This window comes from Setaria italica, chromosome III (genome assembly GCF_000263155.2).
Source record: "Setaria italica strain Yugu1 chromosome III, Setaria_italica_v2.0, whole genome shotgun sequence".
NCBI lineage: Eukaryota > Viridiplantae > Streptophyta > Magnoliopsida > Poales > Poaceae > Setaria > Setaria italica.
The window spans coordinates 34,695,576-34,767,664 of NC_028452.1; the positions used below are offsets into that span (position 1 = coordinate 34,695,576).

General features: G+C 46.8%; 2 protein-coding genes and 1 long non-coding RNA gene across 3 annotated transcripts; all 3 read right to left on the reverse strand.

Annotated features, from left to right (window-relative positions):
- Positions 1 to 31,811: 31,811 nt before the first annotated feature.
- Positions 31,812 to 33,511, reverse strand: LOC111256761 (testis-specific gene A8 protein-like). The gene is made up of 2 exons (XM_022825278.1): positions 33,297 to 33,511; positions 31,812 to 32,211 (listed from the first exon to the last, which is right to left on the reverse strand). Exons 1-2 carry the CDS (start codon positions 33,509 to 33,511, stop codon positions 31,812 to 31,814), a joined length of 615 nt encoding a protein of 204 aa, XP_022681013.1.
- A 10,104-nt stretch (positions 33,512 to 43,615) lies between these two features.
- LOC101776192 (phospholipase A1-Ialpha2, chloroplastic) lies at positions 43,616 to 44,980 on the reverse strand. Its single transcript, XM_004963883.1, has one exon. It carries the CDS (start codon positions 44,978 to 44,980, stop codon positions 43,616 to 43,618), a length of 1,365 nt encoding a protein of 454 aa, XP_004963940.1.
- An 11,510-nt stretch (positions 44,981 to 56,490) lies between these two features.
- Positions 56,491 to 57,772, reverse strand: LOC111256847. Its single transcript, XR_002677152.1, has 2 exons — positions 57,622 to 57,772; positions 56,491 to 57,088 (listed from the first exon to the last, which is right to left on the reverse strand). It is a non-coding gene; the product is annotated as an uncharacterized LOC111256847 (long non-coding RNA).
- Positions 57,773 to 72,089: the final 14,317 nt, after the last annotated feature.

The following is a 72,089-nucleotide window of genomic DNA, read 5'->3' on the forward strand; positions in this document are numbered from 1 at the left end:
CCACCCCGGCCGCCGCCCCACGCGCGAGAGGTCTGCCGCGCCGTCCGGCAGCGCCGGGAGAGGGTTTTCTTTTAATTTTGTTTTATTTTTAGGTAGAATTGTAATTTTGTTAAGTTAGATTTTTAGATTTCTAATTTTGTTAAGTTAGATTTTTAGATTTCTAGTTAGTTTGTTAAGTTAGATTTCTAGTTAGCTTGTTAAGTTAGAGTTGATACAGAGATCGCCGAGTAGCCGTCGTGATCGCCGCCGTCCCGCCGAGTAGCCACCGTGATCGCCGCCTTGTTGCCGCCGTGATCGCCGCCGAGTAGCCACCATGATCGCCGCCGTCCCGCCGCCCATCACAACCTAGTAGGCAACCTAGTAGGCACCGCCCGTGGTTCCGGTGAACCGCCTCCGCCGTACCGCCGCCCTGACCGCCGCCGTCCCGCCTCCGCCGCCCTTATCGCCGCCGTAGAAATTCGTCAAAATTCGTAGAAATTCGTCAAAATTCGTAGAAATTTGTAGAAATTCATAGAAATTCGTAAAAACTTGTAGAAATTCATAGACAATTCGTAGAAATTCGTCAAAATTCGTAGAAATTCGTCAAAATTCATAGAAATTTGTAGAAATTCGTAGAAATTCGTAGAAATTCATAGAAATTTGTAGAAATTTGTCAAAATTCATAGAAAATTGTATAAATTCATAGAAATTCATAGAAATTTGTAGAAATTCATAGAAATTCATAGAAATTCATAGAAATTCGTAGAAATTCATAGAAATTTGTAGAAATTTGTCAAAATTCATAGAAAATTGTGTAAATTCATAGAAATTCATAGAAATTTGTAGAAATTCATAGAAATTCATAGAAATTCATAGAAATTTGTAGAAATTCATAGAAATTTGTAGAAATTTGTCAAAATTCATAGAAATTTGTAGAAATTCGTCAAAATTCATAGAAATTTGTATAAATATTCCGGACTTTGTACGATTCATGTTATTTTATGATTTCATTATATACATGTATGATTCCGGACTTTGTAGGACTTTGTACAAATTTGTATTAAGACGATTTCTATGACTGTCATGTATGATTCCATGTATGTTTCCATCAATAGTTGAAATGGCAGACGATGAGACCGCAAGGTATATCATGGAGCAGATAATCGCTGGTGATGGTAGTGGCGACAACGTTCCACTATCATACACGGATGAAGAGGGCACCCAGGCGGACATGTTCCTCAACATGTCCGCCGATGGGAATGAAGAGCAACAGCCGCAGCAACAACTTGCCGTGGCGGAAGGTTCCGGCGAGGTATATACAACCATTCTTGTATTATTTCACGCCACCGCTACTACTACGTACTAATTAACGAATCTTGAACTGTTAGCCCTCCGGATCGACACAAGGGCAGAAGACCCGAGGTCGTACAAAGGTGATGGAAGGGAGGCTTGTCATCACCGAAGTTACAGAAGAGGGCAGACCGGTTGCTCCCGAGAAAGTAGCAAAGAAGTACGTTAGTCAAATCGGGGCAATCGTCCGGGACAACGTGCCTATCAGCATCAGAGAATGGAAGGGCAGAAACGATAATCCGTACGCCCTTCCAGAGACAGAAAAGAATATGCTGTGGGAAGACGTGAAGAGACATTTCACATTCCCCGAAGGATATAGCGAGAAGGATGTCAAAGCGTGGACGCTTAAGAAGATGGCTACTCAATTCCAGACATTCAAGAAGATGCTGGACACCCACTACATCAAGAAGGGCAAAACTCCAGACTTCAACGCGTGGCCAAAGTTGAGGGACCACTGGGATGCATTTGTTGAATACAAGAGGAGTGAAGAAGGTGTGAAAAAGATCACGACCAACGTTGCAAATGCTAGTCAGAAGGGCTACCACCATCATTTGGGGTGAGGTGGGTATGGCTCAGCAATTCCCAAGTGGAGGAAGATGGAACAAGATCTGATCGAACGGGGAATCATACCTGCAACTATTGAATGGCCCGAACGATCAAAGAACTGGTACTACGCTCATGGAGGCTCCCTAAGCCAAGAGGATGGGACGCTGATTTTCAATGACACAATACGTGAGAAGGCCGAACATCTCATGAAGAACATTGAAGATTCCAAGGCTGGGAGGTTGAGGGTGGACCGAGAAAATGATGAGCTCACATTGGCCCTCGGTAATCCAGAGCACCCAGGACGTTGCCGGGGGTTCGGGGTGGTTCTGTGGAAGTTCGCTTTCCGAGATGCCAGCGCCTCTTACAGAAGCCGGAAGCGAAGAAAGGAACAGATGGAGGAGAGCTGGCGGCAGATGCTAGAACAAAGAATGATGGATGAAATCAATCGGTGGGTGCCCAACGCAGTTGCGGAGTTGGCGCAATCTGGAGCAATACCGAATCCTCACACCGCCAGCCCTTCTCAACGCCTCGGGAGCAGTTGTGCTTCTACAGGGGTCCCCGATGCGCAGACGCCCAGGTTACCCGTGGAGGAGCAACGGTTCCCCGTGGATGCCATCACGCAACGGACCTCATGTGAGCTGCATGCACCGGTCGGCAACCTCACTATTAAGGTATACTTATACATAATATTTATGCAATCTTGTCAATTGATCCAGGCCTCGAGATCGGAGTTCAACTTGTTTACTTCTGCTATATGTACAGGTAGCGTACGGGAGTGCGTTACCAACCCTGGCATAGCAGAGCAGTCATGGCATGGACATTCCAACAAGCTACGCCAGCGTCTGCGTCGAGCAAATAGTAGATGCCCAGTATGAAGGTCTAGAGCTTGACTTCCCGGGAGGCGACAGGGAAAAGACATTGGCAGATGCGCTTCATGGGATCATTCTATGGAAGAAATGCTACATCATTATTCCCCGCACGGAGCCATCTCCTCAGACCTCAAGACCGCTCCCCGTAGATCCCGAGCAGCGACCTTCTCCTCATACCTCGAGACCGGCATCTCCTGCTCTAGGACCGTCTCTTCCATCTATATCAAGGTCTCCATCTCCACCACATCCTGGTGCTGGGAGCGACGACGACAATAACAACACCCCTCCCCGATCACCGTCGCCGGCACCAAGAGCGGCCCCCTCGAAGGAACCTGCAGCACCACTCAAGAAGTCACGAGCACCGCCTCCCAAGCAAAGACAGCAGAGAAAGAAGAAAACAAAGGTCGACCCTGAAGTGGCTCGCAAGGAACGCTTTGAGGCAATGTCTCATGCGGAACAGTGGGCAGAAATCCAACGAGAGGCCAGTGAGTGGTTCAAGAAACAAGCCGAATTAAAAAAGGCAAGGGAGATGGAGCCACCGCCAGTAAGTCGGCGAGATTTAAACTTTTTTATCAGGATGGAGGAAGGAGCCAAGAAAAGGATACCACTCTTGTCAAACTATGAACGGGCTCTAGTAAAGGCTGATGAAAAGGATAAAAGAAAAGGAAAATCATCCTCCAGCGGTTCAGTCCCCGACCTCAGCCATTTATCAAAAAAATATGCTCAACGGGTAAAAGCAATGCCCTTGGATCAACAAGCAAATATATTGAAGTTCATGGAAGAAACAGGTCTGGGACTTGATGAATGCATAGGGCAAGTCGAGACGCCAACTGCACCGCCCCCTGAGCCGAGATGGCCTTATGAGCTAGGCAAACCTCTAGTAAAGCCTTCAATGCTACGGAAGCTATCAACAAAGATGTACGAATTCCATCAATGGTACATGACGACATCCGCCAACTCGAGGGAGATGATCGGCATGAAGGTAAAACCGATAGATTTTCACGGTGAAGGGGAGAAAGTGCTGTGGCTAGACTTCAAGGATATATACGAAGTGTACCATCATGATGCCCTGGACGTCTCTCTGATCAGCGCTTGGATTCTGTAAGTGTCCGTTTATTATCTCTACATGTAAATTTTGGCGTGCGTCACCGTACTAACTTCATCTTCCATTTCATGTAGGATGCTAATTCAGACATGCCGCCGAGAGGCGTACCTACATGTAGGCTTCATGGATCCATCTGTAGTTAACCAACAACAGATACAATTAGCGCCGGAAAAAACCTTTGCGGAAATATACAATTTCCTACACAAACAAACATTCAAGGATTTCATACTACTTCCATACAACTTCAAGTAAGTGTGTGTATACCGTCTACTTTCGATGTCTTTTTCCTTATCTCTACATGTTAGTTAGCTCTAATATGCATGAACATTTTACGCACGCAGCTTCCACTGGATACTTATTATAATTGAGCCTGAAAGAAGCCACGTCACTGTCTTTGATTCGTTAAGGAAAGATCCGGTGGACTACCAAGAATTGCAAGACATGCTAGGCTTGTAATAATTCTGGACCTTTATCTCTATGCAAAAATTTATTTCCTAAATTTTATCCCTGTTACACTATGTCATTCATTATTCTAATCCGCAGCGCATGGAAACAATTCATAAGGACACACAAAGGTCCATTCAAAGAAAATCTTACATGGAACACAGACTTCCCGGTACGTATGAAGTCTGCACATTTATTACATTGTATAACACGAATAGTTCATAACTTATTTTTTTCCGCACTGAAGTGCTTAAGACAGGAACCCGGGAATAATCTATGTGGCTACTACATCTGTGAGCACATGCACAGTTTTTTGGGACCCAAGGGACCGAAGATGACGCCGCACAACTTTAAAGTACGTAAAATAAATATATTACTAGTTAATTATTTTCTAGCTCCTTATATGTATTTGTTCATGTAACATTCACAAATTTCCAAATTATAGATGTTAAATATTCAACAAGGACTCTTGAAGGAAGAAAGAGTAGCGGCAATATGTGAAGGTCTCATTGGATTCATAATGGACGAGGTGGTAAATCCAAGAGGAGAATTTTATTACGATGGACGACAATTAGACACTCCGATCAGCAACACCACGACGGGAAGATCGTAGGAAGATACTTTGATTTATTTGTATATATAATACGCGCTAATTATGATCGATTTGTACTAAGCTAGTTGAATTGTGTATATGAATTGTGTATAAGGATTGTGTATATATATAGTAATTGTATAATTACAAATCCCATTCGTTTAAATACTAGTTGATTTCGTTCTAAAAAAATCTCAACTACAAGGTTAACAAATTAAAAGGGCCGCGGTACTACTATACGTATACGTGATGCATGCATGAAAAATTCAGGCGTCACGGCAGTGCCATGCAAGCGCCATTTAGTCCCGGTTGGAATTGAGCCGGGACTAAAGGGGACCCCTTTAGTCCCGGTTGGGAAATCCAACCGGGACTAAAGGGGGTCCTTTACTCCCGGTTAAAAGACCCGGGACTAAAGACCCCCCCCCCCTTTTGTCCCGGTTGGTTTATCCCGGATGGATATCCGAGAGATATGCACCCTACCAACCGGGACTAAAGGTCAATTCTCTACCAGTGCCTGTTAGGTGAAGATTAATGTGAGGTGAAGACAACGAGGGTATCTGGAATGGGTATCCAGAAATACCCTTGGGTGGAAGACCTGAAGATCGGGTGTTACATTACCGGGCTCAATATAATACTCACGAAAACTCCTTTTTATAAGTCATATACGGTTATTTATGCTTTACAATAGTATTGCCCCTAACTAAATAGGTTAACTTTTAGACTCTGGTTCTAGATAAAATTATGTTCCTAAAATTTGGTGATGTTTGCGTACCATTCCTGTGAACTGATCCTGACGTATGTCTGAGTGGATGATTCGGGCAACTGAGGATGCCCGACGGACTACCGGAATTATATTGCTTTAAGTGCATGTGATGCAGTGTTATCAATGAAGGCTCGTGCACTTAAGTCAATATAAATTGGGCAGTTCCGCCACATTAACTTCTGAGAATATCAATTGGATAGACCATCAGGAGTTTGTATCTCATTCTCAAGGATCTCCCAACCAACCTAAGTCTGCTCTAACATTTATCATTGACTTGTGTGTATCACTCCTAAATCCATCACTCATTTATCTATCAGGAGTTTACCCCCCACCTAAGTGGTGATACTAGATTGTGTGAATCACTAGATAGTCTGTTCGTTCTAATCGATTGTCATCACTTTTGTTTTCTCGCAAAATAAATAAGATACTCGAGATATACTCCTAGGTAAAGTGCTACATCGGTATATTCTGTGCGCTTGCAGAAATCATATAAATATATTTGTGTTAAGCATTATCAACAAGTATTTTTGGCGTTGTTGCCAGGGAAGCAATTGGCAAAGATTTGAATAGACAAACTTATCTGTGGTCATCATAACCTCGTATAGAGACCAAGTTGAGAAGTGCCTTGGTCTATTTGTGATGAGTGATTGACAAGATGATTTGAGGCTTTACCGCTTGAGTTCATATTTCATATGCATGATTATGCTAACGGTTAACCGGATGTGTTGCGTTGTGTGAGTTGTGTTGTGGTGTTTGAGTATACCGTATGTTGTGTGTTGTCTCTTGGCTTGTGATGTGCAGGTCTAGCATGCGACATGGCGGTCGATGGCATGAGGTGAAGGTCAAGTGTGAAAGGTCCATGCCGATGTACTAGGGCTGTGAAGGGTGGACACGAGTAGGCTTGCACTGAGGGACCCGAGGAGTCCAAGCGGAGTCATGGGTGATCCACATGGTGCATGGAAGAGCAAGAGTACACTGACGGTGATAGAGACGATGTCGGTCGAGTCAAGCGGGTCAGAGGCGAGTCGAGTAGGCGGCCCGAGAGCGGGAGGAAAATACTTGGAGGCGTCAAAGGCTTGGCGGAGGTCAGACACGTGTCGACATCGGTGGGTCACGCCTTGCGGGGCGTGCAAGAGGGTTTGACCGGTTTTGACCTCAAAACTAGGGATGACTCACGCCTGCATGGTGTGCAAGAGGGTTTGACCGGTTTGGCTTCAAAATTGGGGGACGAGTCCGGTACGGCTGGATGCCGTCGAGTCGGAGGATGCGTGGCACCATCGCGAAGTTGCGTTGGGGCGAAGCAAAGTTGTCAAGGCGCCAGGTCCGTCCGATGCATGAGGAAAAAGTTGGACAATTTTACTCCTAGGGGGTATTTGAGTTGTGTGCTTCATGTAAGGGTATTCTGGTCATTTTCCGAATGCCTATATTTGTAGGAGGGCTGTTGGGGCAGCCATCCCTTTGGTTGTTTTGGCAGGGGTTTTCTCATTTGTTTTGTGAGAGCCTTTGGTAGAGGGAGAGAGGGAGAGATGAGGGATATTTGTTTGATCTTTTCACCATCCTAGCTTTGATTGTGCTAAGGAATATCTTGTAACCAGACATGGTGAAGTAATCCAAAGATCTATTTCCGTTTGTGTTCTTCACATTCTTGCTTCTTCCTCTCCGCCCGCTTCATATTTTTGTTCGATTCGTGAGTTGTGGTGTGTTTTGAGTTGAACCGATTGTCTGAGATGAACTAAGACAGTTGAACCGATTTGATTGAAACCTCATGAGTTCATACATTGGGGCGATTCAAGTTTAGGGGTTGAAAAAATAGTCCTCTTCACAAGATTTGGAGTTCCCTTTGATTGAAAAATGTTTTGGGCATGATTTCAGAGGAGAAGCTTCTTTACTATGTTGTGAGGCTATGATTCAAATTTCGTGATTTTTGGAGGTCGTTTGATTGAGTTTCGAATTTTTCTTTCCTCCTCACGCAGGCTGTTTTAAAATTCCAGAAATCTCTGGACCTAATTTCAGAAATCTCCGGACCTCCGGAAATCTCCGCACGTCCGGAATTTTCTGAAGGTTCTTCCAGATTTTTTCGCACGGAAGCTCTTTTGAGGAGAGTTCGACCTCATGTCGTTTTGCCTTAGATTCGGCTTTTGGACCTGAATGTCGACCATAAATGCTCGGACCTACCAGAAGGTCTGTACGGACCCACTCAAGGGGACGTACTCGAGATGTATCAGGACATGAAGACTACGCTACAGGGCAACATAGACTACATGGAACTCCTGAAGGACTAGTCGGAATACAAGGAAACTACTCTGCCGAGTTAGAGTAGGACTCTATAGTCTTGTCCGACTAGTACTCTTGTTTCATCGCTACAATCACTGGTCATACCGTCAACAACCAGTGCCATATTTGCCTTTGGATAAAAGGAATTCACAATTGCCAACACCTACTTGCAAATGGACTTTGCCATATTGGTGATCTGGGCCGGTGCATCTCTTAATCTGGCAATTAAGGGGCAGGACATCACTCCTTCTTCAGGAGGCTCTATCACATCAACCAAAACCCGTGTTGCGTCAGATAATTCTTTAAGATCTTTCTCTTTCTTCTACAAAGTAGCCGCATGACTTCTGACAGCAAGCATAGCTTTGACCAACATAACAACCAAGTTTCGGCGCCGACCCCTCTCTGTTTTGCAGTTTTCCCTTGCCTCTGCCAGCTAAGCCATGAGCTATTCAACCTCGTCGGTGGCGCGACTATGTGCATTCCTCCAGTCCAAAACTTGACTACTAAGTTTGGCTTCTTGACCCTTTAGCTCTACAAAAGAACAAAGACAACACAGTCAGAACGATTGAGACAATACAAGAATTTCAATCAACAAAATATGTATACAAGTACTCACCCTCCAGCTTGTACTGCAAAGATTTGTTGTGGGTTGCCAGACGACTCCTTTTGACTTCAAAATTGGGCCTTTCAATTCGAAAGGACTCAATGGCATCTTGATATTTCTTCAAGAAATCAGCAGTGCAGCGGTGCTCCTCAATAATATTTTTTTCCAATTGCGCCACACGACGCACAGCCTCTCTCTGCTCTTGGATAGTTTGGATATTCTTGCGAGATCTTTCATATAAATCCTGCACAATCATACAATTAGTACTCTTCACAAGTGCAATTGGCACCAAGCTATGTATTTAAGCTCTCAAAAGCAGTACCTGAGTATAGGCCATCATCTGTTGATACAAATTTACAAAGTTCGATATCGGCGGTAGCTCTTCCAGGGGTTTCTGTGGTAGCTCCGAGGCTTCGGTTGCCACATTCGGTGTAAGGATTAGTTACTGAGAAAAAGAAGCTCCAGCCTCTAAAACATCCTTCTCCGATGCACAATCAGCAACTGGCACAACTTCCTCCACAGACGCCATGACACCCTGCGAGATTACTACAACCCCCTCTTCGATGCCCACCACTATTGTAGTCGTTGCAATTTCGGCTACGAGAGAAGGTTTGTCATTAACATTCGCGGGGGCTGGCAGCATCGGATCCTCAAGCAAATATATTACATCCCGCAGTATGGCAGCTGCGAGAGTTACTACACCTGTTTGCGCTAGCTCTTCGATTGTCAAATCAACAATAGGTACCGCAGTAGAGTCAGCGCCCAATGGATTTTCAACCTGTTCCGCGTTCGTCTCTTTGAGAACAATATCCTCAAAAGTCCTAACATCAAACATGATTCAAGATCAATAAAGTGACTACTAATCGAAGTAGGTAATTACATCATTACAATAGAATACTTACTTGGTGGATCGGGGAGGAACTCGTCGACGTTTCTTCAGCGTGCGGGCTGGCTATACACTCGGAGCTGGCTCATTAGTCGGTACGGGCCACAATTCCTCAATGTTTTCACCAAGACCTGAAAGAATCATCTCAAAGACAATATACGTTTGACTACTACCAGTACTCGCATACTCACCGCTAGCAGGAACCTCGGGCAAGGCAGCGTCAGAGACCGCCTCAGGCGTTTTCATAGTTTCACTTATAGCAGCTTCTGACGGATCGCCTGCCCCGCCACTCGAAACTTCAAGTTCAACGGCCTCAGCAGATGTGTCTAGAGCAATCACGTTAGCAGCCGCGTCTTTTGCTATCCTGACTACATCATCAGAGGTAGTCTCGGCAACTCCATACGTCGTGTCTACGGCCTCCTCAATGTCTTCATTCACATCGTCAACAACCTGCAAGCACAAAACAAGTCAATTAGACTACTCATAGAAGTTATATAAGTACTCATACTCCAGAAAGGTAACTACCAGCGGTGGAGCTTTGAACGTCTCGAAATACTTGCTGACCGATCATTTATGTATCCCGGTCCATCTCTTTTTTGGCATTGGAGCCTGGACCTCTTCACCACCAGCATCTTCCGCTGGACGCTTTGAAGTATCGGCCCCAATTTGATACCCTTTAAGAACTCGAGATTGCACAAAAGTTTCATCAAACAATTTAGAGTCAGATGACGCTATATCTGAATCACCAAGTAGCTCAGAGTCCTCAAAATCCTCCTCCTCTTCCGAGGAATCATCAGGCAAGCGCACATAATACACAGATCTCGTGTTTTTTGCAACATCAGCATTAGGAGGAGGAGGAGGAGAAAAATATAAAAGGACATCCTCCTGCATAAGGAATTATTGGTTGGCTAACATAATGACTACTAATTATGGGTATTCAAAAGGAAAGCAAGTTACCTCTCCGGGTTTATACCAATTGTCAAACTCCTGAACAGACTCATCAACCTCGGGCACTCCTTGGAAATTCTTGAAAAATTTGCCTAACAATTCTTCAACCGCTTCATCAGATATATCATCAGCAGACATCCATGAAGGATCATCAAAACCTGAGTACTCAGAGCCCCAGGTTTGGAACAACTACAACGGTTGTACTCTTCTTTTCAAAAAGCTGGTGGCCACATTAACCCCGGTCATCCCTGCCTTCTTCAAACCTGCAATCCTCTGTAGCAGCTCGGCCACCTGATGACTATCCTCAATGCTAGGCTCTTCGAGCCACTTGCTCGAGTACTTCGGCCGGTACCCGGTGATCACTGGCATTGGAGGATCATGGTTCTCAATATAAAACCACTTTCTTTCCAGATGTCGTAGGATACCGAAGTCTCGTACTCTAGATACAGATTGGAGTCCCTCAGCTGAAACCCCGCACCTCCGAGTACTGCCATCTTATCTTGACTAGGCTGGGGCTTGCAGTGGAAAAGCGTACGGAACAAATATGCTTCACAAAGATGCACAAAAATTGCGATATGCAATACCCTATTGGGGTTCAGATGAACAAGTTGAAGTTCATAAAAGTTGAGGATACCTCTGAAGAACTCCAATGTAGGAACAGTGAGTCCTCTCTCCACAAAATGAGCCCAAATTACTGTCTCCTTTGGATGGGTCTCAAAATTCCAGGGATTGGCATAGGTGTCGATGTTTTAGACCAGCAACCCGCCTAGGGGGTACCCTAGGAGGTCTTTTGTGCGGTAAGGATCGTCGAGAATCAAGGAATCAATGGTGATGCAAGGAACACGATTTAGACAGTTTTGGGCTGCTAGATCGTATAATACCCTACGTCCTGTGTGTTGGTTTGTATTGATGAACTGGAGTTGTTGTTGAGGGGGGTCCCTGCCCGCCCTTATATACACGGGAGGGCAGGGTTTCAAATCTTGAGTCCTAGTCGAGTACTATTACAGAGTTCTACTTGGTAAGGTCCGAGTAGTTTTCCATATACACACTTGACTAGTCCGAATGGGATACGCCTATCCCTTGTTCTGATCGTGTTCGAGTACGCACCTTAGTGGGCCGTCCAAGGTCTACTCGTGGGCCTGGGGTGTATGCCCGACAAGCCCCCGAGTACTTTGTAGTCGTGCGCCATAGTCTTGGGCACTGCAGGCACTATCTGAGTAGCTAGTCGTAGAGTTTGCAGACTAAAGTGCTCGAGTACTGTCGCATGGCTGGAAGGTACTCTTCTTGTTCATTTGAGTTGTTTCGGTTCCAAGAAATTTTATATGGTAGTGCGATGTCAATCGCACTCCATATGGAGTAGCCCCTGAGCCGTAGGTTGAGTCGAAGAGTCAGGCTTAGGGTCAAAACCAGTCTTTTGTCTGTTTTACCCTTGGCAGTCTTTGAAAAAGAAAAAACTGACCAACGGGTACGGTACCCGCAGCCCCCGAGCACTTAGGCGATCTCTGTCGTTGAAGTGGTCAGCAGTCCGTTGAAAAGAGTAGCCGTTGGGTGTTTAAGGCGATTAATCTGCAATTAATCTGTTAGAATCCGTCCATTGCATAATCGACACATGGAAACCAGAGCTGACGGAGATAAAACTGGAAGGCCCTCTTTCGGTTGGTTTTACGCTGCACGGTAATCAGATCTATTTTTCTACCTCCCCTATCCTCCTGCTCCACATTTGCACTGCCACCATTGCCGTCCTTTGGGAGAGATCCGAGTGAGAGTGCCGTTCTAGCTTGAGGTTGAGTCCGTCAAATACGCACCAAGAAGATGGGCAAGAAACCCGAGAAGATCCAGGGCAAGGCTCCAGCGACGGGCAAGGCGAAATCCAAGAAGGGGAAAGAGTTGGTGCTGCCGGCACCAAAGGTGGGGCCGACGAACCAGACTGTGCCGCCGCAGCCTGGAGCAACGTGGCAACATTCAGTGATGAAGGAGGAAGCCATGCAAGCACTAGTCGATGCGAAGCTTCTGCAGCCGAAAGAGATTCTTGAGTGGCGCCCCGCATTTCCAAATGCGTGGCAATTTGAGGAACATCCAGGCAAGACCGTGATGCTCGCGCACTTTGTGGAGAGGGGGTTGGCAGTAGCCACCTTCAACTTCTTCAGAGGTATTCTCGACTACTATAAGCTTCAACTTGTGCATTTGAACCCCAATGGTGTACTGCATATGTCGATATTTGTACACCTCTGCGAAGTGTATTTGAGAGTTCCTCCAAGTCTCGAGTTGTTTAGGAAACTGTTCCGCTGTAAGCCATAGCCAAGTGTCCATAGAACAGAAGTCTTTGGAGGCGCCGGGTTCCAACTCAAGAACTCGGGCGCATACATTGAGTATAACTTGACTGACTCCTATGGGGAGTGAAAGAAGAGGTGGTTCTACATTGGGAACCATAATCCCCGCTTGCCTGTGGTGATTGGTCACACGCCCAAGCACGCAGAAAACTTGGTGAGCGAACCTGAAGACACCCCCGAGCTCGATCATCTGATGCAGCAGATTACCGAGTTGAAGGCACTCGGTCTAACTAGAATCAATGTGGCGGCCAGCTTTCTGAAGAGAAGGGTGCAGCCACTTCAACAACATGCTCACTTGGGAAGTGAGTACACAGGTCTTAAGGATCCATCGCATATGTCCGATGAGGATAAATCCGATGATGATGTAGAGGCGCTACTGGCCAAGTTCTTCAGGAACTATCAGGGAGTACCAGTAATCCATGCGGCTCTTCGTCAGTATGACGCTTGGTATAAGCCAGAAGTGGTATGTCTTTGCACCTGATTTGTACTTTTTCACTTGTGTGATATTTGTTGTTAATATCAACTTATTTTTTGTAGTCTCGAGTTCTTGCCGGCTACTTGGCGCAGTCGGAAGAAGAGTTAGAAACTGTTGTTGAGGTGTCAGAGGACGAACCCTCTCCTCCTGTCAAGAGACGCAGAGTAGTCCGCAAGATGTCTGCGGCTAAGTCTTCTTCAACCCCTAAAAAGTCTCGGGGTACCAAGGTATGTAGTCGTGAATTTATATGTAGCTGATGAATTTGAACTTGCTATTGTTGTGACTAAATTGTCTTGTTCATAAAGGCTGTTGACACGACCCTTGGCGATGATGAGGCTACTTCCGAAGAAGTAGTCGTGACCGACCCGGACGTCAGTAATGTATCTGTTGACATGGTGCCGGAGAAAGTGCCATCAACGTGTGCGATTTCCGTCATGCTCGACTCGGTGAGCTTGCTTAGCCGGTGTATATCTTTAAGTTGTCTTGAAGTCGTATAATGACGTTTCTTGATGCAGGGATGCGGAGGAAACTATCCTTGTAGAGACAGGGGTAGAGTCGGATCCCCCGACTACATTATCTGCTCATTTGGAGGATTTAATTGTTGAGGAGGTACCCGAAGTTGACGCCGGTCGTCTTGGAGCTACTATGTCGATGCTTCAAGACGTCATCCGTTCGGTGGAAGTTCCCACCGCTGCATCGGGTTCAAGAAGTGCTGCCTTATCGACATCCACTGGCGGATCGCTGGCCGTAGTAGGTGTTGAAAAAGCCAAAGAGGCGACTGCTCCAGGTATGTTTCTATTAGTCTTGTTATTGTAGTCGTAGCAAGCAGTTGACATGATAAATGTTATAGGTGGTGCTTTGGGTACAACTCCTCATCTTGCGGAGAGTACTCAAAGACCAGTGCTCAGCCTGCCATCTGACTTGGAGTTCTAGAGGGCCGTCGATGTTTTCCGGAGCTTCCAAGTGAATTTCTTTTTGAATTGTCACATAGATCGAGTAACTATGAGGCTTTTAACTGACCGTATTGCCTTGTATACTCGGGCCCTTTCAGGAACGAAGTCATCAATTAGAGCAGGAATGTGCCCGACTGACAGAAGCTCTGAGGGTTCACGAGGTTGGAGTGAAGTCTTTTGCTGTGGAACGTACGGATCACGCGGCCCTGCAGCAAAAACTGGAGAGCCGCTACAAGTCGCTGAACAAGAAGTATCAAGGTAAGTACTTTGCATACTCCGAGTATGTCCGATTGTAGTCGGCTATGGTTGAACTTGTTTTGTCTTGTAGAGCTCAAGAAGCAAGAGGCGGTTGCAAGAAGCCAAGTTCTCGACTGGAGAAACGCGCACGACCGAGTGGCGGGTGAAGCTGAACGTCTTCGGGCTGCGCTGACGGAAGCACACGCTGCTTGCAAGCATCAGCGGGACAGGAAGATGCAGAATGGCGTGATGCTTGCCATGGCCATGGTGGCATGCAGAGATCATGCCCAGACCATGGGAAGACTTCGAGGCGAAATCCAGGAGCTAACTGTAGCAGCTGAAGACTTGGTGAACGCCATAGCCCCCATGGAAGAAGGCGCAGGGTCGCAATCACTAGTCGAGCGATTGAAGGCTGCCCAAGTAAAGTGGCGGGACTCTGCAAAGCTGTTTGCAAATAGGTCCTTGCAGTCGTGAAGTCCTACTACTCGAGGGCAGACTTGGTGGCGGCTGGTGACGGCGTGGCTCGCAACTGCACAGAAGAAGCATATGCGCAGTACCTCGAGGAGGCGGAGCCTATCGCGTCGAAGATGTCGGAGTTCGTCTCTCCAGAAGAGCCTTGAGCGTTTTATGTATTCTTGAATCTATGTTGAGTACTTTGAACAATATTTTGACCAATGAATGTTTGCCCATTTTCTTGTTGCGTGAAGTTATTGTCTTGCGAAGAGTAGTTTTACTCTATCTTGTCCGACCCAAAGTTCCGAGGTCAGCTGAGCCTAACCCTTTTGGGTGGGGGGGGGGAACTCCACCTCGCCCGACCCTGAGTCCTGGGGTCGGCTAAGCCTGACCCTTTGGGGGAGGAGCTCCGCCTCCCGCGACCCTGAGTCCTGGGGTCGGGTGTGCCCGACCCCTGAGCAGAGGGTCGGAGTAGTCCAAGCCCCCGAGATAATGATGTAGATTGTGCTTAGCTTAGAGTAGAGCTTAGTTTTGAGTAGTCGCAATGCTGTCGAGTACTCTGCTTTTGAGGGACACGGGTGTACTGTACTCCTTTGTCCTTTTGTGTATGCACGGGTGTACTATACTCTTTTGTCCTTTGTATCATAAGTGCCATCACGTGGGTAGAGTCAGAAGTCGTCAGACTCAATGATCACGGGCGCATAGTAACTCTTGCGCAAGTGGTAGTTGCATCTTTCGGCTATAAATAGAGCCATCTGGAGAGCGAACCAAACCAAGTTTCTGAGTAGCAATGGATTGCCTTCGGTTGCTTTTGTTTGAGTCTAGAGAGCCATCAAAGAGTGCACCGGTGCTAGAAGATTCTTCGTAGATTGAGGCCACCTTCCCTCCACAGACTCCTGCGCTCGTAGGGATAGCCGCGATGCTAGAAAAATCCTCATAGGAGGTTTCATCGCACGCCACATCTTGCAGCTCGTGATCCAGTGGGGTACGCGCTGGAACTCGCAGGTGATGGGTGATGAGTGCCGCGGTCTTTATCCCGCTCTCTTAGAGGTGGAGGTGGGGCCATAGAGTGGATTGGCTCCGCAAGGCTAGCAAAAGAGCAGCCTTGGTTCCCTCTAGGCACGTCGCGCTGGATTCATCGTTGCCGCTGTCAAGGCAGTGGCAATGTAGGAGTTCCTGGCGTTGCCTTGGGTAGAGGACCCGGATATGGCGGCGTTTTGTAGAGCTTCATTGCGTGTAGGCCCTTCCCCTTGTAGTCGGTAGACCTGAGTGGCCTTGTGATATAGTAAAAGCCTGAGGCTTAAATGTAGCCCGCCAGTAGGCAGTTGTTTGTAGTCTTCGTGTATTCCGAGTACTTGTACTCGTATGTAACCTAATGTATCTTTGGTTCAGTGAAGAAATTCTTTACGGAAATTTTGTACCAGGGCAGTGATCCTTGTTGACTTGATAACTCTAGTCAAAGCTGAGGTATCTTGAAGTCGGTAATCGGGCAGTTAGCCCGAGTAGTCATCATGAGTTATTGCCTTGAAGCGATTACTCGGATGCTGGTATGGGTAATAGCGACAAAGATGTTCTATATTCCAAGAGTTTGGTACTTGTTCTCTTGAAAGCTCTTGGAGTCTGTAAGATCCAGGTCCCATAACCTTTGATACGATGTAAGGACCTTCCCATGGTGAATTGAGTTTATGCAACCCTGACGTACCTTAAACCGTCAAGGTATCTGGCAGATTGCACTAGTGTTGCGCATCTTGCTTCTTCTAGACTGTCTATGTCTGTTCGCCTTGTTTTTGTTGTCAGTTCTTCATCGTATTGTTCAACGGATGATGATTTCCACATGATGTCAGCGGGTAGTATGGCCTCTAAGCCATATACGAGGAAATAGGGCGATAGCCCAGTAGTCTTGCATGGTTGGGTACGTAGGCCCCACAAAGCATTGGGTAACTCTTTGAGCCATTTGCCTCCTTTGGTGTTGCCAATGTCATGTAGTCTTTTCTTCAGGGCGTCGAGTATCATGCCATTAGCATGCTCGACTTGTCCATTGACTCGTGGATGAGCGACCGAGACATAGCGGACGTCGATGCCACTATTCTCGCAATATTCCCAAAAGTCATGATTATTGAAGTTTGACCCTAGGTCTATGATAATCCTATTGGGAAAACCGTAGCGGTGTACGATTTCATCTAAGAAGTCGAGGACCCGGTCTGCCTTGGGGCAAGTGACTGGTTTGACCTTGATCCACTTGGTGAATTTGTCGATTGCCATGAGTACTCGGTTGAATCCTCCTGGCGCAGTTGGTAATGGCCCTATCATGTTGAGCCCCTAGCAGGCAAATGGCTATGTTGGAGGTATTGTGACTAGCTTGTAGGCCGGTACATGTTGCTGTTTTGTAAAGAATTGACAACCTTTGCATTTTTGAACTAGTTGTTTAGCGTCGGCCAGAGCCGTTGGCCAGTAGAAGCCTACTCTGAAAGCCTTGCCAACTAGTGTCCTCGAGGAGGCGTGGTTGCCACAGATTCCTCTGTGAATTTCCTCTAAGATTTCTTGGCCGTCTTCTCTGGTGACACACTTCATGAGCACCCCTGACGATGCCCCTTTTCTGTAGAGCTTGTCTCCGACTAGAACGTAACTTTTTACTCGCCGGGAGATTTGCTCAGCCTTATTTTTGTCGGATGGTAACTGGTGATTTTTGTGTAGTCGATGAAGGGTGTCGTCCAGTCGACTTCTATCATCATGACTTCTCAAGAGACGTCAGCAGCCGTGACTGCTAGCGGTGTGACTTGGTCAGATATGGACGGCTTGCGCAGTTCATGTACAAAAATTCCTGCTGGAACCTCTGCACAAGTTGAGCCCATTTTAGATAAGACGTCAGCGGCAACGTTGTTATCGCGGACGATTTGATGAAATTCCAAGCTTGAGAACTTGTTTTCCAGTTTACGAACTTCTTTGCAGTAAGTGTCCATATTATCCTTGTTCCGGTCCCACTCGTAGTTGACCTGGTTTATAACGACTAGAGAGTCGCCGTACACCAGTAGTCGTTTGATGCCGAGGGAGATTGCAAGGTGAAGGCCGTGGAGTAGTGCTTCGTACTTGGCTTTGTTATTAGATGCTTCCCATAATATTTGCAGCACGTACTTGAGCTTGTCTCCCCTGGGGGAGATGAGTAATATGCCTGCGCCGGCCCCTTCGAGTTTGAGGGATCCGTCAAAGTACATTACCCAGTGTTCTGGCCGTTCGATTGGTGTTGTCACTTGATTTTCAGTCCATTCAGCTACGAAGTCGACCAAAGCTTGGGATTTGATAGCTGTCCTTGGCTTGAAGTTCAAGGTGAGAGCTCCGAGTTCAACTGCCCATTTGAAGTTTCTGCCCGTGGCGTCTCTGTTGTGAAGGATTTCGCCGAGCGGAAAGTCGGAGATGACTGTGATGTTGTGCTCTTGGAAGTAATGGCGCAGTTTCCGGGAGGTGAGCAAAATTACGTATAAGAGCTTTTGTATCGGTGAATACCGAGTTTTGGAGTCCGAGAGTACTTCGGTGACGAAGTAGACAGGTCGTTGGACCTTGTAAGCGTGGCCCGGTTCAGACCGTTCGACTACTATTGTCGTGCTGATGACATGAGTAGTAGCTGAGATGTATAGGAGCAAGTCTTTGTTCGGAGAAGGAGCGGTGAGTACAGGAGGCTTTGTCAGAAAGTCTTTGAGTTGTGTTAGTGCCTCGTCTGTCTCTTCCGTTCATTTGAACTTGTCATGGTGTTTGAGAAGCTTGAAGAAGGGTAGTCCCCGTTCTCCAAGTCTCGAGATGAACCGGTTGAGAGCGACCATGCAGCCTGTGAGTTTCTGCACATCCTTAATGCTAGCTGGTGCCTGCATGTTTGTGATGGCAAATATTTTTTCCGGGTTGGCCTTAATGCCACGATGGCTGATGATGAACCCGAGTAGTTTGCCGGAAGACACTCCAAAGACGCACTTAGTAGGATTGAGTTTCCATCGGAAAGCGCGTAGACTAGAGAAAGTTTCCTCCAGGTCTGCAATGAGTTCCTCCCGGTTTCTTGTTTTGACGACTACGTCGTCGACATAAGCTTCAACATTGCGGTGAAGTTGCTTTTTGAAGCACATCTGTATGGCCCTTTGATAAGTTGCCCCTGCATTTTTTAGTCCGAAGGACATTGTTTTGTAGCAGAAAGCTCCGAAAGGCGTGATGAACGCTGTTTTGGCTTGTTCTTCTTCTTTGAGGCTTATCTGGTGATAGCCGGAGTAGCAGTCAAGAAAGCATAGTAAAGCGCACCTAGCGGTGGAGTCGACCACCTGATCGATCCTGGGTAGCCCGAAACGGTCTTTTGGGCAGTGTTTGTTGAGGTCAGTATAGTCGACGCACATTCTCCACTCGTTGTTTTTTCTTATGAATGAGCACGGGATTGGCGAGCCAGTCAGGATGAAAGACTTGTTTGATGAACCCTGCCGCGAGTAGCTTGGCGAACCCTTTTTTGATTGCTTCTCGTCTGTCCTGAGCGAAACGGCGAAGTCATTGCTATTTTGGAGTAGCTTTGGGATCGACGTTGAGGGAATGCTCAATCAGCTCCTTGGGCATACCTGGCATGTCAGCCGATTTCCAAGCGAAGATATCGTGGTTAGCCCGAAGGAAGCTGACGAGCGCGGATTCCTATTTAGGATCTAGCCTTGTTTCGATCAGGGCTGTCTTGGAAGGGTCACCCGTCTGGAGGTCAACTGATTTGAAGTCTTGCTCACTGGTGGGTTTCACCTTTGTGGACCCCGACTTGTTTTCTGGGATCTCTAATTCGGTTGAGTGGAGCTTCTTTGAAGCTGTGAAGACTTGTTGCATGGGACTAGGTGCTTGAGTAGTCACAGCAATTTCCACGGCTTCGGTGTCGCATTTGTAGGATCGCCATAGATCTCCTCGCAGCGTGAGTTCTCCCTTGGGGCCTGGCATTTTGAGTACCAGGTAAACATAATGTGGTATGGCCATGAACTTGGCGAGTGTTGGCCTTCCGAGTATGGCATGGTAAGATTCTCGAAGTCGGTGACTTCAAATCTGATGTACTTGGTACGGTAATGCTCCTTAGTTCCAAAGGTAACCGGAAGGACAACTTGTCCTAGTGGTATAGCCGCATTTCCAGGCACGATGCTGTAGAAAGGTGAATCTGTTGGAGTAAGCATTTCAGTAACGTCAAGGCACATCTTCCTCAATGTCTTGGCAAAAATAACGTTGAGTCCACTTCCACCGTTGATCAGTACTTTGGTTAACTTTGAGCCTGCCACAACTGGATCAAGTACTAGGGGGAAACAGCCTCGTTCTGAAAACTTGGTCCATTGGTCTTTTCTGCTGAAAGAAATAGGCACTTCTGACCATTTCAACGGTGTTGGATCCGTTGGTTCGATGGCCATGATCTCCTTGAGTACGATTTTGTTGGCTCGCTTGGATGCGGTGCCTGGAATACCACCAAATATGATGTTGACAGTTTTTGCGGCGGTCTGGAAATTGCCTTCTTCGTCTTCATCGTTGTCGACTTTGTTCTTGCCCCTATCATTTTTCTTGGTGTACTCTTCAGGAGGTGGTGGTGCGGGTAAGTCTTGCATGACTCGACGCATGCTGTAGCAGTCTCTTGCCGAGTGCTTGCTAGTCAGGTGCCATGGGCGCTGCTTTTTGAGTAGTTCAGTGAAGGTTGGCCCTTCATCATTTTTACGGGGTCCCTTTTTCTCGAAGTTGGTCATGGCAGCAACGGTGTTGTCGGGCTTCCTTTTGCGATTGTGATTACTCAAATAGTTGTTTCGAGTATCATTATGTCGAGGTCTATCTTGGTCACTATTGTTGTTGTCGCGTCCACGGTTACGGTGGGGGCCGAAACATTCTTGCTCTTTGTCTTCTTCATCCGCCCATTGCTGCACCATGATCATGAGGTCTTTGACATTGGCTGGTCGTCGGCGACCGAAGTCTTGGTATGTTCGTCGATCGTAGAGTCCATTCTGGAAGCACTCGATGACGTATGTTTCGGAGATGTCAACTATGGTAGCCTTCTTTTCAAAGAACCATTGCAGATAGTCGCATAAGGTCTCGCCTTCTTTTTGCTTAATTTGACTTAAGTCAATCTTGTTGCCTGGTCTAGCCATGGAGCCGGCGAAGTTGTTGGTGAAAGCCTTTGTCGAATCTGCCCAGGAGTCAATGGACTTGGGTTTGAGTGACTCAAGCCAGGTCAGTGGTGCGGGTTCCATGCATATGGGAAAGTGAATAACTTTGGTGTCGTTATTGCCCCCGGCTGCTTGGACTTCTAGCGAGTAGCATCATAACCATTGAATTGGGTCTTGTTTGCCATCATACTTGCTGATTCCGGTTGGCTCGAACTTCTCGGGTAATTTTGTTTTCATTACCCGGTTTGTGAAAGCAGGAAAGTGGTTGCAATTGTCGACTTCTCGCTCGCACCGACTGTTGAGAATTTCTCGTAGATCACTAAAGTTAGACACTTCATGGTTCTTCCGAGTAGGGCGGATGCTTTTAACCGAGTTGGTGCAGCTGACCTCGCCAACATCCTTATGGCGAGCTGGGGACTTGTGCTTGCTTGGACCTTGGCTGTGCTGCCGAGGTTGGTTAACTTCATTGCTGTTTCTTGGGGCATTGTTGTTGTCTGCAGCTCCCCTGCTACCTTCTTGGTGAGCTGTGATGCGAGGAACAGATGGAATTGGTGATTCTTTGTCGAGTAACTTGTAAGCTTGCTCCGCGAGTTGTGCGATCAGTCCGTTGCTGTGCTGCACGAGTTGAGCTGTGGCTTCATTATCCCTATCCTGAGGCATCAACATTGTTAAAAGGTTGATTGAGGCGATAGCCACGAGTGGAGTATTGTGCTCCTGAGCCTGAACTGCGTCGAAGGCCCTTTCAAGATTTGTAATGGGAATATTTGTACCCATCGACTGCCGTCGCTCGGCTCGAGTAGCGTTGCGCATCCTTCTTTGGTTTCTTTGCTCAGAGGTTTCATTGTGAGGGGTGTCAGCTGTAGACTCATCTTCGGAGATGTTGTTGAGTTGTGCTAATCGCCTGGGGGTTCTGTTCTGGCTAGTACCCGGGTTGTTATTCTGAGTAATAACAAGTATCTCCATGTCCGGGTAGTAGCTTCCGGAGCTTGACGTTGCAATCTCCGTGGAGCTTTCCTCGTGGTTGGAAGTGAGTGGAACGCCTTCTTGATATGGGAGATTGTCTATATGGGCGACAAGGCACGAGTCGTAGTCGCGGTCGAGAAAAGATGGTCGCAATCCTAGCCAGTGGACGAATCTGCCTTGTGATGTTGAAGTTATTACCAATCCTTGGGCTGGACCAGATAATGGTATCTCTGGCGAATAAGACGAGTCTGAGTCAATGTCTTCATCATGCTCGAGTTCAAGTTAGGTTCAAGTAAGAAAGCCTTGGTGAACTTTGGTTGCATTGCGGAGTTCGTGCGGGAACCGCTTTGAGGTCAAAACCGACTTGGGCACTAGCTGGGACCGACTAGTCCGAGGCGAAGTCGCATTCAACGCGTAGTCGAACCCGAACTCGTTGATTTTGAAATCTTGGTTTTTTCCGATCGGATCTTCTCGTTTCTTCTCCTGAGCGTCGATGATCTGGCACCGGAACGAACCCGAGCCATCGGCGATGCAAAGCCAGGATCCGAAAATGAAGGTGGCGCCCATTTCGATGAAGAAAACTGGCCTGATGATGACCCTTGCCATTGAGTTCGCGCTGAGAAACTCGACGAGTTCCCCTACCCGGCGCGCCAGCGGTCGGTGTTTTAGATCGGCAACCCGCCTAGGGGGTACCCTAGGAGGTCTTTTGTGCGGTACGAGAATCAAGGAATCAATGGTGACGCAAGGAACACGATTTAGATTGGTTCAGGCCACTAGATCGCGTAATACCCTACGTCCTGTGTGTTGGTTTGTATTGATGAACTGGAGTTGTTGTTGAGGGGGTCCCTACCCGCCCTTATATACACGGGAGGGCAGGGTTACAAGTCTTGAGTCCTAGTCGAGTACTATTACAGAGTTCTACTCGGTAAGGTTCGAGTAGTTTTCCATATACACACTTGACTAGTCCGAATGGGATACGCCTATCCCTTGTTCTGATCGTGTCCGAGTACGCCCCCTTAGTGGACCGTCCAAGGTATACTCGTGGGCCTGGGGTGTATGCCCGACAATAGGCGCACCTCGAATTCACAATCGCCTCTTCCTATAGCAGTTTTGCATCCACCAACTCTTGGATAGCCTCTTTTTCCATGGTGGACATCCTCCAAGTAGATGCTTGATTCGACGGGATGGTCGGATCGGTAGGCCCACATTTGTGCGGGGGAAGCTGCGGCTCTTTCCCTTTCTTGGACTCTTTCATTGATCCCTCCTCGGCCTTTCCCTTGGACTTGTCAGTTTTCTTCCCCATCTTCTTTACACGCATCACCACGGGCTGTGCAAGGGGAGGAAGAGAAAGCTACTTGAGCTTGCTAGTTTTGGCTAATGGTGGCGGCGGCGCTAGGGTTTTTTCAAGATGGAGAGTGAATAGATGCAAATGGACGGAAGCGTAAACCACGGAGGCTACTGCCCTTATCTTTTGTAATAGAGCAACGGATCTAAAACAGCCCCGAGATTCTGGTAACGGAGTTGGTAATTTCGCAATGGTCTGATACTCTCAACATTTATCGCGAGATTGAAGTCCAACGGTCATGTTGATCATGATTGACCCCATCATCGCTTGAACGTAGTCAATCAATGTGCTTGGGGGTTGCATATACCTTGCCCGTCTGACATAATTTTCTTTTTCTTCAGGGATTAAGGACAAAGCAAATTCAGTTTGACCCTCAGCCTGATTCTTCGATTGAACCTAAGCCTCAGGGGCTACTCCATATGGAGTGCGATTTTCATCGCACTTCCATATAAAAGACTTGAACACAGACTACTCAAAACCAATGGGGCAGGAGTACCTTCGAGCTGCATGACGGAATTTGAGTGCTCGAAAGACTAACCACGACAGAGGTACTCAACAAGCACTGAGGACTAGTCGAGCAATGTCTGTTGAGTACTCGGAACCCTTTCATTTGACTACAAAGTACTCGGGGGCTTGTCGACCATACATGCCTGGACCCACCAGAAGGTCTGTACGGACCCACTCAAGGGGACGTACTCAATATGTATTAGGACATGAAGACTATGCTATAGGGAAACATAGACTACATGGAACTCCTCAAGGACTTGTCGGAATACAAGGAAACTACTCTGCCGAGTTAGAGTAGGACTCTATAGTCTTGTCCGACTAGTACTCTTGTACTCAAAGCTACCCTGTAACCCTACTCCCCGAATATATAAGGGTGGGAGGGACCCCGTCAAAACAAGTTCAATCAAATACAAGCATACAATACATAGGATGTAGGGTATTACGTGATCTAGCGGCCCGAGCCTGTCTAAATCGTGTCTCTGCGTCACCATCGACTCCTTGAATTCGGCGACACCCACCAACCAAAACTCTATCTCGGGTACTCCCTTGATAGGTTGCCGGGTTAAAACACCGACACTGAACACAGATCTTGTTGGTACCACGACAGCACACCTTCAAAATTATCCATAGCTGAGAAGATCATTCGTGAGTTCTCCGATCCTTCCAACACTAGCGTGCCTGTTGGCCCAAACGTTGCGGTTGGAGATAGAAACTTCAAACTAAAGCTGACAATTATCAGCATGGTGCAGTCGAGCCCATTCTACAGAAAGCCCAATGAAGACACAAATCCACCTCTCGAGAACTTTCTGGAGGTATGCAACACATTTACTATCCGTAACATGGCCACTGATGTTGTTAGGCTACGCCTATTCCCATTCTTGTTGCTCAGGAAGGAGAAACAATGGTTCTACACTGATAGAGAAGTAGTCAATACTTGGGAGAAATGCTCCAATGTGTTTCTCGCCAAGTTCTTTCCAGTGGGCAAAACCAACACCCTCCGAATCAAGATTTTGAATTTCTAGCAGCTCAATGATGAGTCAATTCAAGAGGCATGGGAATGCCTTTAGGAGTACATTGCAGCCTGCCTACATCTCAATATGCAATCTTGGTTTTAATTCAAACATTTTATCATGGACTCAAGCCTGCAAGCCGAGAGCACTTGGATGCTGCTGCTGGAGGGACCTTCTTCTCACTTGATATGAACCAAGCCAAGGCGTTGATCGAGAAGATTGTAGCCAATCAGGGATGGTGCAAAAAATGCACCCATGCCCGAGCCCGTAGTGTCCACCAAGTTGAAGGAATGGACATGTTGGCCACAAAGATGGATCACCTAATGAAGAAGCTAGATAATGGGAATAGGACCCCCAATCTTCTGTCAGATGACGATAACTATCGATTTGGCGGAGATGAAACACAAATGATCCGGCTTCCAATTAGCTAGATTGAATCCCTGCAATCGCAGCACCACTTCTCCTCTGGTTATCAACCATGGACTGCCCAATTGACCTTGCCACGAAGGCTAATCCCTGCATGCGAATCGAAGACACAAGCAAGAACACAATAGATGCAACTAAATTGCTAAAATCAATGAAGTTCTCGAGTTAGGGTCTCACAAACTGACTCGCGGAAAACTGTTTAATAACATATTAATCTAAGCAAAACCCAAACCCTAATATGGACGATGGCTACTAATTTATGGAGGATTAGGGGTGGCCACTGGACAGGTCCATAATGGACTCCGACACAATACACGGCCCAATGGCCCAAAAGACGGTGTCGCAGCACCCTGGCAGATTCTGGATGGACTTTTTCAATGATTCCTACTGACTCAGAAGATATTTTGATGTGGGACTGGTGCAATTGGAAAGCTTATGAAATTATCTTTCCAACCATACGTGGAACGTCCAAAATGGAGTCCATATGCAACCTAGGCGTTGATTTTGGTGCAGACTGTTCCTGGAGTCCGAGATTGGCCTCGAGTTTGATACGGATTGGCCCTCGACCTGGCTTGGATGTCCTATCTTGATATGCTCGGCCTCTTTTGCCCCTCTCCATGTAATTCTGGTCTCTCCATGATTCCTAATAACAATAATAATATAATTTGGTAGCAATCTATTCTTAAAAACACTAAAAGATGTACATAGGAACGAGCTCAGCTATTGATTCAATGTTCTAACAGCTTGAACTTGACGATTGTCTTCGTGTGTAGCTATAGGAGGTATGTCCTCATCATCTTCCCCTTCTTGAAAGAAAACCGTCCTCGGTTTGACTGTAGGTGTGGAAGATGTTGTCATTAACAACATTATTGGCTTCTCCCCTTCCTGGAATGTAACCTGTATCTTTAAAACAAAACTAGAGGATCTTGACATGATAAAATTATTGCTATTGCAGTCCTCAACGTGATCACATTGTTGCACAATATCAGAAAATTTCAGATTTGAACAAATATAAATGCGGCGCACCATGTACTCTCCTTTACAGTTATATGTGCCAATGAAGTGAAAAGTATTTGTAGACAAGTATGGCTATTCAGAATTTGCAAAAAGCATATCTTCCAAACAATTTAGATTACATAGACCATCAAATTCAATATATCCTAAAGCATTTAAAGAAGATAATAATTGCAGTTCATCCTTTCCACTAACAATTGGATGCAAAAGTTTATTTTCAGCACAAATATTTGGTTCTAAAACAAAAGAATCATTGTCCTTCACCAGTTGTGGCTTAGGAACAATACAATCATCAACACAGAAATCTTCTTTATCATAAGAAACAACAGATAAAGATATATCAATTAAAGATTCCACTAATGGTTACTGCATATCATGGGTAGTGGACAAATGTTCCTTGTAACAAATGTTCTCACCTTGAGAAAAGTTGACACATGTTTCATTTCCTTTGTTCTTAGTTTCAGTATTTGCATGTTCAGTATCATCTCGACCTGCTGAAATTTTATATGGAACAACAGGACTCTCCTCTTTGTCCTTGTCCTTTTCATTATTGTCACATCCAAATTCCTACAAAAGGTTAGGTACAGAACAAGAAACAGCAAGGACAGAATCCTCCTCTAATTGATGCACTGCATCTTTGCATGTAGAATTCAGAGGTTGAGATGTAAACTTTTTTGCATAAGCACTTTCATATCTTGCCAAGTTTGAGGTTTATCAGCAGCAAGCAAATACATCCACCATGTTAAAGAATGATCTCTCAAAACACTAGAAGCATTTTTAATTTGTCTACTTTCACACATATGACTTTGAGAAAAAATATTATCCATCTATTCTTCCCATTTAATATAATCATCAGCACTAAATCCATCATAAGTAGACAGAGATGAAAGAATAGAATGACCTATCTTTGTGTTTCTCACATCAAGTGTTGTGGTGGCAGCATGTGCAAGCACTTGACCATTGTCATTGTTGACATCTATGGCATAGACATCATCAGAAGTGTTAATGTAGCTTGTGCAATCCCTCTCCACGTGACCAACCCCATGACAGCGTTGGCACTGAAGTCTTGAAGTGCGTCCCGTGGCAGCACTCTTGGTGGGTACCTGCAAGGAAGTTTTACCTGAATCCTCTCCTTGCGGGGAGGCGACAGGCCTTGTGTGCGCTGGTGGTGTCCTCCGTCGGAGATCTTGGATGTAGGCTTTCATGGCGTCTAAGTTGTTCTGGAGCTGAATCTAATTTAGCTCTAAATGCGCGAGGTGGTCTAGATTATCACCTGTCATGGTTAGAAGAAAACAAAAGACAACAAAGAGTTATCCCTATCAAATAATAGGAAGTTAAGGTGGAATCGCTCTCACTCAAGCGTCTTACCAAGCTCTTGCAAGGATCTTACGAAAAGCACAGTCAGTGGACGGCACAACCGGTGGCTGGTTCATGATATTACTCCCGAATAAGAGCCACAACAAGCCATGATTGTGCACATGACTTGTGAGGTGTGTGAGAATGTTGGTCACAGCGGGACTGATTGCCCTGAGACTTGAGAGGACATGAACTATCTCGGCAACAACAAACCTGCGGCGCGTGCATGTGGAGACAAACCTGCTGGACAGCATAGGAGATATCCGGGCGGGTGAATGTTAGGTACTAAAGGGCACCGGCCAAACTCCTGTAGTCTGATGCAGCTGCAGCCGAGAGCAGGTTGCCTTCACTGTCGGATAGCTTGGGGTTGGTGTCAACCGGCATCTGACAAGGCTTGCAGTCGGTCATACCTGCGCGATCCAATATCTCCACCATGAACTGACGCTGGGAGAGTAGCAGACCCTTACTAGAGCGCTGAACATGCATCCCAAGGAAGTGGTGTAGCTTGCCGAGGTCCTTCATCGAAAATTCCCGACGTAAGTCCTGAATGATATGGGCCAGGAGGGGTGATGAGGAGGCTGTCAGAACAATATCATCCACATAGAGGAAGAGGTCGGCAGTGTCATGGCCACGGTGAAACACAAAGAGGGAGGTGTCCGTACGGGCCTCGACAAATCCGAGCTACTGCAAATATGTGGAGAAACGACTGTACCATGCCCTAGGCGCCTGCTTGAGGCCGTAGAGAGAGCGGTTCAGCTTGCATACATACCCAGGATGAGTGGAATCCTCGAAACCAGCTGGCTGTGCACAATAGACCGTCTCAGACAGGGTGCCGTGCAGGAAAGGATTCTTCACATCAAGCTGGTGTATAGGCCACTGATGAGAGAGAGCCAATGAGAGCACTGTGCGGACGGTGGCGGGCTTCACAACTGGGCTGAAAGTCTCGGAGAAGTCAACCCCAGGGTGCTGTGTGAAGCCGCGAAGGACCCAGCATGCTTTGTAACGCTCCAGAGATTCGTCAGCATGGAACTTGTGCTTGAAAATCCACTTTCTAGTCACAATGTTGCTGCCTGAGGGCCAAGGAACGAGGTCCCAAGTGTTGTTGGAGAGGAGAGCATCGAATTCTTCCTGCATCGCCTGGCGCCAATTAGGATCAGCAAGGGCACCACGATAGGACCGAGGGACCGGAGAGAGAGAGACGATGAATGGAACAAGGTGGGCTGCCGGAAGACCAACTTGCCACGGATCATCATGGAGTGTGTGTTGATGACGGGGCGAACTGGGATGGTGCCTTGAGGCAGAGAGGCCGCAGGTGGCTGCTGTGGCGACGACGGTGGTGGAGGCGGGGGCCGACAGGAATAGACCAGCAATGGTCTAGAGGCGTCGACTGGCTCTTGAGGTGCCGAGGTAGTAGTAGATGGCCCGGCTGGGGGCGCAACGGGTCCGGGCGAGGTGCTGCCCAGCCAGGTGACAGGGGCTGCAGCGCCCAGCCGGTGATCGGGAGACGTCGTCAGGGCTGGCCGGTTGCCAAAGGGTGCTGCAGGGGCAACCGACCAGGTGCTGGACGGCGGCAGGGGGGCTCCTAGGGTGTCCGAAGGTGAGTCGGAGATGCCGTTGGCGCCTGGGGACGGTGCTGGAGGCGCCGAGGAAGTGCTTGGTGGTGCTGGAATGCCGGCCACATGTGGCTGAGTGGCGACGTCGATGCCAACGGAGGGTCCTACAAGAAGCAATGGAGGCGCCATGCTGTATGGAACCACCTCGGGGAGCTCCAAAAAATTAAACTCATTAGTGTAGACTGGTGAGGATTGCTGGAAGGGGAATTGCGTTTCATCAAACACCACGTGACGAGAGACTATCACGCGGTTGGTAGAACGGTCAAGGCAGCGGTATCCCTTATGATGAGTAGAGTAACCAAGGAAAACACAGAGAGTGGAGCGAGGAGCCAGCTTGTGTGGCGCCGTGGCGGAGAGGTTTGGGTAGCAGGCAGAATCGAAAACCCGTAGGTGACCATAGTCGGGTGGAGTGCCGAAGAGGGCTGGTGCAGTGTGGAACCCTGGAGGGTTTTGGTCAGCAGGAGATTAAGAATATGGGTGGCGGTGTGCAGGCCCTCCACCCAATAGGCTGGCGGCATGCTGGCTTGGAAGAGGAGGGAGCGAACAACATTGTTGATGCTCCGGATCATGCGCTCGGCACGACCATTCTGTGGTGAGGTGTGGGGGTAGGACATCCGCAAGTGCATCCCCTTGGAGGGGAAGAAGGTGCGGGAGCTGGAGTTATCGAACTTGCGGCCGTTGTCGCACTGCACGGCTTTCACTCTGGCGCCAAACTGAGTATGCACAAGCGAGATGAAGTTGGTGAGAGTCGCAAAAGTGTCATACTTAAGACGCAGAGGAAAAGTCCACAAATAATGCGAGCAATCATCAAGCACCATCGGATAGTATTTATAGCCGGAAATACTAGGAATAGGAGACGTCCATAGGTCACAATGGAGTAAATCAAATGTGTGAAGAGCACGAGATGACGATGTCTGAAACGGAAGGCGCACATGACGACCGAGCTGACAAGCATGACAAGTAGTATTGGCAGCTTTATTACAAAAGGGAACAGCAGAAGCAACTCTAGATAGAACATCAGAGCCGGGGTGCCCCAGGCGACGATGCCACACGTCGGAGGAGGAGGTGGCTGCCAAGGCGTGAGCGGCGGAGAATCGAAGCGGGTAGAGGGTACCAGAGCTATTGCACCTGATGATCACTCTCTGGGATGACAGATCCTTCACAGAATAGCCAGCGGGATCAAATTCGATGGAACAATTATTGTCAATAGTAAACTGGCGAACGGAGACCAAGTTTTTAATAAGTTTAGGAGAAACTAAAACATTATTAAGAGACAATGATCATGGAAAACAAACTGAACCAGTGGCTGTGACAGGGATTAAGGAACCATCACTGACAATAATGGAGGAGGGAGAGGGATACCGTGAAGGGGAAAAGTGGGAGAGCGTACTAGGGTCAGATGTCATGTGGGAGGAGGCACCAGAGTTGAGGTACCAGTCAGTCGTTTGTGGTTGGTTGAGCATCATTGTGCTGAACGTAGAGGCGAGAGACTGTTGGTCCCAGGAGGAGGGCAAGGCCGAAGGTGCACCGTAGAACTCGGGCGGCGCCTGCTGCTGCTGCGCCGGGGAAGCTTGGGCGGCCCAGGCCTGCTACTGAGCAAGCCACACCTGTTGCTGTTGGGCGAGGGCGGCCTGCTGGTGATGGGCGAGGTAGGCCTGGGGCAGAGGTGGACTGCCTTGGGGAGGCGGGGCGGGGAGCAAACGGACCAGACCGCAAGGGCCCAGGACTGGGATACATCTGAATTGTCCCAGTCCAGGGGTTCCAAAATGACGGCCACATGCCAGGGGGCGTCGCCTGTGCTAGGGGGACCAGGGGTTTTGGCGCCCTGGCTGGAGCCGGCGCCTTTGCCCTAGCCACCCTTGCCGGAGCGGCCTTGGCTGCCGCATTGGCGATGATCCCGGCCGCCTTCTTTGCCCCCCTCCCCCGTTCCTGGCGCGAGTGGTGTTGGGGGCGCGGGAGGCCGGGGCTGAGAAGGGCTGGCAGTGGCCCCGAGAAGAGCCTGCGGTGGCTTGGACGGCGATGATGGCATGGTCATCTCCTCTAGAAGAAGGTCATCGCGTGCCTCCAGGAAGGAGCGCAGGGGCGGCTGCGACGGATGTCGCGACCGACGGCGTGGAACTGGTCGTTGAGGCTACTGACGAGGGTGAGGATGAGGAGCTTGTCGTCGACAGGCACCCCGAGATCGCTAAGGCCATCGGCCATACCCTTCAAGCGCTTGCAGTACTCCATGATGCTGAGGTCCCCTTGCTTGAAGTTGTGGAACTTGGCATCGAGAGGTTGATGCGTGTCTCCTTATTGCCAAAGGACTGCGCCTTGATGGCAAGCCAGGTGGTGCGGGCCGTGGCACCGCAGTCGCCGTGAGCCATGACGACGTCGGCGAGGTCCGTGGCGATGCTGCCATAGAGCCACGAACGGATGACGCAGTCCATGCGGAGCCAATCTGCGTAGGGAACAGTCGGAGGGTCGCGGAGGACGTGATCCTGCAATGAGTACTTGCCGACAGCGAGAAGGAACTATTCATGCCAACGGGAGTAGTTGCCATCGGAGTCGAGGATGACAAGGATGAGGCTGCGTATATTCTGGACAGCGGCAGCCTGGGCATGGAGCGCAAGAAGGGCCACGGCTTCATGCATCAGCAGGGCGCGGCGGGCGTCCAGGTTGTCGTCGGCGTCGTTGTGGACGAGGAGTTGTCATCGGAAGCCGGGTTGGCCTCCTGGCAGGCTGCGGCAGCGAGCGCCAGGGCCTCGCGGATGCGAGCCTCAGCGTCGTCGCGGTCCCAAGCGGCAGTGGCGGCCGTGGCCTCGGCGGCTATGGCACGGGCTAGGGCGGCGTTGCGCGTGGCCTGACGCTGGGCGCGAGCGGCGTCCAGGCCTGCAGCGTCGGCAGCGGTCTCCTGGGGCGCGGCATCGGCAGCGGCCACGGCAGCAGCGGGAGAGGCGGGCAAGAAGCCGGCCATTGATCGCGCGGAGGCGCGGGGCGCGGGGAGCGCGCAGGGGAGGCGCGGGATCGCGCAGGCAGCGCCGAGAGGCGCGCTAGAAAGCGGAAGAAAAGGAATCGGGGGTGACCCGGACTCGTGATACCATGAAAGTAATAGGATTGCGTGGAACTAGTAGATTGATTAGGGATGCGGAGATACATTACATATATATAGGCGCGCCTAACCCTAATCACTTAGGGTCGGCGCCCAGAGATGGACCGGCCTGGGCCTGCTATACATGGCCCACTCACGCAATAAACATAGCACATACATGTTACAATCTAACATAGACCAGTTGAATCAACCCAATCAAATATATCAAACATAATTACTCTTTTTCCCTTTGTCCTTACTTTTCCAATCTTTGCTGCTATTCGTTCTTTGTCTCAACAGCGATCTATGATGTTCTAGCTGTTGGGGAACGGGTAGGCTACGCTAGCAATAACATTTATTTCCTATCATGTTCAACCATGATACTTGCAAGTAAAGAGATCATGGATCGTTACCACAAGACGCGTAGTGTAGTGGAAGAAGAGTTGAGGGAGCCAACCCAATGTAGATGGGCATCGATGTAGAGGAAGTAGGGCTTCTAGGTATGCTAGCACCACTTTGCATGGCTAGGGTTTTGGGAGGTCGTGTGGAGGTGGCGGCTCGGTTAGGGTTTGTGGCATATTGTATATTCACGTTGGTGTGTGTAGCTCGAGCCCCTCCTCTACATATCTATAGACGGGTCGTGATTGCCTCTTGGGCGTACCATATAAACGGCCGAGTCCTTTCCGAATACGATATGGTGTTGCCGAGTCCCACTCGGCAATGCCCGACCATAGCTGAGTCCCACTCGGCAACGAGTCCGACCACTCGGGAACATGTCCGACCACCCAGCAACATCGAGTCCAACTCAGTATTGCATGAGAAAGAACTCGGCACTGCATATCATATATCAGTCGTCGTGTTATTCCAACACTAGTTGGCCTGACGAGCCTAGGACACTCCATTGGATACCACGCCCTAATGGGCCCCTCTTGGGCGTGGCGTTCTTCAGATTCAAGTCCTTCGACGACATGCTTTGTGTATCGCGCTTGTTGTTGAGGGCACACGTTATTATGTGTTCAGTGTCGTATCTTTGTGCCAACAGAATACCGTGACGACAGGTCGACGGGCTTGCAGAGGAACAGCAGCGACGACAGCCGGTTGCCTCCTGACGGCTGCGCTGGCCCCCCGCTGCCGACGCCGAGGAGCATAGCAGTCGATGGAGAAGAGCGAGAGCGATGGTGGCGCGGAGGCTGGAGGTCGTCCTCGACGTGCGGCTCAACCCAGAGTCTATCGCGGCCGCCATCAGCTACATGGTCGTGCATCGCGCCGGCGCACCAGGACCGTCAAGCACGTGTCCATGGCCACCGGTGTCGCCGAGGCCATCATCGAGGAGGCACACAAGGACCTCACCCCGCACGCTGAGATGCTCTTCGCCTAACGGGCTTGTCCCCCTGGATGCGTTTCTCGGCGATCTTGCATTGGCAGGTCGGCCTGCGTGTCCGGTTTTCTTGATCCTTGCATTGGCATCATGGCATGTCTTTGACATGTCCGTGTTCCTAGCAACTAGGACATGTGAATTAAGTTTCTAGTGGACTTCGATTCTAAGTACCAATCATTCTTGAATCCGTGTTTGATTCGATTGTTCCAAATTCATGGACCGACCATCGAGATGGTCGCTGAATGCTAAGTGATCACGTGTCATGAATGACTTCATGATCTACATAACTCGCGTTTTGCATGTCATGGATGAAACGCGTAGCTTGTTCTTGCGAGAATCTGAAGAAAGGCGCGGCGGGCCGCCGAAGACGTCGCCGACCTGTTGGATCAGACATACCTTTTATTGATTAAAAAAATTAAATTAAATTGGAAAGTGGTCCTCTCGGTCCCTTTCTATACGTACCTCGTCTTTTATTTCAACCAAATATTTCTCTCCATGGACTGCTCTCACTTTTTCCAACCGCCGTAAAAGTTCTCTTTTTAAAAATCTAGTGAAGTGCCATGGAGAAGAACCTTTTTCTTATAAGTTACAACAAGGTGTGAAAAGAAAAATGAAAATATCTTATATAAGATGAACTCAAGGAAAGCACTTTGAATTTAGTTTCGATATGAACTAAAGCCTAAACATATAAAGCAAACCCCGTCATCCACACACTCTCCAGCCATGTCGTTGGTAATGAAAAGCTGTTGATTGCTGACTGAAGTATATAAAAACAAGAACATCACGAGCCACCCCTGCCACCAGCATCGCCTAACTGCAGACACTGCTATACCCTACTCGCTAGAAAACAGGTTTGTGGCGACAAGAGCTAGCACAGCTAATCCTCATTTTACATGTACGTAAAAGATGAGGAGCTCCTAAAATATTGTCATCTAGAATCTATAGCATAGGCCGGTGCTCCTGCTTATGCTAGTTTCAATTTCTAATGACCATGAAGGAATTAAGTGTACCTTGCCTTTGACCCAAGAGGCTCATGGTGGACTTCCTGCAACGCCACATGCATGCATGTTATGACGTCGGAGAACTCAGACGGGGCTGGTGTATCCAACCAGAGCTCACAACATCCACAAAGTGAGAACTGAAAAGGGTGAAAGCTGAGAGCTAGTTCAAAAGCAACAGTAAGGGGAAAACACCACTGGAAAAAGAGTGAAGGAAAGCTAGTCCCAAAGCAACATTGAGAAGATAACACTATTGAAAGTATCATGTCATGTCTGACAAATATTTTTGCCGGCCAGTTACTGTCAAGTCGGGTTCAGCTCCAACATCTCGACCACTGTATTAAATGCCTGTAGGGGATGGAAAGCTTGAGCGAGCTACAGGTCATGTGGATTACACCTAATGCCATGACCCTACGGAGTTAGTTGAGCTGGTACTTAACTAGTTTGTTGTCTCAAATGGTTAGTGTAAAGCCACGACATAGCTTTGCATGATAAACAGGGGACATATATAGCGACCCACGCTTGAATTTATCTACGTGTTCGAGCATGTTTCTGAGTGCTCTCTAGCTCACTTTGTTTCATTCACGACAAGAACAAGGACGATCATGTAAGCATGCGAAAATTCACAAGCCATCGAATGGAAACAAAATTCAAGAGGGCTAGCATAAATGACAAAGTCAATACTAAACCACCTGTACTTTTTTATGATTATTGTACTATCAATGTCTCCATATTGGAATATTATAGTGTATATATACTCTTCAGTTTTTAATTTGGTTGGAATTTTTTAAGTATACACGGTGTACCTGATTGATTTTGTAGGGTATCCTTTATACTCTATGGAAAACTAGAGTGACATAATATAAAATAGGAAAAAGCATGTTTTTCATCCTTTAAGTATCCCAAAAGTGTTACTTATATCCTTCTGTTCCAATTAGTGGAAATCAATCCCTTAACTAATTAAACCGATGCACTATAATCATCCCCACATAATTTCATAGCGGTTTGGTGCCATCTCATAGTGGTTTAGGCCACGCAATTATCTGACTAATCACTTCATATAGTTACCCAAGTCATACACTAAGTCCAACCAATAGCTATAACAGTCCAGTGCCAATTGGTTTCGTTAATTTCCCCCATCAAAACTTTCCCTTTCACCTTTCCTTCTTGTACCCTAAGCTTTGCCAGCTTGTAAGAGGTGGCTATGATGGCCTCGGAGAGAAGAGGATAGGAATCAGCCATGTCATGCTATTCATCATTGTCATACTGCTGCTGTGCATCTATCTCAGCAGCGGCATAAGAGGGTGCAGCCTCCTCAGATTCGCACCAAACATAGCATATATCGTGGCTAGCTACCACTATAAGAGAAACACCGGACATATTAATAGAGCCGGCATGAATAAGTCATCCATGTGGTATGGTAAACGAGCCAGCACGAGAAATGAATTATCTGCGGTAGCTCTCAATAGAGCCATCATGGATGCCCTCTAGGATTATCCATGTCGGCTCTCAACAATACCCATCATGGATATCCTCAGAGTTATCCGTGCCAACTCTCGGACTCAAAAACTTGCAACTTTTGCATACAAACTCAGATGGAGACAAAATTTGTAGGTTTTGACTAGATCTACAACTTTATTGTTGATTTTTTTTATTTTAAGTTGTTTAGATACTCAATATAATTTTAACTCGTATTTCCACCCTAGTAATTTGAATTTCAGATTGTGTTCAGAAATTTGTAACTTTTGCATATTGATTTGGATGAAGATAAACTTTCTACGACAATCATAGATTTCTACCAGATCTATAACTTTGTAGTTGAAACCTTTTTCATTTGAAGCCATTTAGATGCCCAAACAATGTATATTCAGCTTGTGTTTCCACCCTTGTAATTTGGATTTCAGGTTATATTCGAAATTCGTAACTTTGGCATATGGACTTAGACAGAGACAAACTTTATGTAAAACTTCTAGGTTTCCACCGGATCTAAAACATTTTAGATTTTATGTCGTTTAGATACCCTACGTGTATTCCGGCCCTTGTTATTTGAATTTTTGGATGTATTATGAAATTGGTATCTTTTGCATATGGACTCAATGGAAACAAACTTTATATGAAAATTATAGGTTATTAGACGTCCAAATAATGGTCAAGTCCTTAGACAACAAGGGTTGAAAGTAATAGTACTCCCTGTTCATGCAACAATGCTGTGTAGATCTGTGTAAGGAGAGATCGTGCAAGGGGGAATGTCGTAAGTTTGAAGGCTGGATATCGCACGCTCACATATTTCACGTGAAAAATGCATGAGTTGTGACGGTAGCTCGGGTGGCCCTATAAGCCTAGAAAAAATATTTTTTACTATTTTAGTTTATAAATTCTTGTTACGATTTATTAACTTTGCCGGCTAGCATAGCCGACATAGATATGACAAGCATCCGCATCTGCTTCGTTGTGCTAACCCAATAACTGGCACGAATGAGGTTTTAGAGCTGCCATGGATGAGATGCCCTCCAATAGTGTACCTAGTGATAAGTGAAACGTGTATATGGCCAAAACCACTTTATGATGGTATTAAACTATTGTTAAGCTGAGGTGGGCAGATTAGTGCATTGGTTTAGTTAGTTAAGAGGTACATTTGCACCAACTAAAACATAAAGGATATACACACTTTTGTGATACTTAAGGGATAGAAAACACACATTTTCCTAATGACACTACTTGAGAGCGTCTCATTCATGCTGGCTCTAAAACCTCATCCATGCCGGTTATCGAGCTGGTACACTGAAGATGATGCGGATGAGAAGTGTGCATCCGTGCTAGCAATACTTAAGGGACTATAGGGATAACTAATTAACCAAACCGGCTCTCAACTAGATCTAGCATGGATAATGCAGTATCCCTACCGGTGCTAATTTTTGGTTCGACAGGAATATCATCTTAATACTACCAGTGCTTATTAGGGCCGGCATTGATATTGTTGCCGGACCCCAAAAAAGAAACCTTACTAATAAGCACACAATGGCTCAGTTAATTAAGGTAAATATATAATATAATGTACCTAGATGGCAGGGGCTCTTGTTCAATGAGATGGTCCTTTGTGGCTTCTCAACAATAACCCGCACCATTTGGGTACATTGCACAATATCCTTTATTCCATAAAACCTTGGTATTCATCATTGGCATCGATTCATACACTCAAATATTTAAGCAGAATAAGAAGAAGGCCCACTCATCACTAGCAAATAATAGGGTGTAAGTTGTGGGAAACTACAAACATGCATATCATTTATGCCTCAGTTATTATAATCATTGTTTGAAGGCTTCCGTTTGTAGTGAGTTGACCTGAAGTTTGTCAGTACTTCATCATTGGTTCTTGAGGTTAACAGAAGCATAGATGCATTGACCATGAGACATGAGCACTATGTCATTGTTACGAACAAATTGCACACACAACACATCCACATTCAATCTGAATATGAAAGTATATATGCTAGACGTTCATAACAACTAGATGTTCTTAGTCATCATCATTTGGCTAGTTCATCGTATACCACATAACCAATTTTCAGTATCATATACCACATAAGGAATACACCACATGCATTAGAAAGATAAGAATCAACTAAGGAATATACCACATGCATTAGAAACTAAGATTAAAAAGATTCACACCAACTAAGATTAAACTATCAAGTCCATATCAACTAAGATTAAACTACCAAGTCCACATCAACTAAGATTAAATAAGTCCATAGCAACTAAGATTAACATAATCCACATAAACTAATATTAACAAAGGGTACACAAACTAAGATTAACATAGGACACGTAAACTAATAATAGCAGAACGACAAGCCTATCTAGGCAAAATGGCAATTCGTTCATAACCGTGTCAGCGCTTACGTCATCGGGGACTGTGGGGAGCTTACGTCACCTCAATGCCTTGGCATTGCCTCCTCCCTCCCTGCCACGGCGGTGTAGGCTGTAGTCAAAAGAGAGGCAACAACGGTGTGCGAGGAGGTCCCACTCTATGGTCACTTGAGCCCAGACTGTGGCAATAGCCTTGGCCGTCACCATGGCAGTTGCTTGGGCCCAGCCTATGGCCACAGTACTAGAGGAGATGGTGGCCGCCGCGGAATTAGCTGCAGCATAGGCGGTGGCGGCCATAACCTTGCGCACCTCCACACCGATGGGGTCCATAGTTTTGGCGGCCTGTGCCAAGTAGTCGAGGATGGCCTCGCTGGCGGCCGCTGCCAACGCCGCTCGTGCCTCGACCTCGACCAAGGCCTTAACCGCTGCCTCAATGGCAGTGGTCACCACAATTGCTTCCTTGGCAGGCTCATCTCCATGAATGTGTCGGGGTCGGATTTGGTGGAGACGAGTAGGGTGAGTGGTGGCAGGGTCATATCCAGTTGTGAGGAGGAGGGGGAGTGGTGGCGGGGCTAGATCTGATTGTGAGGAGGAGGTGGAGCAACAGAGGGGGTAGGCCCGATGGGGAGCGATGACATGGGTGTGGGAGGAGGAGGAGCAACGCGGGTGCTAGGGTTAAGGGGGAAGAGAGTGAGAGAGAGAGTGGGAGAGAGTGAGGGTTGGCTAACCCTCTTATATGGACCGTAACGTGCCAGTGCCATTTGGCACGGGCATGTATATGAAAATATAATTATATGAAAATATAATTAAAAAAAGCAAATAAACACCGATAGTTGGACTACAATTTATATGAAAATATATCCAGCATTACACAAGATCATATATGGTGGCCAGCAGCACTTCATCTACCAAATCCTCCTAGGGTTGCCAAGTGCCTGCCAACTTTGCGTGTTCTCCTCGATGGTGAAGGAATTGATGCAACGGAACATGACAATCTCGTTCCACCAACTCCATGTCTTGCCATGCAGATGATTAACATCTGCTGCCATTGGAAGAATGGTGAAAACGTGGCTAGTGATGTCATCACTGGCGATTATGAAGTTGTGGTGTCCCAAGGCTTGATGGAAGCACACTACCATTGTGTATCGGCGCTCTTGTGTGCGGTGCACGGTGATCTTGCTTGAGAACAAGTCAGTTGATCTTGACGTCCATGTCCTCAGCTGCCATTGATGGATCTGCTCCAGTCGCTACTCTCTCTGCTATATCTCTGCTCTCAGTAGATAGTTTGTAGATCCGATCGATGAATGCAAATAACATAGGGCGCTATATATATATAGAGAGAGAGAGATTCTACTATGTGTTTTTACTTTTGACGCGTACTTAGTTAATTACCAATTAATGGGTGCTTCGGCTTCTGGCGATTGATGATCGATCATCTTCAACGATGCGGACACTGTTCGGTCACGGCGTTTGGGCTTCTCATTTATCTGTGCTGGTGCAATAAAGAGATGGTACATACCACATTATATGTGATGGCCTTTGTTAAGGGTCGACAAGAATACTTTCCATGCCTAGCCAAAACACAGCCAACAAGAATAATGGGCATTCCTGCCGATGTAAATGCTACTCCCTCCATCCCAAATTATAAGTCATTCCAAGAATCTTGGAGAGTCAAAGTATATCAAGTTTGACCAAATTTATATGATAATATAATAACATTTATGATGTCAACTAAGTATCATTAGATTCTTCATCAATTATATTTTCATAGTATACCTATTTGATGTCATAAATCTTTATAATTTTCTCTATAATTTGGGTTAAACTTGATATGCTTTGACTCTCTCAGATTCTTGGAATGACTTATAATTTGGAATGGAGGGAGTACAACCCTTGTGTCGTCTTTGGAACTGGTGCGCTTTAGGCCCACACGAATGAGCCAACACAGATGAGGTGTTATGCGGTAGTGTAAATAAGATCATGCATGCATATATTTATGCAACCTTTATGAAAATTGCTTCAGAACAATGGTTAAAATTGTAGCTAGTAATTCTCCAGTCAAGACATATATAATTGGCATTTTGCATTCATGTACTTAAGGTAATAAAAAAATGATCATGCACAACTTTAGTTGAGGTTTAGAATTTTTTATTATTTAACTAGGGTTTTCTTGAAAAATAATTTCATAGTATTATAGGTTTTCCATTCTTCTAGATAAATATATCAAAACAGAAATTAACTATCAGGTATTGTTTGGAAACTTTATTGGTACGTATCAAATTTGGCTTAACTAGTTAATTCTGTGATCTAAGGTATGGGTGCATCATATCTTCAAAAAACCAAATTACTGTGCAAAGGTCTTGCTGTGGGACTTTTGGGGCCCTGGGCCAATATCGTGTTGGTTTGCGGATTAAAATAATATTATCAGATCATATACAGAAATAGTGTATGCTTTTATGCGGCTTTCAAAGCGCATAATTAATGAAAAAAAATACTTGTTACGTATATTCTGATCTGACAAAAAAAATCTTTTCCCCATTAGCATGAAGCGACAAAAGCGCAAACCTTTTGTTTATCAAAAAGGTAGCTTAATTTACGTTCCATCAAATTGAAACGCTACCAACAATTATCGTACAGCAGACTACATGGAAATATCTATCCCTACGTGGACTACTTTGATCCACCCCTTGTGCAACGTGTACATATATAGCGTCAACCATCATGTAAAAATGCGTACATGCATGGACCGGTGTGTTCGTGCAACCCAGCTAACCCCCCGGTCGAGAGAAAGTAACGACCAACAACACACTTTCTACCATAAAATATGGTTTCGTGAATCACGAAAGCAGTGAATAGCGTAAGATGGCGTAACACCGCTTGTACAATGGTCTTATGCTGTGACGAATTAGACTTTAATTGTGTGAATACACGGACAAGTTACCACTGGCAACTAACTCATGATATCGTTTCTTCATCCCTATGTTCATTGTCATCATTGGTGGCCGTATTAGTTGGGCGTTATTGTCGTGGGGACTCCAAGGAATTAATCACTAGAACACATACAGTTGCCTTGTGGAATTATAATGCAATGTTAGATACCAAATCCAAATATAGTGGAAATAAGAAGTTTGTATTAGACTAATCCCAGTGCAGGTTTCATAGAAGTTTCATGCACATTAATTAGGGCACCATGTCAGCATTTTTGATGATGTGGCAGTGAGTTAATGAGGAGAGAGGTAAGAGGGGTTTCATCTAGATGAAATCATGTATGCACAGTTACCAACACAGTTTGTGTCTTGTATGTAGTGCATATGAAACTACACCATGAAATTTTGCATTATAGAGGTAGTTTCAAACACAATTTCATTTTCATATTGCTTATGTGGCTATCTTGAAAACATCAAAACTCTTCATAGCCTTATATTCCTCACCAAGTTAAATAAATTATTAAAGTCATATGTACCCTAAGTGTCAACCACGGGAAAGTTGTTTCAAGTACACCCAATTAATCCGCCTATAAGATCATGCGAAGACATGTTTCTCGCCATCTTCTTGTCGTATACGGAATCTAACCAACAGCTAATTAATCAGTTGGCTCCTCGTCGCAGGTGCATAGTCACTTTGCACCTATATCGTTTTCGTGCCGCCAGTAATTTCGAAAACGTACGATCTGTCTCGTGTCTCCATTTTGTGGTGCAAAGCCAAAAACCTCACTTGCAACAGCAGCAACTGCGTTTGCAGTCAGACCAGGTAGTACGTGTCAGTTAGCTGCTGGCTCTTGCAATGGTTGTTTTTCTTTCAAAGAAAACGATGGTTCTGGACAATTTGTGCATTCAAGTATGCGTTGACAAGTTTCTAGCAACTGTGTGTTCTGATACAAACATCTGAGCTTTCGGCACGGTCACGTCGTCTCAATAATGAATTAAATCCTTATCTAAAAGTCGAATGAGATGGGTTAGATTCTTGCAAAAGTAGGTCCCCATCGACGAAAATGTATTATTGCTGCCTTCGTGCAAGGTAGGTTATGAAAATTAACTATTTTTGTTGGCTGTGTGTGAACAATTGCTGTTTAATTCTTCAGGTACAAAAAGTGATCCTATAAACGTCGAAATGGTTCTGAAAATACAACTTCGACAAAGAATATTTTTTAATAAATCTGACAGAATTATATGATTATGAATTTGTATAGTGCTTGAGAGGATTCTTTTTTCAGATAATGGCTTGAGAGGATTCTATCTATACTATATTTAAATGTTCAATCTCAATGTACAAAATGTCATACATCATTCATTTGTTAGTGGAGGGAGTGCATAAACACAATGAATCATCACAACAATTGTTTCATAGCTATATTTGTCCAGTTTGAAAATAACAAAGTCACTAGGTATAATATCATATACGGAAAACATTCACTATTGAGGTATGTAACAGAGATTTATTTTTCATACTTGACATTGATTTGCTATGCTCTTGTGCTTTCTGCTCAGAGCCTATCAGGGTAATACTGCCTAAGATCATATATAAAATCATAAAGAATTTGGGAACATAAAACGTATAGTAGGAGTCATTGATACTAACTATGCTGAAATAGTTGCCGTTACATCACTGAATTTAGTTCCTTAACAATTTTCTTGCAGAAAGAAGCATACAAGGAATAAACTTATGATTATTGGACTAGCTCAGGTGTTTACTCTTTACTAGACGCATTTGCTATCAAACTAAAAGTGCATTTGATGAAGCTCTATCAGTTACTCTATCTAGAATTGGTTCACGAAGTTCCAAACTATATAAACTATATATATTGCAGATATCGTGTATAAGCATGAGATATCCGTAGATTTCCATTCATCCAAAGTTCATGTACAGGTTTACAAATAATAGAGAGGGTGCAACTCAGGTAACAGCTGGAATTTTCGCAAATTCGCTAGAAGAAGAGTTGCTTAGTTTTTGAACTTCCCAGTTGATCTACCCAGAGTATTCATATGTAACTAGGAAGTAGGAACGGGAAGGAGCAGGCGTAGTATATAACCGAGTTCATCATCCATGAAAGCAGCTAGCGGCCAAAAGGCCAGCCCTGATGACGATAGAGGAACACCACCAGCAATGCCCACATCAGATTTTCAGATCCCAAGCGCTTGCATCAACTCACCAGCGTGTATCGCTGCCATTTGCCATCTCCACGATTTGAACATGGATGCAACCCTACGACGCATACCTTCTTCTTCCATCGTCGAGGCAGAGGCAACAGTGATGTCGTTGGTGCACGTGAGAAGCTGATCGATGTAGGCCTGCAGGTCGTGTACGCAGGCGATGTCGCCAGCGTCGAAGAAGTCGAGGGCAACCTCTACGCCGACGTGCGCATAGCAGGACTTGCTCCACGGCAGCTCGTACCGCCCTGCTAGAACCCTAGCGCTCTCGTTGAAGAGAACGCCGGGCATCTTTGTCACTGGGTCGTTCACGTTCACGACTCGTAGCACCTTGACGCCGAGCTCGTCGCATCGGTTCTTGAACTCGAGGTTACCGACGCGCGGGCCGGCGAAGGAGAATACGGTGACCGGGATTGTGTCGCCATTGGGGTAGGAGTTGAGGCCGAGCTCGGCGAGGTCGTAGCCGAGGAGGAGGGCGAGCGAGCTCCCCATGCTGTGCCCAGCGAGGGTGATGCTTATGTCCTCGTTCTTGTGCTTGGCGACGAGGTGGGAGATCTCAGAGAGGAGCTGGTTGCGGCAGCTGCCGGTGGTGAACTTGCCGGAGACATCGTCGAAGGTGTAGAGGGAGAGGAACCCCGACTCGACCCTCACGTCCGGGCGAGGGTCGGCGGGGTCGAAGCGCGCAGGCGCGAGCGCGCTCATGAAGTTCGCCAGCCACTCCGAGCTGGTCACCGTCCCGCGGAAGGAGACAAGGATGTCTCGCCGACCGAGACGGGCCGCCTCCCTGTCCGACGCGACGGCGACGTACCCGATCCACCGGCTCTTGCCGCACGACCGGCCGACGCCCATGGGAAGTGCCACGTCAGGCGCCGCGTAGATGTACTTGGTCAGCGCGTACCCGGCGCCGTCCATGCCGACCGCCTGCAGCATCTGCCTCTTGCCGTGTTTGCAGTTGAGGTACCGCTTGGAGCGCGGGTCCAGGTCGAACGCCCGGTAGCACGCTGCGACGAGCTCCCCGTAGCGGACGATCTCGGTGCGGAGCAGCGGGTGGAGCGGCTCCACCATGCCTCGCCAGTCGTCGGCGCCATGGACCTCCTGCCACATGCACGCCAGCGGCTGGGTTAACGTCGCCTTGGCGGGGCCGCCTACAGTGGGCGTCGCGGTCTCCTTCTTCACCACTGCCGTCGCCGCCGAAGTGGCCTCCTTCTTATGCGTCATGCTGCTGAGGCTGACGGTCACGGGAGTGGCGGACGACACCGCGAGGGGCGCGCAGGCTCGGTGGCGCGTCGTCGTGGTCGGTGCGCCCGGCGCCACGGCGAGCTTCGCGGCGGCAGCCATCAGGTGAGACGGAGAGGCAGAGATTGGGGTTGTTGGAGCACAGTGATCGATTAGCATAGTGGCGGTTGCTGAATATATAGGCACGGGGACGCGGTTGGTTTCTGGTGGCTGCCACGTCGGCCGAACTCGGCGAGGGCGGTGGCGCTTCTGCATGTGTGTTGGTGCGCAGATTTGACCGGGACCAAGAAAACGGGTGTGAAATTTTGAGTTTTATTATATATCACAAAAGTGGTCGGTAGCGGGTCTAACAGGGTGGGATCCGGAATCCAGTAGGGGTAAATAAGAATAGAGAGAAAAGCCATCTCTCGCGACTTGGGTACAAGGTATGATGCGCGCAGCACAACATGGTGCTCCCTCCGTCAAATATTTTAAGTTTCATCGAGTTTATAAAAATAGTATTAATATCTACCACACCAAAAAATAAATCATGAAAATATATTTTTATATCGGGTCTAATGAACTTGGTCAAAATTATAATAGTTCACTTAGGACTCAGAACCCCTATAATACACACTAGTAGAGAACTGACTTTCGATCCACCCCCTTTTATCCCGGTTTAAAAGTGGCCCGGGACAAAAGGGGGTGCGCCGGGGTGCGGGAATTTGGAGGGGAGCATTAGTCCCGGTTGGTAATTGCAACCGGGACTAAAGGCCCCCCTTTAGTCCCGGTTGCAACGGCTAGCGGGGGGCCGTCGGTGGCGGGACCCTTTTATCCCGGTTGGATCCTCCAACCGGGACTAACTTTCCAACTGGGACAAAAGGTGTTTCCTTTTGTCTCGGTTGTAGTTTTTAACCGGGATTAAAACTCATCCCCCACTATACCCCGAGACAGAGACTTTCTTCTTCCTCCAGCCCGAGCAGTCCAGCACATTGATAGAGAGCTGAGCTTCACCTACTCTCCGGTGGTGCCCAAGCAAGGGAGGTGCTGCCCGAAGTTTTTTCCCTCATTTTCGTGGGAATTTGACTCAGCCAACAAGTGCTGCGAAGGTTTGCTACTTCATCCTCGTGTTATGCTTTGATTTATGCTTTGGAGATGGAAAGATTATTTGCTACAATGTGATGATGAAGTAGAAAAATGGAGAGGTATTTTGAGCTAGAATGTGAGGGAGATTGATGTGTCATATATAGTATGCATTATTTCAGTGGTTTAAAAATGATGCTACCTTGTCTAGACGGTTTATCTTATCAAATTCAATATGGTTTTTTAAATCCATACTTGTTGAACTTGCATACCGTGTTCGCCTCGGCGAGGATGTTCTCCGCCAAGCAGCAACGTATGTCAAGAAGGAGGTTCGATTCTACGAGAAAGAGTGGATACGGACATCGTGACCGTGTCCCCTTTTCCGTAGCATCTAACCTCTTTCATGACGAAGTGCGGTGCCGCCCAGCTGAGGACATCCTCGCGAGATGAACACGGTCTTCAAGTTCAACAACTTCTGTAGTGGTAAGGAAAGAATTTTTGTACATAGATGACTTCTGCTACTTGTTGAACATGCATACCGTGTTCATCTCGCCGAGGATGTTCTCCGCCGAGCAGCAACGTATGTCAAGAAGGAGGTTCGATTCTACGAGAAAGAGTGGATACGGACATCGTGACCGTGTCCCCTTTTCCGTAGCATCTAACCTCTTTAATGACGAAGTGCGGTGCCGCCCAGTTGAGGACATCCTCGCGAGATGATCACGGTCTTCAAGTTGAACAACTTATGCAGTGTTTGGGATTGTCAAGTGTAATCCATTTTCGTGCGTAATACGATGCAGATGGACCGGCATTGGATGTATAATGCAGACAGGCGGAGCAAGGTGTTTATTGATGGCTTGCATTATTTTCTCGAAGTGGCAAAAGCGAACAAGCCAGAGAATGGGTTCGTATGTTGTCCATGCTTCCAATGCAATAACAGGAAGGAGTATTCAAAGGATTCCTGGGGGACTATTCACAGCCACTTGTTTAAATACGGTTTCATGCCTAACTATTTGGTTTGGACCAAGCACGGTGAACTAGGGGTTGTAATGGAAGATGGCGAGGAGGAGGAGGAAGATGACACCATTCCGGACTGGGTTGCAGGCCAAGCTTTTGCAGGTACTACAATGGGCGAGGCTGATGAAGATGAGTTTGCAGAAAATGACCCTACTGATGACCTTGGTCAGGTGATACGAGATGCATACAGAGATTGCGAAACTGAGAAGGAAGCAGCAAAGTTGCAGCGCATGATAGATGATCACCAAAAATTGTTGTACCCAGGTTGCCAGCAGGGCCATAAAAAACTAGGTACGACACTAGAATTTGTGCAATGGAAGGCAAAAAATGGTGTGTCCGATAAGGCATTTCAGGGGATGTTGAGAATTGTCAAGAAGATTCTCCCCGAGAATAATGAATTACCGTCCACAACATATGAAGCTAAACAGATTATTTGCCCTCTCGGATTGGATGTTCAGAAGATACACGCATGCCCTAATGACTGTATCCTCTATCGTGGTGATGAATACGAGGAATTGGATGCTTGTCCCGTCTGCGAAGCCCTGCGGTATAAGATCAGGCGAGATGATCCTGGTGATGTCGAGGGGCAGTCTCCCAAGAAGAGAGTTCCCGTGAAGGTGATGTGGTATTTCCCTATAATACCACGCTTGAAGTGCTTGTTCAGGAACAAGGCGAATGCTAAGTTGATGCGATGGCACAAAGAAGACCGTAAGGAAGATGAGATGCTGAGACACCCCGCAGATGGGGCACAGTGGAGATCAATTGATAGAACATTCCCAGACTTTGAAAGTGAAGCAAGGAACATAAGGTTTGGTTTAAGCACTGATGGATTCAATCCATTCGGTGAGTTGAGTAGTGGTCATAGTACTTGGCCTGTGACCCTTTGTATGTTCAACCTTCCTCCTTGGCTGTGCATGAAGCGGAAGTTCATTATGATGCCGGCGCTTATCCAAGGCCCAAAACAACCCGGCAACGACATTGACGTGTACCTAAGGCCGTTGGTTGATGACCTTTTACAGCTCTGGAAGGAAGAAGGTGTACGTGTGTGGGATGAGGATAGACAAGAGATCTTTAATCTACGAGCACTGTTGTTCGTAACCATCAACGATTGGCCTGCATTGAGTAACCTTTCAGGACAGACAAATAAGGGATATCGGGCATGCACCCACTGTTTAGATGACACAGATAGCATGTACTTGAAGCACTGTAAGAAGGTCGTCTATATGGGTCATCGTCGATTTCTCCCTGCTCACCACCAGCTGAGAAAGAGCGGGATGCATTTCAAAGGGACGCCAGACCATCGTAAAAAACCTGCACACCATAATGGAAAGCGTGTGTTCGAGATGATGAAGGATGTATATGTAGTCTTTGGAAAGGGACTTGGTAGCCAACCTGTTCCGAACGATGATAACGGACATGCACCCATGTGGAAGAAAAAGTCAATATTTTGGGAGCTACCTTATTGGGAAATCCTAGAGGTTCGCAACGCAATAGACGTGATGCACCTGACGAAGAATCTTTGCGTGAACGTGCTAGGCTTCATGGGTGTTTATGGAACCTCAAAAGATACATTGGAAGCACGACAGGACCTGAAAGCCATGGGGCAACGAGATGACCTACATCCGGAAAAGAGAGATAATGGACAGCACTACTTACGTCCTGCCAGTTACACTCTCAGCAAGGAGGAGAAGGATAGCATGTTTGAATGCTTGAATAGTATGAAGGTCCCGTCTGGGTACTCCTCGAATATAAAGGGAATAATAAATATGAAACAAAAGAAGTTTACAAATCTCAAGGCTCATGACTGCCACATGTTGATGACCCAGTTGCTTCCGGTTGCACTGAGGGGTGTTCTACCAGAAAATGTCCGGTTGCCGCTCGTAAAGCTATGCGCGTTTCTCAATGCGATTTCGCAGAAGGCAATCGATCCATCCAAGCTATCAAAGCTACAGAACGATGTGGTGCAATGTCTTGTCAGTTTTGAGTTGTTATTTCCACCATCCTTCTTCAATATTATGACGCACTTACTGGTTCACCTAGTAAAAGAGATTGGTATTCTCGGACCTGTATACCTGCACAATATGTGGCCTTTCGAGAGGTTCATGGCAGTCCTAAAAAACTATGTTCGTAATCGTGCTTGTCCAGAAGGAAGCATCGCCAGGGGATATGGAACAGAGGAGGTGATCGAGTTTTGTGTTGATTTTATTGATTCAATTGACTCGATTGGGGTTCCAACTTCACGCCACGAGGGGAGGCTCCGAGGAATGGGCACCCTTGGAAGGAAATCAAGTTTGAGCAATGATACTAATTTGTTCGACAAGGCACACTACACTGTTCTACAACAGTCATCCTTTGTGTCTCCGTATATCGAGCAGCACAGGCAGATGGTAGCTTCCAAAAACCCGACCAAATCCGATGCTTGGCTTACCCGTCATCACATGGAAACTTTTCCCTCCTGGTTGCGCCAACAACTTATGGGTAACTCTGAGATTCACCCACAGCTTGCCTGGTTAGCCAGGGGACCTGCTACCACAATCGTCAAATTCCAAGGCTATGAGATAAATGGTTACACATTTTACACGAGAGCCCAGGACCAGAAAAGCACGAACCAGAATAGTGGTGTCCGCATAGATGCCATGGACAGAAATAATAGCAAGGAGTCGTATTATGGTTTCATACAGGAGATATGGGAACTCGAATACGGACCGCTGTACATCCCTCTATTTCTTTGCAATTGGGTGAAGCTAACTGCCGTCACCAAAGATCAGTACGGAATGACAATAGTAGATCTGAGCAAGACTGGATACAGTGATGACCCATTCGTACTTGCCAATGATGTGCATCAGGTGTTCTATGTGAAGGACATGTGCAGCAAACCCAAGAGGAATCCAGAAGAGACATGGGAGCCAAAGTGCCACATAGTTCTTCCAGGTAAAAGAAAAATCGTGGGAGTCGAGGATAAAACAGACCAATCAGATGATTATGATCAGTTTGATGGCATGCCTCCATTCGACGTTGAAGTTGATCCAAGCATCCTGCTATCCAAAGAAGAGGCTCCGTACTTACGCCGCGATCATGATCAAGGAACTTTCGTGAAGAAAAATTTTACAACGTTGTATTGTAATGCGTTAAATGTGCATGACCTTTGTGTATTAATTGATACAATTTGTAATTTACCCTATGTATGATTTCATGTGTTATTAAATTTGTTAGGTGAAGATTTTTTAGATATACATGAACATTGTTAACCACATACTAACATGGATTTTTCTGCGCATTCAAATAATTTAATTGAATAATTTATTGATCACAGCAATGCAGTAAAATAAATATTTTACAGGCTACATGAGTTGGTATAGAAATAATGATTACTTCATACTTATTGTCAATTTACTCGTTAATTAAATATATTTTTGCATGTACAAAATCTGAGAAGGTTTTGTTTTTCAACCTGGAATGCAGTGAAAAGGTTAAATAAAATCCATTTCCAAAAAACAGGCGGGAGAAGAAAAATAGGAAAAAGGACCTTTTGTCCCGGGTGCTAACAGCAACCGGGACAAAAGGCCCCCCTTTTATCCCGGTTGTCTCCCGCCCGAACGTACCCTTTTATCCCGGTTGCCATTTGCAACCGGGACAAAAGGCCCCCCCCTTTTATCCCGGTTGGTGACGGGACCCGGGACAAAAGGCCCTTTTTGTCCCGGGTGCCATTACGAACCGGGATAAAAGGGGGGGGGGTTAAAAGCACTGTACTCCCTTCTACCCCCCGCCAGTTCCACACTTAGCGAAATTTTCGCAAGTCCCGCGCTCTCCGCCCGTCCGCCTCCCTCGCCGGCCGCCGCCGTCGTCGTCCCCCATTGCGCCGTCGAAGTCCCGCATTGCGCCGTCGTCGTCGCCCGTCCGCCTCCCTCGCCCGTCGCCGCCCGTCCGCCTCCCTCTCCGCCCGTCGCCGCCCGTCCGCCTCCCTCGCCGGCTGCATCGCCCCTCGTCGCCGGCTCCATCCTCGTCGCCCCTCGTCGCCCCTCGCCGGCCGCCGTCGTCGTCTTCGCCTCGGCCGCCATCGTCCCGCCGTCGTCGTCTTCGTCCTCGTCGCCGCCCCGGCCGCCGCTGTCCCGCACGCCGCCCGGCCGCCGCCGTCCCGCCGTCACGCCGCCCCGGCCGCCGCCGTCAGGCCGCCCCGGCCGCCGCCCCGCGCGCGAGAGGTCTGCCGCACCGGCCGGTGCGCCGGGAGAGCTGGCCGTTTTCTTTTAATTTTTAATTTTGTTTTTTTAGATGGAATTGTAATTTTGTTAAGTTAGATTTTTAGATTTCTAATTTTGTTAAGTTAGATTTTTAGATTTCTAGTTAGTTTGTTAAGTTAGATTTGTAGTTAGGTTGTTAACTACCGTCCCGCCGTCGTGATCGCCGCCGTCCCGCCGAGTAGCTACCGTGAGAGTCGCCTTGTAGCCGTCGTGATCGCCGCCGTCCTGCCGCCCATCACAACGTAGTACCTTAGGCACCGCTCGTGGTTCCGGTGAACCGCCTCCGCCGCCCTGACCGCCGCCGGCCCGCCTCCGCCGCCCTGACCGCCGCCGTCCCGCCTTCGCCGCCCTTATCGCCGTCGTAGAAATTCGTAGAAATTCGTCAAAATTCGTAGAAATTCGTCAAAATTCGTAGAAATTCGTAGAAATTTGTAGAAATTCATAGAAAATCGTAGAAATTTGTAGAAATTCATAGAAATTCGTAGAAATTTGTATAAATTCATAGAAATTCATAGAAATTCATAGAAATTCATAGAAATTCGTAGAAATTCGTAGAAATTTGTATAAATTCATAGAAATTCATAGAAATTCATAGAAATTTGTATAAATTTGTATAAATTCATACAAATTTGTATAAAGATTCCGGACTTTGTACGATTCATGTTATTTTATGATTTCATTATATACATGTATGATTCCGAACTGTGATTATATACAAATTTGTATTAAGACGATTTCTATGATTGTCATGTCTGATTCCATGTATGTTTGCAGCAATAGTTGAAATGGCAGACGATGAGACCGCAAGGTATATCATGGAGCAGATAATCGCTGGTGATGGTAGTGGCGACAACGTTCCACTATCATACACGGATGAAGAGGGCACCCAGGCGGACATGTTCCTCAACATATCTGCCGATGTGAATGAAGAGCAACAGCCGCAGCAACAACTTGCCGTGGCGGAAGGTTCCGGCGAGGTATATACAACCATTCTTGTATTGTTTCACGCCACCGCTACTAGTACGTACTAATTAACGAATCTTAAACTGTTAGCCCTCCGGATCGACACAAGGGCAGAAGACCCGAGGTCGTACAAAGGTGATGGAAGGGAGGCTTGTCATCACCGAAGTTACAGATGAGGGCAGGCCGGTTGCTCCCGAGAAAGTCGCAAAGAAGTACGTTAGTCAAATCGGGGCAATCGTCCGGGACAACGTGCCTATCAGCATCAGAGAATGGAAGGGCAGAAGCGATAATCCGTACGCCCTTCCAGAGACAGAAAAGAATATGCTGTGGGAAGACGTGAAGAGGCATTTCACATTCCCCGAAGATTATAGCGAGAAGGATGTCAAAGCGTGGACACTTAAGAAGATGGCTACTCAATTCCAGACATTCAAGAAGATGCTGGACACCCACTACATCAAGAAGGGCAAAACTCCAGACTTCAACGCGTGGCCCAAGTTGAGGGACCACTGGGATGCATTTGTTGAATACAAGAGGAGTGAAGAAGGTGTGAAAAAGATCACGACCAACGTTGCAAATGCTAGTCAGAAGGGCTACCACCATCATTTGGGGCGAGGTGGGTATGGCTCAGCAATTCCCAAGTGGAGAAAGATGGAACAAGATCTGATCGAACGGGGAATCATACCTGCAACTATTGAATGGCCCGAACGATCAAAGAACTGGTACTACGCTCATGGAGGCTCCCTAAGCCAAGAGGATGGGACGCTGATTTTCAATGACAGAATACGTGAGAAGGCCGAACATCTCATGAAGAACATTGAAGATTCCAAGGCTGGGAGGTTGAGGGTGGACCGAGAAAATGATGAGCTCACATTGGCCCTCGGTAATCCAGAGCACCCAGGACGTTGCCGGGGGTTCGGGGTGGTTCCGTGGAAGTTCGCTTTCCGAGGCGACAGCGCCTCTTACAGAAGCCGGAAGCGAAGAAAGGAACAGATGGAGGAGAGCTGGCGGCAGATGCTAGAACAACGAATGATGGATGAAATCAATCGGCGGGTGGCCGACGCAGTTGCGGAGTTGGCGCAATCTGGAGCACTGCCGAATCCTCACACCGCCAGCCCTTCTCAACGCCTCGGGAGCAGTTGTGCTTCTACAGGGGTCCCCGATGCGCAGACGCCCAGGTTACCCGTGGAGGAGCAACGGTTCCCCGTGGATGGCATCACGCAACGGACCTCATGTGAGCTGCATGCACCGGTCGGCAACCTCACTATTAAGGTATACTTATACATAATATTTATGCAATCTTGTCAATTGATCCAGGCCTCGAGATCGGAGTTCAACTTGTTTACTTCTGCTATATGTACAGGTAGCGTACGGGAGTGCGTTACCAACGCTGGCAGGGCAGAGCAGTCATGGCATGGACATTCCAACAGGCTACGCCAGCGTCTGCGTCGAGCAAATAGTAGATGCCCAGTATGAAGGTGTAGAGCTCGACTTCCCGAGAGGCGACGGGGAAAAGACATTGGCAGATGCGCTTCATGGGATCATTCTATGGAAGAAACGCTACATCATTATTTCCCGCACGGAGCCATCTCCTCAGACCTCAAGACCGCTCCCCGTAGATCCCGAGCAGCGACCTTCTCCTCATACCTCGAGACCGGCATCTCCTGCTCCAGGACCGTCGCTTCCATCTATATCAAGGTCTCCATCTCCACCACATCCTGGTGCTGGGAGCGACGACGACAATAACAACACCCCTCCCCGATCACCGTCGCCGGCACCAAGAGCGGCCCCCTCGAAGGAACCTGCAGCACCACTCAAGAAGTCACGAGCACCGCCTCCCAAGCAAAGACAGCCTCGAAAGAAGAAAACAAAGGTCGACCCTGAAGTGGCTCGCAAGGAACGCTTTGAGGCAATGTCTCATGCGGAACAGTGGGCAGAAATCCAACGAGAGGCCAGTGAGTGGTTCAAGAAACAAGCCGAATTAAAAAAGGCAAGGGAGATGGAGCCACCGCCAGTAAGTCGGCGGGATTTAAACTTTTTTATCAGGATGGAGGAAGGAGCCAAGAAAAGGATACCACTCTTGTCAAACTATGAACGGGCTCTAGTAAAGGCTGATGAAAAAGATAAAAGAAAAGGAAAATCATCCTCCAGCGGTTCAGTCCCCGACCTCAGCCATTTATCAAAGAAAGATGCTCAACGGGTAAAAGCAATGCCCTTGGATCAACAAGAAAATATATTGAAGTTCATGGAAGAAACAGGTCTGGGACTTGATGAATGCATAGGGCAAGTCGAGACGCCAACTGCACCGCCCCCTGAGCCGAGATGGCCTTATGAGCTAGGCAAGCCTCTAGTGAAGCCGGCAATGGTACGGAAGCTGTCAACAAAGATGTACGAATTCCATCAATGGTACATGACGGCATCCGCCAAATCGAGGGAGATGATCGGCATGAAGGTAAAACCGATAGATTTTCACGGTGAAGGGGAGAAAGTGCTGTGGCTAGACTTCAAGGATATATACGAAGTGTACCATCATGATGCCCTGGACGTCTCTCTGATCAGCGCTTGGATTCTGTAAGTGTCCGTTTATTATCTCTACATGTAAATTTTGGCGTGCGTCACCGTACTAACTTCATCTTCCATTTCATGTAGGATGCTAATTCAGACATGCCGCCGAGAGGCGTACCTACATGTAGGCTTCATGGATCCATCTGTAGTTAACCAACAACAGATACAATTAGCGCCGGAAAAAACCTTTGCCGAAATATACAATTTCCTACACAAACAAACATTCAAGGACTTCATACTACTTCCATACAACTTCAAGTAAGTGTGTGTATACCGTCTACTTTCGATGTTTTTTTCCTTATCTCTACATGTTAGTTAGCTCTAATATGCATGAACATTTTACGCACGCAGCTTCCACTGGATACTTATTATAATTGAGCCTGAAAGAAGCCACGTCACTGTCTTTGATTCGTTAAGGAAAGATCCGGTGGACTACCAAGAATTGCAAGACATGCTAGGCTTGTAATAATTCTGGACCTTTATCTCTATGCAAAAATTTATTTCCTAAATTTTATCCCTGTTACACTATGTCATTCATTATTCTAATCCGCAGCGCATGGAAACAATTCATAAGGACACACAAAGGTCCATTCAAAGAAAATCTTACATGGAACACAGACTTCCCGGTACGTATGAAGTCTGCACATTTATTACATTGTATAACACGAATAGTTCATAACTTATTTTTTTCCGCACTGAAGTGCTTAAGACAGGAACCCGGGAATAATCTATGTGGCTACTACATCTGTGAGCACATGCACAGTTTTTTGGGACCCAAGGGACCGAAGATGACGCCGCACAACTTTAAAGTACGTAAAATAAAACTATTACTAGTTAATTATTTTCTAGGTCCTTATATGTATTTGTTCGTGTAACATTCACAAATTTCCAAATTATAGATGTTAAATATTCAACAAGGACTCTTGAAGGAAGAAAGAGTAGCGGCAATATGTGAAGGTCTCATTGGATTCCTAATGGACGAGGTGGTAAATCCAAAAGGAGAATTTTATTACGATGGACGACAATTAGACACTCCGATCAGCAACACCTCGACGGGAAGATTGTAGATAGATACTTTGATTTATTTGTATATATAATACGCGCTAATTATGATCGATTTGTACTTGTTGAATTGTGTATATGAATTGTGTATATATATAGTAATTGTATAATTACAAATCCCATTCGTTTAAATACTAGTTGATTTCATTCTAAAAAAAATCTCAACTACTAAAGGTTAACAAAAGGGCCGCGGTACTACGTACGTGATGCTTGCATGAAAATTTCAGGCGCTAGGCAGGGTGCCATGCAGGGCGTCATTTAGTCCCGATTGGATTCCAACCAGGACTAAAGGGTAACCCTTTACTCACAGTTGGGAAACCCAACCGGGACTAAAGGGGCACCCTTTACTCCCGGTTGCTTTTACCAACCGGGACTAAAGGGCATGTCCCGCGCCTGGCGTGGCAGGCCCTTTACTCCCGGTTGAAAGACCCGGGACTAAAGACCCCCTTTTTGTCCCGGTTGGTTTATCCCGGATGGATTTTTGGAAGATATGCATCCTACCAACCGGGACTAAAGGCCAATTCTCTACTAGTGAAAACAACCCTTTAATACCAGTTGATGGCTTCAACCGATACTAAAGGGCTTACCAACAGTTCGCTACTACAGACTATTTTAGTATCGGTTGAAACCTCTTACAATTATTCCTATTTTTTGTATGCTAGTACATGCATTTATCTACATGAGCATTTATCACTCAATAACACAAAAAAAAGAGCAAACATGATGTCTTTATTTCAATAGTAAAAATACACGCAATAACCAATCATCGATGGCAATTTTGCTCTATTTACACAGATCAAACAAACAAATACACGATCTTAATCTAAAAATCAAGTGTAAAAAAAATCAAGTCACGGGTTGTTGCTTCTCCCTGAATCTGTCCCGTGGCTCCCTGCGAGGCGCCTAGCTTGCGCTGTCGAGGCACGAGATAAACTCCATCCCCAGACCAAAGCCGTCCTTGGTGCCCGGAGCGAGCGGCCCAGCGGCGAGCAAGCACGAGCAAGCCTCCGCCCTGCCGGCTCCCCGCTCGCGGACTGCCAGGGGCGGATCCAGGGCCCGGGCTGCCCGGGCTGTAGCCCGGGGCGAGATCATGGAGTCCCTTTAACCTATGTGCTGTTTAGCTTAATAAAATGAAGCTTAGGAGACAAAATTAGACTATTTTAGGTGTGATTCAACAGCTCAGCCCGGGGCACAGCCCCGTTCTGGATCCGCCCCTGCGGACTGCTGTGCCAGCCGCCCGCCCCCAATGGCGCTGCACGGGCCGGCTGCCAGCGCAGGAAGTTGCCAACTCGTGTGTGCGATGTTGATTCTTGAAGTACAGAAAACAAGAGGTAGGTCAAATCGTGGATGTATGAATTGCGCTGGCTAGGGGCTGTTTGGCAATAGGGTGTTAAAATTTAACACCCGTCACATCGGATGTTTGGATGCTAATTAGGAGTATTAAATATAGGCTAATTACAAAACTAATTGCACAGATGGAGTGTAATTCACGAGACGAATCTATTAAGCCTAATTAGTCCATGATTTGACAATGTGGTGCTACAGTAATCATTTGCTAATGATGGATTAATTAGGCTTAATAGATTCGTCTCACGAATTAGCATAGGGTTCTACAATTAGTTTTATAATTAGGTCATGTTTAATTCTCCTAATTAGGATTCGAACATCCGATGTGACACTGTTAAAGTTTAGCACCTCGTATCCAAACACCCCCACCACATGAAGTCATCTTGAATCCGAAGAAATCCAAAGCTCCATGAGGATAGCAAGCTGCTGCGACCATTATTGAACGGAGCAACGCACAGAAGAGAGAAGAGAAAGGGGAGGTGCACGTGAGCTCACCGAGGACGAACACCGGCGGAATCGGCAGCAGCTGGCCGCGCGCCTTGCTCCTCCGGCCTGTCGCTGCTCCTTGTGGCTGCTCAGCGGTGGGGTCAGGCGGTGCTGGTGCTCGAACGTGTCGTGAAGGAGAGGACAGAAAGGGATAAAGGGAGGAGCAGGAAAGAGATGTGAGGATAGAAGAGAAAGAGGGGGATAAAAACAAGAGAGAGCACAAGCGTGTGGCTCAAGATGTACTCAAGTGAATTTGTGAATTTTAGTATCGGTTGGTTTTACCAACTAGTACAAATTTATTATACATTAGTATTGATCGGTGGCTTCAATCTTTACTAATGTGTCAAGCGACTTTTAGTATCGGTTAGTAACACCAACCGATACTAATGTTCGGTATTAGTATCGGGTCAACCACCTCGTATACTTTCTAGAGGTGATGATCATTATGACTGGTACTAATATCAGGATTAGTACCGAGTCTAATTTTAATTGGTATGAAGCGGGTGAATGAAAGCCTGTTTCTCTAGTAGGGTTTTGCAGTTGTTATTAATACTAACAAATTAGTGATTCAAAACAATAAGAAACGCCAGATCAATTCTCATGGGGTTGTGAAACACGAATGGGAAGGGCAGGCCATCCATTTTCAAACAGTGGAAGAATATACAATGAACACAGAAAGCGAGCTGAGTCACCACAAGAGTTAGATTGATCGATTTTTTTGTCTTGGAATAATTAAATCCTAAAGCTCTACTCTTGTAAATTCTACTCTGTTGTGCGCATTCGAAGTAGCAGTTATCTTTGTTAAGAGTTTTAAGCTCTGTCTCAAATAAATTCCTGGTACATCCCACGTGAAATGGTGGGGAATATATGGTAAGGGACTTTTGTCCCAACTGCTACTCTAGGTGGAGGGAGACGATTCCAATTGTAGAGTTGATCTGATCTAAATCTAGCAAGAAAAAAGAACACACGCACGCGCTGGCTTGCATGGAAATGATCTGAAATGATTGCTGAGGACATGCTTGTTGTGCCCGAATTATGTCTCAATCTTTTGTGGTATCAAATGGTTGTGTCCGAATTATGTCCCAGTCTTTTGTGGTATCAAATGGCGAGTAATATAACCTCTTCTGAATTTTACTACCAATAACTGATTAATAAGCACATAGGCTAAAATATTTTCTCCGAATTTTAGGAGAGAAATAGATCATAGCAAGAGTGTATGTATGTGCAGCCAAATAAATTATTTTCTCTTAAATTAACCCTTGCATTGGCGCAAGAAACAAGTACTTGATGCCAATAAACTCAAAGGTTATGGGGTCACTGTGACAGCCCGAGTAATTACGAGACTAAATCAAATAATCAACAAAGTGATTAAGATGCAAATCAAAGCTAACTCCAAATTTCTGAGAGTTAAGATCCAAAAACACCTTAGATTTTGACCAAGTGTTTAAACTCCTTTCCGTTGATAATCACTAGTGAGGTTAATAAAAACAAACCTTATATGAGAACTTAACTATTGGCCAACACAAAAGTGGTAGAACTTTTTACATTGAACAACCTTCATAATCAGCACTTTTTCTGATTTTAAGTAGAGGAAGTTCAAAATTGAGTTGAAGTTCGGTCAAATTTCAATCAAATTCCAAAAATAGCTTTGACTGGTGTCCGCCAAAAATCCCACAATCCTATCTCCAAATCTGTCGAGCTTTTCCTTGTTGCCTTTATAAAAGTTATAACCCACACCTTGAACTCCAAATTTTATTTTTGGAAATGCAAGCACAAAATTCAAACTTGGTGAGAAAATACATATTAAACCCGACACCTTTGCACGACATGCATGACAAGCATCTTTGTGCATTATTGAGCATCAAGAATATTATTGTGCATATTTGAGCATCATGAACATCGTTTTGTGCATCACTGAACCTCATGAGCATCATTTGTGCACATTGGAGCATTTTAACCATGCATTGTTTAAGTGCCCATAAATTAATTGTTTATTATTGAAAAATCAAATTTGTGAAGCAACCCTAATTTATTTTAAACAACTATGCCTCCTATTATTTTATTTAAATACTAGATACACTTTAGTGATTTCAAAATATTTTTACTAAATTTTTCAAAGATGTTTGCTTGTGCTAAAAATTCATTTAAACTTCAATTCTAGCTTTTTTGTTTCATTAATTTCGTGAAAACCATAGCTGCTCTTGAAGTAATTTTTGTGGCTTTGAATTCTTGGTGATTTTAGCTTTCCAACAAGTATTTTTGGAGAATTTTTGGACACCTGTAGCTAGGTCGTTTAAGGGGACAAATTTGGCACGTTTTATTTTATTGTGGGCCCCATGGCAGTTGCCTCATCTTCTTCCTCCAGCACCTGGGCGCCTCCCGTTGGCCTGCACAGATGCCGAGAATGGCCATTGGGCGCCTCCGGCCACACCAGCATGGCCCTCTCTGCCCATAGGCCGCCTGACCATCTCCCATGTGCATCCACATCCTCTCCACGCCACTCCTCGCCCTCCATTGGCCGAACCTCCGCCTGAACGGCATGGGCACCAGGTGGCCGTCGAACTCTAGCGCCGTCCCTCGCCGCCAATCCATGGCCCCCGCGCACGTGTCACCTTGCCCATCCTTATCACCTCACCCATCCTTATCCTCACCTCTCCCAGGCTATAAAACGACCCCTCCCCACCAAAGCTTTCCCCACCATTGTTGCGCATGAACCGAGCTCCTTTCGCCGGCATAATACTCCCTACTCCAGCCCTCCCCCTTCGATTCCTCTCGTCCAGAGATGCGCTCCTCCCTAAGCTCCACCCCCAGCCCTTCCTCATCGCCCATCGACCACCGAGCCGCTTGGAATCAGTTTTTATCCCAACCTCTAGAAACTCCAACCGAAGCTTTCAACCGCCACCTCCACCTTAACATGGCACCCCATCTTCCGGCCTGCCTCGTCCTCAATCAAGTGCACAACTGGAACCATGGTGACCTCTAGATGCTCAGGCACTCGCCGTTCCGCTGTCCAAACCTTGTTTCCGCAGTCAATTTCGACCATGTCGCTAGCGTGCGCGCCATACCCATGGAGCCCCTGTCTGCGCCGCCCCTTCCTCCTCGTCGACGCGACTGGTGAGAACTTTAACCCCAGGGCACAGGCCGTTGCTCCCAGCTGCGCCCTTCCCTCCCTGCCGCCGCCGCCCTGAGGCCACGGCCAGCCTTGCCCAGGTTCATGCGCTCATGCCTGAATGTGTGCCTGTCTGTGCGTGAGGGGTTTAGATGGAGAAGAAGGAGAGAGTTCAGGGGGTTAGGGCATAAATGGTTGGTTTTATGTGTGAAGGTGGAACCTATCCAGGGGCTAGAGCATAAAATGCAGGGGGTAGATTGTTAAGAGAAGGGCAGATCCGTGAGAGAGAAGGTGTAACGACCGATCCCTAAACCTTCCCGAGTTAGTCTTGATCAGAGCCCTTGATCCTAGCCATCTGTCTTGCTTGACCGCGCCTAAGTGCTCAGCTATCCGCCTGGTCCCGACCCCTGAGATCCGACCCCTTCCCGCTTCGCTCCTCTCCCGACCCCGGCGAGCTCAGCCCACCGTCGGATTCTGCTAATCTTCCTCAACCGTCCGATCTATCCACCGGTGGACCCGCGAGATCTTTTCCCAGATCCCCTGCGACAGCCGCACTCGAGTTGCATGGCCGCCTCAGAGTCTTCCTGCCGCGTGGCTCGTCTTCTCCGACGCCGCCGCTCAGTTTTGTCTCTGGCAAGCAACCGAGTGGGTTCTCGCGCCCCCTTCCCCAATGGCAGCGGAAGCCCTCCGCACCCCTTTCTGCAGAGCCTCGCCTCCCGCGCTCATCATCACGCCGCCAGGTCCCGGCCCCAGAGCCCGATGTCGCCCGTCTTTTCCGTCCCTTCAGCCACAGTCGCACCGCCCGGTCGCCGCTACACGACGATTCCTTCACCGCCAACCCCGACCGCGGCCGCGACAGTTCCTTTCCCCCGCTCTGTCAGAAGCCACCCGACAATCTGTTGTTCCGCGCTCTCCCCCGCACCCGCGTCCGCCTGTCTTCTCACCTGTGCGCCCTCGATTCTAGCGCCGTTAAGCCGGTCGCTTCTATCAAATCTTCTACACGACGACGCCCGCTTTCCGCCAAATCTCAACCACCAGTCTATCCGCTCCTACGCCGCCCTGACGGCAGAACGCAATGATCGCTGGCGTCACCCCCGGAGTTCTGCACCACCGCCCTCTTCGCTCAATCGGCGCCCCGGCAGAGCACTCCATTGCCTCTCCCCGGCCTTCGCGCCGCTCCCCTTCTCTCTCTCCGCGCCGTTTCCTTTTCCTCTGTTCCAGCAGCTATAAAAGGAATGCCCCCGTCGCCGGAGTTCCCTCCGCCATTGTTGCCTTCAGCCTTCTCTCGCTCTCTGCTCAAGCTCATAGCGCCACCCACCCAGTTCTTGAGGAGTTCTTCTCTCAGTTTTCTCCAAGTCACCCAGCAGCTTGCTCCTCCGTGCTGCGTAAAAGCTCTCTTGTGATCCGCAAGAAGCACCGCCGCCGCCGTAGCAGTCCCAGTCTTGGCCCTTGCTCGAAGCGTTAGACCCTCGCCAAAGTCCGCTTCTTTCCGACCCCAAGCTTTCCTTTCAGGAAGAAGGTGAGTTGCCGACCCCAGTCCGCCTCGCCCGACCCCTCCTATCCGCCCGACCCCGGTTCCGTCTCGCCCGATCCTATCTATTCCGCCGACCCTTATCCGCCTCACCCGAGGGCTTGGCTGTGATCTTTTTCTTCAACTCGAGGGTGTATGTGTAAAACTTGGGAACCCTTCGGCGCTTGCGTCTAAGGACCCCCAGTTTATCACACCCTCTAGTTCAAGGATCAGACCACTAGTTCCTTTCCTACCCTTACCTCTTGATCATCATCAGCTCTCTTGAACCACCATAACCTCCTGCTCTTTGTCGCAAGTTTCTGGGCTCAGGCGAGCCAATGTTGCTGTTGAAATAACCGTCTATGCTAACCCTTGCATTGCATTCGTGTAGAGCTGCACCTCGCCGACGGCTTCTACGAGCTTCACCCGGCGCCAGAAGAAGAAGCTGTAGCCGAGCTCCTATCCTCCGAAGCCGAAGTCGCCCCCGAAGTCGAGCAGTTCCCGTCCTCCTTGCTTGAAGGAAAGCCCTGGTTGCATGAAAATCCTACGTGTTTTGCCAGACTTGCGCATGCCTTCTGTAACATGCTTGTGCATTTACGTATAGGAGTTGTGTGAAACCCTAGATGCATGACTTAGTTATCCCAATGATCTGAGCACTAGCTTTTGGACCGAGTAGTGGCATTGCTTAACTAGGAAACGGTAAAAGTCGAGTGATTTCCTGTCACTCGCGAGTTGTAGGAGTTGCATGTTTACTCTCCTGTTATAACTATAAGGACGATGGACGGGACAGGGTTTTGGTAACTTTTTGGTGGTCGGATGGTTGCCCCGTCTGTCTATGAAATCTTGCTAAGGCCCGACAGTGGTGGTGTTCATGATCAAGTGTTTGAAAGTACTAGCCTCATACTTAGTATGGGATGAGGAAGCCTAGTACCGGATTGAACCTAGACGTGAGCGGTCGCCCCATTGTTCTTGGAACGGAGTTTCCCCTGCTGGTTGTCGCACGTGGTGGCAAGCGTGGTCACAGAACGGCAGAGGCCGGGTCTGTGGAACCTTGCACCAAAGGAAATGGGCCCGACACGGGTTAGGGGATTGATGGGGAAGGCCGACACAGGAAGCGACCTCCGGGTGCGCGGATGTCGTGAGGCTAGGTTCACCATGCATGGTTAAAGAACTCGAATCGATTCGTCTGCCTCTCACAGTTTGAGATTGCTTGATCGCTATGTCACCCTGAGTAAATGAGGAATCTGATGATAGCAATGTTTGTTGTTATATCTACACATCTGGTTTGGTTCTATGAATGCTTAGAATAGGTGTCACAACCTAGACTGGTAAATGAACCTAGAACCGGAGCTAAAACTTGAAAATAGGGTAACTTAGAGCTTTTGGCAAACAAACCCCTCAGCCAAACAGCCTGCATGTCTAGAAGGAGGAGTAGCCCTTACTCCTATCGGTTAAGTCTTGTTGAGCTTAGTAGCTCAGCCTTGTTGTGGCTCCTGTTTTTCAGGTGAAGTTGCTGCTTCTGACCCCTCTCTGGTTGGTGCTTGGCCGCCCCAGCTCCCGCCAGGTTGGACGGTCGAGTGGGATCCTTCCTCGGACGGTGAGGAGAGGAGCCAATGATTTCCCGGTTGGCCTCACCAGGGATGTCCGACCCCGACGAAGTCTTCCGCTAGTGTTTTCTCTGTTGTTTCTTGAAAACTTGTAAAACTCCGATGTTGGATTGTATGGTCGAACTAAATGGGTAAAACTCGTTCAACTCAGTGGACTTGTTGTATTCTCTGTAACCACTCACCTTCGTGTGGGTTTGCTAAACTCGATCCTGTTTAAGTGGTTAAATCGGATGAAATCTGACGGCACTTCGTATTAACTCGGTTTAGGCAGGAGTGTCGCATGTTAGGCGGCTTAACCCTGCTTAATCGAGCTAATCCGAGGTGGTTCCGCCACAGAAGGTTTTTCCAGGGGGTAGCTTGCAAAATAATTTCGGGTTGGTTTTGTTTGCTAAAGTAAAATTGTTGCAAACTTTGAAAATGCATAGCAACTAGTAGAAAAATGCTAAAAATGTGATTCTTGTTGTGTTGGGTTCATTGTGAAGTCTAGTTTATTTTAGAGCTGAGTATGTGAATGTTGCTGCCATGTATTTTGTGCTATGTTTTATTTTGTGTGAAGGTCTTTAAATGCTTATTAAATCACTTAGTGCCACTACTAGATTTTAGGGCTATTGCCACGGCCATCATCCTATCAACTCAAATTTCGTTGCAACAGGTAGGGGTTATTGCAACAATTTTGAGTTTTCGTTGCAACCGGTTGGCATTATTGCCACCATTTGAAAGTTCGTTGTAATAGATAGGCGATATTGCCACGTGTGTTTTTCGTTGCAATAATTAATTGTTTTCGTTGCAATATCGATGGGTTATTGCCACGAAATACGTAATGTTGCAAGGCTTTGACATTTTTGCAACGAATTTGTCACGTTGCCACATAGCCCAAGGCAACAACAGAAAATCTGTTGCAATAGGTCGGTGTTGTCGCAACGAGTTGAAAATGGTTGCGAGTTGCTGAAAAAATTGCAACGAGTTATAAAGTTTTTTTTTTGCGTTGCAATATGTAAGGGTTATTGCCACGAAATACATAATGTTGCAAGTAGAAGCAATATTGTAACGCATTTGTTACGTTTCCACATAGCCCATGGCAACAACAAGAAATTTGTTGCAATAGATAGGTGTTGTCGCCACGAGTTGAAAAATGGTTGCGAGTTTTACTTAATGGAAAAATTAAAAGATGCACAATGAGGGAATCGAACCAGGGTCTCCAGAGTTTGGACTCGAGCACCTCACCACCACGCTACACAATAGTTGGGTGATGGATAGGAGCCAAAGTAAAAGAAATAAATTTTATGTTAGTTACAGAAATAAATTCTATTAGGTAGGCAATGTTGCAAGGCTTTGACAGTTATTCCAGTAACCTCATTCAATCAGTAATTTAATACTGTAAATGTATTTGTCAGCTAGACCAACAGATTGATCAAACGTAACATGACAGATAGGGATCATAGCAAAGACATTGATCAAAATGAGGCTTATCAAGCAACATTTTTCCACCATGCACACAGGCAGTCCAAAAGAACATGACAGATGGGGATCATAGCACTAGAGGTTATGTTACAGATGAAACTAAACACTTTGTGAACCAAGACCTACTTATTGTCTACCTTCTTCTTGCCAAACCTCTTAACTGCTGCAACTAATGTTTTTGCCTTCTCTTTAGTTATATCAAGCCTCTTGGCAAGGTCATGGTGCTCCCGCACCACTTTGTTGTACTTTTCATTGGCATGATTCGCGTAGTTCTTGAAAGCAGATTTCAACTCATCGAAATCAGTCTACAATACATAAAACAGTTAAATAAAATCAGTTTGCAATACATTATGACATTCAATGTTCAGATTATTTTAATGTTCAATGATTAATGTTTTAGGGATTTATGCATTACTGACATTCTGACATAGATACATAGATAAAACATAGACATTCCCCTGTTCACATTCCTATCATGTTCAATGATCAATGTTGAATCAGTCTCCCAAATATTGCCTAAATGTTCAATGGTTCAAGGGTCAACGTGCAATACATAGCTACATAGATAAATGTTCAATGGTTCAATGACTATCTTAACCATCTTTAAATTGTAGTACAAATAAGGGATACATAGATAAAAATATATAAGAAAGTAAGAACATTATGATTTCATCGATGCACTGGTTGCACATGTGGTCAATATCATCATCCGTCTCTATGTCGGACTCAGTTTTAGAGTTCAGGCCGATGATAACTACATCGGAATCGTAGTCGGAGTCGGCAGTTATCTTCACCTGAAAAGATTTCCCTAGGGTAAACCCCCTGGAAACCGACCGCGTGGTAGGCCACCTATTGGCGCCGCTGTGCAATTGTTGACGACGTGAGGAAGAAGCGTCACCACGGCGGCCCTGACCTCCCGTGGTGTGGGCCTTCGACGGCATCTCCAACTTTATGACCTTGTTGCCCCGGGCAAAACGACCCCTAGCGTCACGATGGTACTTCCTCATTGACCCGAGCGGTGCGGATGGGGAGCGGCGGGGACTTGGGAGGGGACCGGATCTAGGGGGAGGTGTGCGGATCTTGGCAGAGGATGACTGGAGGAGGATGGGGAGGAGGTCTGGGCTCGATGAGAGGAGGCGGACTGGATGAGGACGGGAGGGGAGGCGTCAGAGGAAAAAACGGTTGGGTTGGGCTTTAGTTTTTTCGTGGAGCTGGGCTTTGGTTTATCTTATGACCCTGGTCATTGCATTCATGCCTATTATTTGGCGTCGCTACCCTTGTCATTGCGCTAGGGTAATTACAGGGCGGCGATGGCAACAAGGTCTGGTTGCGGCGGCAGCAGGGCGGCGACGGCCGAACGTCGGACGACGCGAAGGTAATTATATATAGATGGAGAATGTAGGGACTTATTAGCGTACTGATATGAGCAACTAACTGTATATGCAGGAGATTAATGTCGCATAATGATGATCAGAGTTGGATGCGGCTGCCACAAGTATCAGATCAATGGCAAAAAGGATTGAAGAAATTTATGGAGACTAGATTTGCAGGCACTTGTAAAGGAGATACGGCACCATGTCCATGTACAAGATGCCGTTCCATGTCATACAGAACAGTTGAGGAAATTAGAAATCATTTGCTTTTAGGGGATTTTTTGAATGTTTCATCCAAAGGGAAGGAGAAGAAAAGGATTCATATGCGAGCATCACTGAAGGAGTTTGCAATGATGGTGAATCAAGGGATGGTCCATCTATGAATGATTTGGTTTCCTCACTAATCAGTGGTGCAATACACGGAGAAATCCGAACTGAAGAGCCAAATGAAAGCGCTAAGAAATTCTTTAAGTTATTAACTAAGGCACAGAAGGAACTATATCCAGGTTGCAAGGAGGCTACTAAGGTCTCATTCATTGTTAGGCTATTTTAGATTAAGTGCATGTTTGGTCTCAGTAACAGTGCTCTAGAGGTTGTGCTTCAGCTATTCTCGCTTGTGCTCCCTGAAGGTCATTGTGTTCTAGATAGTTTGGATAAAGTGCAAAGGGTAGTTCGTGATCTTGGGCTGGACTACGAAAATATACATGCATGTATCAATGATTGTGTTTTATTTAAAAAACAATATGCTGACTTGGATAAATGTCCAACATGTGGAGAGACTAGATGGAAACCTGTTGGTTCAAGTGAGAAGGAGGCAGCTAGTGTTGATGCTGCACCTAAGAAGCGTGTTCCATAGAAAATCCTAAGGTATTTTCAAGTGACCCCTCGTTTGCAAAGGTTATACATGAGAGCGACCACATCTGAATATATGCGTTGGTATAAGGAGGGACTTGTTCAAGATCGAAAAATGCAGCACCCTGCTAACTCCATGGCATGGAAACACGTGGATAAAATTTATAACGAATTTGCTTTGGATCCTTGTAATGTTAGGATGGGTCTTGCATCTGATGGTTTCAATCCATTTGGGATGTTGAACGTGACATACACTACATGGCCTGAGATCCTAATCCCTTACAATTTGCCTCCTTGGTTGTGTTTGAAACAACTGTTCTGGATGATGTCAATGTTGATACTGGGGCCAAAATCTCCAGGAAATAACATTGATGTGTATTTGCAGCCCCTTATTGATGAGCTCAAAGATCTTTGGCTCAACGGTGTTCAGACATGGGATGCAAAGGTAAAGAAGAATTCCACTATGCGTATTGTTCTACTTTGGACAATTAATGACTTCCCAGCATACGGCATGCTATCTAGTTGGAGCACAAAAGGCAAGTTTGCATGTCCATACTGCCACAAGGATACTGACTATTTATGGCTGAAATTTGGTTCAAAGCATTGCTACATGAGTCATCGCCGCTTTTTACCAATGGATCACAAGTGGCACCGCACAAGATTAGCTTTAACAACCAGGTGGAAACGAGGGAGCCTCCAGTGCCAGTGGATGGGGAAGGTGTGCTGAAACAGTATGAAAGCTTTGAGCAAGTGTCATTTGGGAACACGACTAAAAAGAGGATGCAGCGTGAAGAGGACACTAGATGGCACAATTGGAGAAAGAAGAGTATTTTTTTGAACAGTCTTACTGGGAAAAGTTGCTTGTAAGGTATAATTTGGATGTGATGCACATTGAAAAATATATATGTGAGAGCATACTGGGAACCTTGCTTGACATGGCAGGAAAATCCAAGGATAGCAAGAAGGCTCGTCTGGACATGCAACATTTGGGCATGAGGAAGGATCAACATCCTTTGGTGATGAATGACAAATACACTTTGCCTCCAGCGTTGTACAGTTTGGGTCAAGATGACAAGGTATATCTATGCAAATTTCTGCACGGTGTCAAGATGCCTGATGGTTACGCGTCTAATATCAAGAGATATGTGGATGTGCTGAGGTGTAAGCTTTCTGGACTTAAAACTCATGACTGTCATGTTATATTTCAGAAACTATTACCCATTGTGGTTCATTACATACTGCCACAAGAGGTTGTTAAACCACTAATTGAGCTTAGTAGGTTCTTCAATGCAATATGTTAAGGAGTTGAGCACCGAAGAGTTAGAAAAATTGAACATTTCGATTGGAGAGACTCTTTGTCGTATGGAGATGATCTTCCCACCAGCTTTTTTTGATATCATGATGCATTTGCCAGTTCATCTTGCTGAAGAGGCTAAACTAGGAGGACCTATATGCTATAGATGGATGTATCCAATAGAGAGGTATCTACGTACGTTGAAAGGCTATGTGCGGAACAAAGCCTATCTTGAAGGTTCAATAGCAGAGGGATATACACTAGAGGAGTGCATGACTTTTTGCTCTCACTTTTTGGATGACGTGGACACAAAGATTAATCGTTCAGAGCGTCATGAAAGGGCTGCAGTGAATGAACCACCAGCAGGTTTAAGCATATTCAGCAACATTGATTATACTTAGAAAGGATTTGCAATTGAGCAACTTACTAGGTTAGATATGCAGCAGATGAGGCACTGGATATTAACAAATTGTGATGAGGTTATTCCATGGGCCAAGTAAGTAGTAACTTTAATTTACTTACATTGGAGTATGCACATGCATGTTTTTTTGTTGACTTTGTATTCCCCCCTTTTTGCCCGTTACTGTAGTATGCATAAGGATTTACTCAGAAAACAGTATGTCAGGAATGTTGAACAACGTCACACAGAATAATTTGTAGGCTGGTTCGAGCATAAGGTGAAGTACAATTTCCTCACAGGTTTTATTGCTTTTAGTGCTCATGTACTTATACATTGTTCTTTAGTACTTCTTGCAGATGAGCATACTTTATGCAGAAAGAAAAACAAGTGATGCCAGGCATGCACTTTCTCAAGGACCAGACCATCGGGCACATGTTTTCAATAGGTGCTTCATCAATGGATTTCTGTTCAGAACTGCTCATGTAGAGAAGAATCTGACTACACAAAATTCTGGTGTTGTTGTGAATGGTGATCCTACTACTGGCAACATCAACAGGTATGGTGTGGTCAAAAAAAATTTACGCACTAGATTTCCCGACACAAAAGGATGTCATCCTATTTAAATGTGACTGGTACGATGTGCCTGCTGCCAGTAGGAGCAAAGGTAGAGGATTCAACAAGGATTAGTATGGTATTATAGATATCGATACAACTCGATTGCGATATTTAAATGAACCTTACATTTTGGGGACACAGGCTCAGCAAGTGTTTTATGTGAAAGGTTCAAGGAACAAGATTGGAGCACTATTATTAGAATGAACCCTAGAAATGTGTTCTTCATGCCCGAATTAGACAACCCGGAAGAAATTGATGTTGATTCACTCGATGTCGGAGTCGGAGATATGATCGAATCGGGCACACATGAAGATTTGACAAACTGGACTAGGACTGGCGTTGAAGGTGTCACCGGTGATGCATGTGTTATTGAAAAGGCTCTTGCTAAGTCTGTACCTGAACCAACAACTATTGACTTAGCAAATGAAGATGAAGAAGATGACACGGATGACTACATCGATGATGGATACATTGTGCCTGCGAATTCTACTGTGGACGGAGCGGAAGAGGTGTTTTTTGTCTAACTGTCATAATTTTTAGTTCTTTGCAATTAACGGTGAATCTGACAATATAATAAACTGAAGATTTAGGACATGGTGACCTACCCATTCCCCGCCGGCCGGCGACCTACCCGTTGACCGGAAGGCGGCGTCGGATCCCAAGTTCACCGGAAGGCAGCGCTTGATCTCGGTGCGGCGGAAGAGCGGCGGCCGGCGTAGGAGCTCGGGGCAGAGCGATTTGGGGCCTTATGTGGGAAGAAGCGAGCGAGACGGGGGAATGGGGAAGAATTCATAATGGGCCGGCTCACGTACAAAATCTGTTGCGCCAGAGTTCATGGCCACAATTTTTAGTACCACCTCGCTCACGAAGAAGCTCCTTGCCATACTTAAAAAGGGAGGCGCACAAGCACCATCAAAATCCTCTGACTTACCATTTGATACGCCACCTGATTCGCTACCTGACTGCTTGCTCTTGGTGGGCTCGGTTGGGCTCCCTCTGTGGTTGAGCCTTCTATTGGGCTCCCTATGAGGTTGAGCCTCATCGGGGCCCCTTCGGCAGTGGTCCTTTTTTTTACCTTTCAATTTTTTACTACATATATTGTGCATTTTTTTAGATTAACGAACATTGTAGAACCTACCAAATTCCCAATAATTTTAGTTAAGACTAGTGAAACATATGATTACATGTGACTTCGTGATTACATGCCACTATCTCTGGGGTCTCTTCTTGTGTGTAGATGCGCATTTGGTTTTAAGCCGCTTGTGTAGATATGCCGCTTCAGCAGTAATTGAGTACTAGATGTGTACGTGAAAATAGGCTGGGCGACTGATGTGACTTGATGTTGATCGCCACATTTACATTGATTCCACTAGCTAACTTCTGGTATTACCTACTCCTACTCAAGTGAGTGTTGGATCCTTTGCACCGTGTTTTTAGGTTACTATGCTAACTGGTAACATTGCCAAAAACTCTAAGAACAAGAAAAAACTACTAACTGGTTACCATTACCACTATCGTTAAAACATAAAAAGAACAACTTCGACAACCGAAACAAAAGACCAGTTCACTCCATTGACAACATTTACATATAAACTAGTTCTTGTGCCCCTTCCGCTCCTTAACCGCCGCCGCCTCCTCCCATTCTTTCCTTCCAGCCACGCGCCGACGGCGTTCCACCTCCATTGCCACCCGTTGATCCTCCCTCTAGGCGGCGTGCTGCGCTTCTGCGGCGAAGATCTCGACAGTGCGCCTGAGGACGCAGTCCTCAGTCTCCTTTCTTGTGATGGCACAACAGCGCCGGTCCTCCTCTTCTTGCCACACCGTCTCCAAGGAGTGGAGGACGGAAACCTCCGGACATGGCCCCTACTAAGCCATCGCCAAATCCTCCTCTTCCGAATCGCTCTCCCAAACCGGATCGTCCTCGAGGTTGACCTCGAGGTCCGATGAGTTGGACGACGGCGAGGGAGGCGGTGGCAGCATCGAGCGAGGTGGGGAGGAGGAGCGGTCCAAATCGTCGGATGACGGCGGGGGAGGCCACGTTGTCGGGGAGCGAGGAGCGGAGGAGGAAGGGTTGAGCATGGCCCAAATAGTCTTCAAGCGGCAAGGCATGGTGGCGATGGCTTGTTGCGGGAGGGTGCAGAGGGCTTGTTGCGGGAGGGCCCTTATATATGGTGCGTGCATGAGAGACAGAGCATTAAAGCAACCACATGCCGGGAGACGAGATGCCTCTTGACTGGGGAAATGAAAGGATAGAGC

Coding starts and splice junctions, on each gene's coding strand:
- LOC111256761 (XM_022825278.1), bottom strand. CDS start 33,511: ATGCACGACCATGTAGCTGATGGCGGCCGCGATAGACTCTGGGTTGAG. Junction 32,212..33,296: donor CCCGTCGACCTGTCGTCACG/GTATTCTGTTGG, acceptor TCCGCTTTCTAG/CGCGCCTCTCGGCGCTGCCT.
- LOC101776192 (XM_004963883.1), bottom strand. CDS start 44,980: ATGGCTGCCGCCGCGAAGCTCGCCGTGGCGCCGGGCGCACCGACCACG.